Raw genomic sequence first — 55,023 nt, 5'->3', positions numbered from 1 at the left:
CTTGCCTACCCTACAAGGTTCCATCCAAAAAAGGTGCCGGAACTCCGTTCTGAGTGTTCTATGACAAAAAAAGCCCTACGCCTAAGTAACAAGTATTTCAAACAAATAATTTAACAGCCACATTCTATATAAGCAGGGCTTTTTTTTGTCATAGAATGCCCAGAACAGAGTTCCGGCACCTTTTTGGGATGGAACCTTGTAGGGTAAGCAAGGCGGGTTGTATGATGTGAGTTCCGGCACCTTTTTTTTTTTTTTTTTTTTTACAAAAAAAGCACTGCATATAAGGATATTGAGAACTAAATCCCAGTGAATTAATGTGGGCTCATTCCCAAATCCGTGGCATAGGACTGTACCCTACATCTCCAATCCTACACCACCTACCTGAAAAGCAGCCTCACCAAAGTCAGGCAGAGAGTCTTGATTCTGACGAGACCCATATGAGATTATTCTGTATAACTTTAATTCCATTATCCTGACGTATAAAGGAAGCAAGAACTTTCTGGCTTTTTTCAGATGTTACACCGCAGCCGAAAACCTGATGCATTTTGCTTTGCATTGGTATTTTGTCTTGTTGCAATTATGTGGGCTGCTAAAGGTCACTATTTCCTTCTCTAGTATCAGTTGATCCTGTTCTAATCCTTTTGGTTCTGCTCCTGAACTGGTATGAATCTTCTGGAATGCATCCTTTTGATGTGATGGTGCAACCATACTGAATGCAGGCAGTGATAATCCTATGGCGGTTCCTGGTTTAATGTGAGGCACTGCCAAATTAAAAAAGGATTGGGAACCCTTGATAGGATAATTTTTTTATGTCAGATCTACAGGTTGTTTTACCTTTGCTCTGAATGTTGACATTTGTTCTTGATTTAAAGAACAAATGTCAAGGTAAAACCTTTGAAGTATTTTTATGCTGCCCTCTGCTCTCATTTTCGGAAGCAATATACAAAATGACTTCACTTCATTTGGCCTTCTTGACATATGGCTGCATCATAGCAAACATTGCCACCTGCTGGCCTTTGGGGTACCTTACATGAAGCTCCAGAAAAAGATTACAAGAGATCCTTCCCCTTTCTCTCTGCACAGATGTTACATCCCATTAAGTAGTAACTGCTTCCCTCACAAAATATGTACAAAAGCTTGTGTGAGACACTGCTAGGGGAAAATGCAAGCAAAGATTGGGCATTTTCCATAGGCTGGGCGAAATAACTAGGGAGGGAAGTACACGTACAGATTAGGTGAAACCTCAATAGCTGTGAGAGGGTAAGTATCTGTGAGAGAAATCTTGGAGTCCTAGTGCAAATCAATTAACTATGAGCCAGCACTGTGCGGCAACAGCCAAAAAAGCCAATGCAATCCTAAACTGTGATAGAAGTAAAGTCTTCATCCTGGTTCATCCAAGCCTGGAATAAATAAGCAAACATGGCGACTGCTTTGGGAAGGTTACAGTTTATTGAAGCAGAAAGATGGTCCTTGCAAGAAGGAGCAGAGGAGAAGAAAGAAAAGAAAAAAAAGAGCACATGAGTAGAAGGTTTTTATACCCCCTCTAGCCCTGTTTGGAATAGTTTCCTGTTCCTGTGGCATGAACTTTGAGGATATTTCTGAGTGTTTTTCTAGGCCTTGATATCTGTGGTTTAATCCTATTATCATATCCTGCTTCCCAGGTGATGGGGCTAATGACTCCTAGAGTTTGGGTGGGGCATGCAGATTTTCTCTTTATCTTCTTGATTGCTCTGGCTTCAACTTTCTGATGGTTTTACATCTGCATCTGTATGGGGCTAGCTCCTGTTTGGGATAGTTGGTTGGGGGCAAAGTTGGTTTCTGCTTTTTTAAAATACTTTTGAGGAAATATATATTTCTGCCCTTTTAATATTTCCTTCTCTGGGGCTCTGACTTCCCACAACTGCATTAACAAAGGGATTGAATCAAGATCACTGAAGTACTAGTACCGCTCTATAAAGCCTTAGTTAAGACCACATCTAGAATTCTGCCTCCAATTTTGATCATCACACTATAAAAAAGATATTGAAACTCTAGAAAGAGTACAGAGAAGAGCAAAAAAGGATGATTCGGGCCTGGAGGCTAAAACATATGAAGAACAGCTGCAAGAACTGGGCATGGCTAGTCTAGTGAAGAGAAGGACCAGGGATGACATGATAGCAGTGTTCCAATATTTGAAGGGCTATCACAGAGAGGAGGGGGGACAACATATTGTCCAAAGCACCCGAAGGCCAGACAAGGAACAATGGATGGAAACTGATCAAGGAGAGATTCAACCTAGAAATAAGGAGAAATTTTCTCACAGTGAGAACAATCAATCAGTAGAACAGTTTGCCTTCAGATGTTGTGGGAGTTTCATCACTGGAACTTTCAAGAAGAGACTGGACAGCCATTTGTCAGAAATGATATAGGGTCTCCTGCTTGAGCAGGGAGTTGAATTAGATCAGAGCTCCCCAACCTTTCCTGAGCTCCTGAGCAAATTCAACTGCCATGAGATTAGAGGGCAAGTAATTTCATAGACTGAAAACTTATTCATTCTCCACACACGAAAGCCTTTCCGATTGTGCTGCCAGAACAGAAGCAAGACTGGGAGATGTGGCGTACATCCCTAAGTTGTCTCCAAAGCATCCGCGTGCAACGCACGTATGTCTCCATCTCACTCGCCGCCGTACAAAAGAAAGAATTGCATGCCTTCTCAGATGCGTCAACGAAGGTGATAGCAGCCGTAGGATACACCAGAGTCTATGGCGGGGAGAGCCACATTTACGTCAGTTTCGTCACTGGAAAGGTGAAACTAGCAATACAACAAGGCCACACCGTACTAAGGTTGGAACTCTGCAGTGCCGTATTGGCCATAAAACTCACCAACCTATGTTCGGCTGCATCTACAACCAAAGCAGACACTTCTACATCTATGTAAGCAATAGAGTAGAAAGGATTAAAAAATCTTCAAGCCCTGAGGAATGGCAGTATATGCAAATAGATCAGGCCACCCTGCGAACCAGGCCACACAGGTCCATTCTTGCATCACAGTTGACAGAATCGATCTGGCTAAAGGGTCCTGAGTTATTGGCTCATCCAGACAGCCTGATGTCATAGAGACCAGAACACTATGAGCTTCTAGATCCAGATCAAGATGCCAACATTCTACCTCAGGCACCCAGCAAATTGCTCAGATAGGACAAGAAAACGACCATCCAGACCATCTGCTTGTCGGCAATGGTCAAGAAGACAGAGAAACCGCCCTCTAACCATTTCCTAGAACCAACCTGCTCCAAACGCTCCTCCAAACGGAGATCCTGCGTATTGGGCGTAGCAGTAATCATCTTGTTCACATGTCTTAGCATCCAAGGAACTAACTTTGTAGGAGCCTTCAAGGACTTACAGATTGACGAAGGCATTCGCCCTGACTGTTTCTGTTTATTTTGTTATAATTTGTTATATTCTTTTTATGATCAACAATAAGAATGAAAAAGAACAGCCATGAATTTATATTGTTTATCTTTTATCTAACCAAGATGAAGGGCTCACCCAGTTTCTTTTCACTGTTATCACATTTGACAGATACTGGTTGGAAGGCTATTATCACTTAAAGTTTACTAATATGTTATACTGTTGTTCGCTTTTGAGCATATATTGACTTTAGAATTTTATATGCAATCAGTCACTGAAATAAACTTTTGACTTTGACAAGTCCACTCTTCAGAAGGAAATCTATTCTCATAGTATTCAGAAATGCATTTTCATGCTTGTATGCTTTCCTGTTATGAACTATCAAAACCTGCTAAATAAAGATAGTCAAGCTAGTTCCTAATCCAAATATTGTCCTAACAACAAAAAGCTTCTTAAAGGTCGATACAAGTTGAATCTCAAAGTACTCGTGTTCATAGCTTCTATAACGAAATTGTTGTTTGTTTGCAATGGGTCAAACTTAAGTGGGTTTTCTTTACCATCAGTGTTGACACATCAATCTGATTTAGTTGCCAGGCTGTTGTCCTTGGTTTCCCATACTTGATTCATGTAATCATTGCTGTGCGGTGTAGGTTTATAATAGTGTGTGCGCGTTTTATTAGGTATCGTGAGGAAAATAGGAGGCAGAAATATTAGGTATGTTTCCCACATTGAGCTATGGGAGGCAGGATAAAAATATAATGCTAACCCCAAATATCTATGAAGTGCCATCTTACAAGTAGGTAGAAAGGGTATGGGGAGTAGTGCAGAAGGCTGAATCAGACATCTTCAAACTCTTTTCAACCTTTATGTCTACTGGAGATTCTCAGTCATCCAGGTCATGGTTGTCCCAAAGGTGCTTTTTCAGGAAACAACTGGACTTTCTTGGGGTTTTTTTGGGGGGGGGGGTTGAAGACGTTTTGCTTCTCATCCAAGATACATTCCCACCATCCAATCAGAGCTGAAGAAACTTCTCCGATGAGAAGCGAAACGTCTTCAAAGAAAAACAAGGAAGCCCAATAGCCTCCCGAAAAAGCACCTTTGGGTTTTCGACCTTTACTTTCTGCAAAAATGTTCAAAGACAGGCTCTCTTATTGCAGCTCGGGATACACTCCACAAGGGTAAGGATGACTCCTCTCAGAATGCCACACCAGCCCAACTGAGAATTGTGGGAACTGGACTCCTAGCTTATCTGCATGGCGCCAAGCTTTAAAGCCGCGGTAGCAGTTTCATTGCTCCGCAAATCCCTCCCTTCCACGTCTTCTTTTTCCCCTTTTCCTAGCTCTATGGCCACTCAACCAAAGAGTACCAATAAGAGAGGCCGGAAGCGGGTGGTCGAGCGGCGCCGGCTGCAACCCCTTGACCCTCACTCCCTTTCCCTTTCCTTTCGCCGAGGTTTCATTAGCCCCGCCCATCCGAACTTTTCCACGCCTCGTTCCGGGCCTGACCCGTCCGTTTCCCATTGGCTATGCAAAAGAGGGATCGCGGCGAGAACCAATGCGCGGCAGCCACGGCGGGGATTGCTGAAACATTTGCTGCTCTCCTGGGAGAGGAGCGGCAGAATCGCGGCGGCGTGAGCTGTGTCGGAGGTCTTCGGAGAGCAACATGGGCGCGTTGAGTGGAAAGCGATTTTTGCTTGGTAATTGGAAGGAGGGAGGGAGGGAAGGAGGCGCAGCCTTGGAGAAGAGGCTCCGGATCTGGAGCGTAGTGGAAGCGAGGACGGGTCTGGAGGGTTAATGGTGGGTCGGCTTAAGAAATTCCCCCTCCGATTGTCAGCCTTCAATGGACTGCGTGAGGTTCTCCAGCCTTGGGGCTCTTATTAGATTTAATTTGCTGCATATCGTTCTAGAATAGCCGGTCCTTTAAAGGCGGAGAGCGATCGGGCTGTCTAATTTACAGTCTGAAGAAGCGTTTTGGAGATGCGAGGGATAACTTGGGAAAGAAGTCAAATCGGGGTGTTTTTTTTCTTAAGGCGGCTTATGTGGTTTCTACATTTGTGTGGTTGCTCCTTGCGAGGTGGGTTCTGCCCCCTCCTTCCCCCCCCAGGCATGGCTTTTATCACGCAACTGCTTTGTTTTTTATTCACCCAATTTTAGGAAAGCCATTGTATTATGTGATCCTTCTATATATGTGCTCCTTCTATATTATGTGCTCCTTCTATATGTGCTATATATGTGCTCCTATATGTAGCACATATGTGCTATATATGTGCTCCTTCTATGTTATGTGCTCCTTCTATATGTGCTCCTTCTATGATGTGCTCCTTCTATATAATTTGTGTAGCGTATAGCATAGATCAGAGCTCCTTATGCTCTGATCTATGCTATACGCTACACAAATAGGAAAGGCCAGGGGTCCTTCCCGTATCTCCCCGTGCTTTCCCGTTTTTGCAGTATTTATATTTTTTGCGCTTTATTCAAGAGGAAAAGACAGTCCAGCCCCACGAGGCATGTTTGAAGGGCGGGCTTGCCACCCTTTTCTTCGGCGGCTCTCGGGGTGACCCAGGCGCCTGTTTGGGACGTGCAAAATGCTTCCAATCCGAAAGATTGGGAACGAGCTGGGCTGACCCTGCCAGGAATGCTTTTAAGGGCAGTTTCGACTCGGATCGGCTGTTTCGAGTTCACATAGAGCTCTTCCCATTTACAGTGTTTTGCACCCTGCTATTTAGATGCAGGCCGAATGGAAATTGAAGTCTGGGTTTAGCTTGGTGCCTGCTGCAGTGGGTCTCAGGTAGTGCTGTTGTGCTCCTCGCATTAGAATAGAAGGAGATCCTGTTGATCTCCTTCGATCCCCTTGGAATCGTTTGTCTGAGGGCACCAGACCTGGTTAGAGTTGTGGACCTTTTTAGCACTGATAATCAAATAAGAACAGAAGTATGTGAAGTAGCCACTCTGAAACAAATCATTTCTCTAGCATAGAGAAGGCAGGATTAGGTAATACAGGTAGTCCTCGATTTACGACCACAATTGAGTCCAAAACATCTGTTGCTGAAACATTTGTTCAGTGATTCTTTGAAGATGTTTCGCTTCTTATCCAAGAAGCTTCTTCAGCTCTGAAGATTCTTGGATGAGAAGCGAAAGGTCTTCAAAGAAAAAAGAAGAAAGTCCAGTTGCCTCTTGAAAAAGCACCTTGGGACAACCATGACCCAGATGACTGAGAATCTCCATAGACATTTGTTAAGTGAGTTTTGCCACATTTTACTACTTTTTTTGCCTCTGTTAAGTGAATCTGGCTTCCCCATTGTAAGAAGGTTGAAAAAGGGAATCACATGATCCCACAACACTGCAACCATCATAAATAGGAGTCAGTTGCCAAGCATCCGAATTTTGATCATGTGACCATGGGGATGCTGCAATGATTGTAAGTGTGAAAAACTGTCATAAGTCGCTTTTTTCAGTGCCGTTGTAACTTTGAACGGTTACTAAATGAACTGTTGCAAGTCGAGGACCACCTGTGTTTTAGGGTCAGTGGACACATGGAAACTTTGCAAAATGATTGCCATTAGAAAAGTTTGCTTTAGAACAGAGGTGTCAAACTGCCGGCCTGCGGGCCGGATGCATCATCTGGAAGCCGCGCCCACCCCATTGCCGGCAATGGCAAAACAGGCCCGATACGTTGCGCGATGTGACGTCGCGAGTTTGACACGTCTGCTTTAGAATGACTATCTTTTTAGATACCTTTTTAACCCACCTGAAGATTGGAGGTATCTGCAGGAGCCAGTGCTTTCATCAAAATGGCAATGCAGCGCTCACATCAGAAGCCCTGCCTCTTTTGTGTGGGCATGTAATGTCATGATACATGTGTAAAAGGGGCCGAACTTAAGCACAAACCTGGTTTTATCATGTGCCCCCTCACCTCCCAAGGACGCCTCTGCTCAGGGTGCTCCTTGTAAGCTCTTTGTAGACAGCCAAGGCAGGAGAAACAGAACTCAGGGCTGCAGGCACCCACACTTGATTTTCATGTTTTTACAGTCTATATGGGGTCCAGAAATAGTTTTGTAAATTAGATTGATGCAAGAGATTTGTGCTTCACTTCCAGTATGTCAGCACTTTATTCATTTCAATTAAAAAGCATATTAAAAGAAAACCCTGCTGTGGGTGGGAATGGGATTGATCTCAGGCACCCTGTTGCTTTCCTGCTCCTGCTGTTAAGCATTTTCAGTTGAACAAAGATACTTTCTGTGATGAGAGGCTTTTTTTCCCCATCATAAGGGGGGGAAAAATACTGTAGTGCAGTCCCAAACACATATAAATTATTTTTAGGGATGTATAGAATTGTTCCAGTTCCTGAATACAAATGTTGGGCATTTCTAATATATACATATGTATATACATTTCCAGGCATTAGATCAGACTTGTAGTTATCTTCATATAAATCAAGTGATTGAGGTATGGATGGTAATTGCATGTTAAAACAAGTGTTGTGTGTAAATTTCCAAGAGCTTCTGGTTTAGGAAGGTGTCTTGCAGAAATAAAAGTGCTTCCAATTATATTGAATGGTATCTGTATTGGAATGCTTCAGCTATGCAGCCTGCTGATGATCAGTCTTCCTAATCGCATGCAGATTTCTATTCCAGGGACTATCTTCTGTTTATTTGTTAAATTTATTTGCTACCCATCTCACTAGAATGTGAAAGGCTCCTCGGTGCTTTCACGTACATTATGTTACTTTAGAACAGACATGTCAAACTCGCGATGTCGCGTGACGTATCGGAGCTTTTTTGCCATTACCGGCAATGGGGTGGGCGCGGCTCCAGTATGATGAAACCGGCCCGCGGGCCGGCAGTTTGACACCCCTGCTTTAGAAGATGGATACATTTTGGGGCTGACTAACTATTGCAAAATAACCTTCAAATAAATGGTTCAGCCAACTGATCTTTAATACCCAAATATTAATTTCTAAATTAATATTTGGGTATTAAAGATTATGTTTCCAAAAAGAACCTAATGAGGACAAGAGATTAAACTTGCTTTCTTGATTTTATTACAGAGCCTTTAAAGAACAGCAACATATGGCATATTATCCTAATAAAGTTCAGTTTTCATTCAAATCCCAAAGCAGGGTAATTTAAACATACCACCTTAACATAGCAGTAAAAAATATAATAAAACATGCAATTCAACAGTGTTACAAAATGTGGTGTAATCTGTTGAAAGCAGAAGAACCACTCCCACATACAATATAGTATGTGAGTCAACACATGCAGGCCTGTTTCCTTGGGAATGGTTTCATTCAGTCTAATGGAGCTTATTTTCCTATAAATGGATTTAGGAATGAAGCCAAATTCCAAAGGGATCCAGCGTGTGCAGGAAGCCCTGATTTAAGTTGTATAAAGGATGAAGTCGGAAAGATTTGAACGGTTGATTATGAGAGTTCAAAGCAAATTTAGAAACTGACAAGATTGGCAGGCCCCATGCACCCAAGCCGGATTGACAGTGCCCACTCGCCCATGGTAGGAGAAGCTGCCAATTTGCTTATCCACAAAATCAAGAGTATTCCTGGATTAAGCAGGAAGAGCTTACTTTGTGTATATTTGATATATGTTGCCTGTTGATGAGTAGGCATGTTTTCATGAGAAAAATAGCCTTTTACTTTTTTTAATTCAGGCGGCCACACTTGCCTAGAAGCGCCAGATTAGCAGGAAAAGTTCCAATCCTAAAATCTATTCTGATTTTACTTTTTTTTTATCTGTTCTAACTTCACTATATTCCATTAGTATTCTGATCTTACTGGAAGAAGGACTTTCTGATTATAAGTACAGGTCAAAAATGTCTGTGGGGAGGTTAGAAAAATTCTTGTAATGCCAGAGCTGCTTCCTACTCAAAAGGAGATTTCACTGTTAAAATGTTTTGCACACAAATTATTTCTTGTTCTTTTTGGTTTAGCGGACCTGGGTGGTCCGACATTGTTTTACCACTAATTTAGCTGTTGTTTTTGACCCAAAAGATACAATACTTGTCTGTAATTATCTGAATCTTGTTCTGTTTGCATCCTAGGTACTGTAAGTTGCACCCTCTTCTTGGCTGTTAACAGCTTGTATTCTTCCAGTGATGATGTTATAGAACTTACACCAACAAATTTCAACAGAGAGGTTATTCAGAGTGATAGTTTATGGCTAGTAGAATTCTATGCACCATGGTACGTATTAACTCTGCTGCCTTGAAAAAAAATAGTTGTTGTTTTTCTGTTTGTCACTTGTTCGCGTGTACACTTTAGCTATGTTATTTCCGTAACTGGTGTCTTGCATCTCAAAGCAACATTTTTAGCTGGACTGTTCTGGTTGTATTACTCTTATGGTTAAGTGAGATGGTGTGCAGGAATACAAGGGTCAGCCTTTCTCATTGCTGTCCTTCGGAGATGTTGGTATCGCAATTCCTGAAATTCACAGTCAACATACAGGCCCAGCATCCCTGGAGAGTTGATGGAGATAAGCCTTAACCATCCTTATTAAATGCAGATCTGCATGTGTTAGTGGTGATACCAGTATAAATGCTGCTCCCACATCTTTCAGTAGATAAAATAAGAGTGTAAATCTTTGTTGAAGGCTGGACAAGTCATAACCGTGCTCTACAACTCCAGTTTATTCTCATGTTTCAGAAGATTTATGTTATTACAAAAGTATATATGGTTGCCAACTTTGGTGGTTGTTGTTGTTTTCTGGGAGAAAGGATCTGTACCTTTTGCAGCAAAATGTCACCTGCCTGCTGTGAAAATCTGTGATTGAATTGTATGTGTTGAACTTCAATTAGTTGTATAGACATGTTAGGTTTTGTTAATTTTTTTAAAGGACAAGAGATATGTCTAGCCATCAATATCTCTTTCAATTTTGTGCAAAGTTACACATGAATGGGAAGTTGTAGCAAGAAACATTGGTTCCAAACAGCATGGAATGCTAGAAAAATAAAAATTAGTCGGGGACATCACTTGGAATATAACCACTGTATGCTGTCTTATACAGTTTTCAGTGTGAGGATTCATATAAAAAATCTTTTTGGTTTGGAATAAATCAAATGTTGGAAGATTATATTTTTATTTTTATCTTCTGAAAGGTGTGGCCATTGCCAAAGATTGACAGCAGAATGGAAGAAAGCTGCAACTGCCTTAAAAGTGAGTAGCATATCCATAAATAATCTTTATTAGATTTACATCCTACTTGTTCTTTCCCTCCTCCAATTTTTCCCATGCAATAAACCTGTAGGATAAGTTGGGCTAAGAAAGCCTAGAGTCACTTTCTAAATTTCCATAAAGGAGGAAGAGATAGTTCAGCCTGAGTTTCTCCTATCCTTAATTGCACCCTACTGTTAAGTTAGAATATTTTTACCTCACGTGCTGTAAAGGAGATTTTTTTTTCCTCACCCACAGATTTCCTCAAGAGTTTCTTTATAACAGAGACCAATCTGCCCTTCTGTTGAAACTCAGATTGTTTACTTTTAGTACCAGAGACAGCAAAAGCAGACCTGATAATGGTGGAGATACAATGGCTCTATCTTATACTGGTCTTGCTTCCCAGAGCCTTTTGCTTTATTCCCAGCATCTTCTCCCAGTTTTATCAACATTTCTTGGTTTCTCAAGTATTTTATGGCTGAGCTGATAGGGTTTATTGTTTTCTGAGAGCATAAGAAGGGAAGGAAATGTGTGTGGTGTGTGCACACGCATGATTGATTCAGTCTTGAGTCTCATTGATCACAAGTCCCTGAAATTTTCTTGTCCAGATTTTTGGAAGTGGTTTGCAGTTGCCTTCTTCTTAAGACTGAGAAAGAGAGAGAGACTAGCCTAAGCTTCATGCCTTCATACTGTTTTCAGGTTTTTAGCCTGCAACTGCATAAAATGGAATCCCTTTGTTCATAGATAATGCTGAGCCATTTCGGTTTGTACATTAAGATATGATAAAGCCCAGTGAAACTACTGTCTAGCTAAATCAGTGGTTCTCAACCTTTTTAATGCCACGACCCCAACCGGTCGTAAGTCGACTTTCCCTGCCCGGGAGCGCCGCGCATGCGTGGTTCCGCCCCCTGCGCCAGCCGAGGCGTAGCTGGCAAGCGGCAGAGACGGAGCAGGCCGACCACCAGCTGGCCCAGCCCAAGGGAGGTAAGGCACCCGCCGGAAAAGGGGAAAAAATGGCAGACAAAAAAAATGGCGGACAGCCTTGCTTGGCAACCCCCGTGAAATGGTCGATCGACCCCAAATGGGGTCCCGACCCACAGGTTGAGAACCACTGAGCTAAATGATTCTCGGCCACCGATAGATAGCACTGTTTCATCTAACTGAACAGCTTCAAAGGGAACGGCAGTTCTGGGTCTTTCTCAGGCTACATGAGATAGTAGAAATAAAACTTGGGTTGTGTGCAATAAAAGCAGGTATTCTACCCATCAACTGGTACTTTTGTTAGCAGAAGATGGCTGTCATCGAATAAGCATCTTAACAGTCTTAAAAATTAATGACATTGAAAATACAATCTCTAGGATGTCCCGTTTCTTTGATTAAAAAATAAATATGTGGCCTGTTCATCTCTTGAATGTATTTTCTGCCATTCCTTAAAATGGGTACATTGATGAGGATTGATAAAAATTGGAATTCAAATAACCTCTGAAGGTCGCACACTACCCACTACTGCCGTGGGGAGAACCATGAGGCCTGGTGGGTGCTAGCTTCATTTTTTGAGTTGTTTAAAAAAAATTCTCCAGGGCTATCTCATTTTATTACATTTTTATGGATGATGATGTTTATTTATTATGCCTAATGAAGTCTGTGTGTCAAAAGAGGGCCTATCTATCCTCCTGTATATAAAGTTAAATATAAGATGTTTGACTTTGGCATTACTGTAAACTTTCCACAGAATAATTTCAGAGCCAGTTCTATCCAGGTTGGTTGGAGCAGTGACAGGATTTACTTTACCACTTCCCATGTTTTCCCTGCTGCAGTGGCAAATGGCTTGCTACTGGGAAGCTGATAGGAAGCTCCCTGCCATAGAAGGGCCTTCGGACCACAGTTCTTCTGTTACACCTTCTGTCCAGGATTCTTATAATTAGCTTGTGCCCTATTGGGTTTTTTTATTCTGATTTTGTCTTGTAAAATATATTATTTCAGAGGTGTATTGCTTGTTTGCAAATTGGACTAAATCTTATGGTTGACAGATCAGTATTTTGAAACTGCTGGCAACCCTATTTACGTTATATATTTTTTATCAGAGATTACATACAGCAGATATTTACGTTCTTAAAAGATTTACTGGAAGGGAGCCTGGTAATGCTGGGAAATCAGTGAGCAACACCTTGACTTCCTAATGAGCCGGCATTTGCTGTTGGAGAACTGCCTGAGTAATATTGTCTTGATCAATCGCAGTCATGGCAAACCACATAGGATGCTCCCAAAGACAGAGAACATATTTAGTGTAGGTGCGTGTCTTCATGACTTTCTTGCATTTAAAGGATGAATCGGAAGATTAACACATCATCCTTTATTTTCAAGCTGAATAATTCTTCTAAGTTCAGGAAACGGCTTAGTCAAAGGCAATATTTAAGTCAAAAGCAACATTTCTCAATGAATGTGTATATGAACTGACATATCCATGGTTTGGGGCTAAAGTCAGCAGATGTGTGTGAACTCAGCAAAACAGACTTTTACCTTGTCTTTGTGGAGGAGTTGTTGTTTTTTTTTGTCTTGTTTCTCTAACCTGAAAGCTTTCCTTTTTTCCAGGGTGTTGTGAAAGTTGGGGCAGTTGATGCAGATAAACATCAATCTCTTGGTGGTCAATATGGTGTTAAAGGGTTTCCCACTATCAAGATTTTTGGTGCTAACAAGCACAAAGCAGAAGACTACCAAGGTATTTTTAAGAAAACACATTCTTTTTTGCTGATATGCATCTTGAACAAAACTGATTTTTTTTCTCTTGTTCACAACAAGCCTAGTTTAAGTAGAAAAGACTGCTATAATATATTGGGTCCTTTTTTCGGTGACTTGGAATTCCTAAGAATTTCCTGCTTTTATGGCTGCATTACATTTGGTTGAAGAGCTGAGTATTTGCTGTAGAGCAGAAGTGAGGAACCTGTGGTCTTCCAAATGCTGCTGAACTTCAGTTCCTCACTTCTGGCTGAACTGGGTGGGAGTTGCAGTTCAGAACATCCAGAAACATACGTTCACCACCCCTGTTGCAGGGAACATACTGATTAGTTAAAACCTGGATTTCCAATTCAAGGCTGAAGCCTCCAGTGATTTGTCCTGGTGCAACACCAAGAAGCCACACATTTTTTGCCTCCTTCTATTAAAGGAGCTGAAATGGTGGCTAGCGCTGCTGGAAAGAAAATGTGAATGTTGATATATGTGGAGTTTTCATGATTACTTAGCATTCTACCTTTCATTTGTGTCTCAGGAGGCAGGACCAGTGATGCTATTGTTGATTCTGCTTTAAGCGCCGTCCGGTCACTCGTAAATGATCGTCTTAGTGGCAGAGGTGGAGGATACAGTTCTGGAAAACAGGTACCCTTTTTAGGCTTTGCCTCCTGCTCATTACAAAGATGTCGCAGGACGACTAGTAACATTGGCATTTGAGTGATGGCTTTAAGAAGGGCTTATTTTGTGGCAGGGGTGAAAAATTTAGTAGGTCAACTGGCTTGCTCATTTAAATGGGTCACATTTTGAAAAAAAAAAAAAAGTGGAGCTCTTAGTAGAGGATAGTGACAATTATCAGAATAAAAGGGGTAGACAATGACAGTTGATGGATACAGGATAATAAAGAATTGGAGAGTTAATGAATGGCAAAGAATTTCTTCAGACTTCCGGTGTCTCCATTGTACGGATGCTTTAGAAATCAGGGCTATAAGCATTAGAGAAAGAACAACACCTTCACGTATGAACTTGTGATTTAAGGGTTTGATGATTAAAAAAAGGATAGAATGTGGGAAGAAGGAAAATACAATGTAAGGAGATTAGAAGCCACTTCATAATATTTTTCTTTGCCTTTTTGTTTCTTCTTTCATATTTCATTGTTTTTATCTTGTTAAAAATTCTTTATTAAATTTTCGTATAAAGGAATCATGGCTATAAATAAATTAAAAGAGACTCATAGAAGAAGGCAAGATTTCTAGGCTGCATAGATCTCAGACAGGCAGCCATATAAGTCTTTTATTGGAGGTTTTTAAGAAGAGACTGGACACTTGTCTGAAATGCTATAGGGCAGTGGTGGCGAACCTATGGCACGGGTGCCAGAGGCGGCACTCAGAGCCCTCTCTGTGGGCACACGTGCCGTCGTCCCAGTCCTAGGCCTTCAGCTGGGTTTTATAAAACCTTTTTGCTTTAGGCTCTGCCACCGTGTACAAAAAAAAAAGGTTCAATAAGTCAATTTCAACTTCTCGTGGGAAAAAAAAGATCTTGCAAAGTTAGAATTGATTGATTGAACTTTTTAGTCCCACCCAGTCTGCTGTTACCACCACAGCCATGCCCACCCAATGGGCCACACCCACCCGGCACCCGACGATGCATAAGTGGGTTTTGGGTTGCAGTTTGGGCACTCGGTCTCTAAAAGGTTCGCCGTCACTGCTATAGGGTCTCCTGCTTGAACACAGGGGTTGGACTGGAAGACCTCCAAGGTCCAAGTCTGTTACTCTTATTTAAATTCCCCATTCTCAGGACAACACATACAGCTGCTGAAACAGAGGAAGTGAAGCTCTACTGATTAGTTCCACTACTAGAGCATCAAGATGTTCCTTGTTGAAAAACTCAATTTGAATAATTGATGGTTGACTTCGCTTTTACATTTTCCATCCTGTACAGACTTATGATTTCAAGCAGAGATGGATTATTTTCTTTATAAGTTAAAACATTATATATAAGTTTCTATCCTAATCTTTTTTCTTTCTTTCTTTTGCTAGAAAGCATATATCCCATCGGTTGTAATCAATAATTAGAATTGAAGTAAAATCTGTAGTACTAAATACCGTTTTATGTTTCCTTAATAGAGCAGTGATGAAAGTGGAAGCTCCGGCAAAAAGGATGTGATTGAACTGACCGATGATAACTTTGATAAGAATGTGTTCGACAGTGACAGCATCTGGCTGGTAGAATTTTATGCTCCATGGTGTGGACATTGCAAAAAGTAAGTGTTCTGGCTGTACAGCATATTTACATAAGTACATACTAGGGGAAACCAGTTGTTTGAGTAGTAGTTGGGTGCAAGAATATTGATAATGCAATCTACCGATAGGTTAGCCCCATTTGATTCAGTGGAGCTCTCAAATACAGAGATGCAGCTTATGCTTGAAATCTCTGGAGGTACGTGAGCCATGTTTAAGCAACCTTGGGTTTTCTTTCTTTTCCTTTGCTTTTAATATGATACTCCTCTGAACTCATTACTCTGTTGTCATCTAAGACAAAACTGGTGAAAATCTAGTCTTTTGTAAAGCAGGAGTAGGCCTTTCAGGCATCCCGGTTCCTGGAATCTGATCATTGATAATGGTTATTGGGGCTAATGTAGTCCCAGGTTGTCAAGTCATAAGACCCTTTTGAGGTCTATTCAGCCGTCATTGTGATCCTTTAGCAAAAGTTGTTATCAATCATGTTTTTTAATTAGGTAAGTAGCAACCAACCTGTGGTAATTTTGAGCCCAACTATCACCTGGGAATTATCATAATTTAACCATTCTTTTTTTAAAAAAAGGTGTTTTTAATTGTAAATTGCTGTTGTAATTTATTGCTGTTCTTTTTAAAAGGAAAGCGGCCACATGTAACCATGCATTTCCTTCTACAGTTTGGAGCCAGAGTGGGCATCAGCTGCAACTGAAGTGAAGGAGCAAACAAAGGGAAAAGTTAAACTAGCTGCTGTAGATGCTACCGTGCACCAGATAATAGCCGGTCGGTATGGGGTGAGTATATAGTGCGAGTGGTAAAAGCATTCATTTTATTAGTTGCTGTCTCCCAAATAACACAGAAGGGAGAGTATGTCCCTTTTAAGATGGCAGCATTATAATGCATGGAATGTTTTAAGGATTTACATACTGGAGCATTGTTGAATAAATAAATGCAGGTATGAAAGCATCTTTTGTATAAACCATAATAGGAACTTTTTTATTAAAACATTGGGATAGATACAGTGCATTCAGAAAGTATTCATATCCCCCATCATTTTTATCAATTTTGTTATGCTGCAGCCTGATTCTACAGTTGTTGAAATTAATTTTTTCTCATTAATCTACACTCAATACCCCATAATGACACAGTGAAAACAGAAGTTTAGAAATGTCTAAATTTATTAAAAAGAAAAAACTGAAATACCACATTGGCATAAGTATTCAGACCCTTTGCAACAACAACAACACTTGAAATTTAGCTTAGGTGCCTCCCATTTCTCTTGAATCATTGCTGACATGTTTCTACATCTTGATTGGAGTCGACCTGTGGTAAATTAAATTGATTGGACATGATTTGGAAAGGCACACACCTCTCTGTAGAAGGCCTCACAGCTGACAATGCATACTGTAGTAGAGCAAAAGCCATGAGGTCAAAGACTGCCTGCAGAGCTCAGACACAGGATTACTGCAAGGCACAGATCTGGGAAAGACTACAATAAAATTGCTGCTGCTGCACTAAAGATAATCTTGTTCCTCACAGTCTCAGAGTCCTCCAGGTGTTTTTTTTTGCAAACTCCAAATGGGCTTTCATGTGTTTTGCACTGAAGAGGGATTTCTGTCTAGCCACTCTGCCATAAAGCCCAGAGCAGTGAAGGACTGCAGTGATGATTGTCCTTCTGGAACTCTGTCCCATCTCCACACAGAGATGGAGCTTAGTCAGAATGACCATCGGGTTCTTGGCCATCTCTCTTACTAAGGTCCTTCTCACAGCACAGGGGCTTCCATAATTCTCAAATGGAAGAAGTTTGGCACAACCGGGTCTCTTCCAAGAGCTGATTGCCCAGTCAAACTGAGCAATCGGGGGAGAAGAGCCTTAGTAAGAGAGGTGACCAAGAACCCGATGGTCACTCTGACTGAGCTCCAGAGATCCTGTGTGGAGACAGGACAGAGTTCCAGAAGGACAATCATCACTGCAGCCCTCCACCAATTTTATGGCAGAGTGGCTAGATGGAGGCCTCTTCTCAGTGCAAAACACATGAAAGCCCACTTGGAGTTTGTAAAAATGCCCCTGAAGGACTCTCAGATTGTGAGGAACAAGATTCTCTGGTCTAATGAAACTAAGATTCAACTCTTTGGCCTCAATTCTAAACGTTATGTCTGGAGGAAACCAGGTACTGCTCATCACCTGCCCAATATCATCCCAACAGTGAAGCACGGTGGTGGCAACATCATGCTATGGGGATGTTTTTCAGCAGTAGGGACTGGGAGACTGGTCAGGGTTGAGGGAAAGCTGAATGGAGCAAAGTATCCTTGATGAAAACCTGTTCCATAACGCTCAGGACCTCAGACTGGGCCAAAGGTTCACTTTCCAACATGACAGTGATTCTGGGTACACAACCAAGAGAACACAGGAGTTGTTTAGGGACAACACTGTGAATGTCCTAGAATGGCCTAGCCAGAGCCCTGACTTGATCCCTATTGAACATTTCTGGAGGGACATGAAAATGGCTGTCCACCAACAGTCGCCACCAACCTGACTGAGCTTGAGAGGATTTGCAAGGAAGAATGGGAGAAAATCCCCTAATCGAGGTGTGCAAAGCTTGTCGTGCCATGCCCCAAAAGACTCGAGGCTGTAATTGCTGCCAAAGGTGCTTCAACAAAGTACTGGTGAAGGGTCTGAATACTTATGCCAATGTAATATTTCAGTTTTTTCTTTTTAATAAATTTACAGACATTTTCTAAAATTCTGTTTTCACTTTGTCATTATGGGGTGCCATGTGTAGATTAATGAGAAAAGAATGAATTTCAACAACTGTAGAATCGGGCTGCAGCATAACAAAATTGACAAAACTGGAGGTCTGAATACTTTATGAATGCATGAGAGAGAGAGAGAGAGAGAGATGTAATGTTTTCTGCGATAGTTTTGCATACCAGCTATTTTAGAGAATTTGGATTTTGCAGACATTCAGTGACGCTAAGCACTATTTTATTTTAATGTTTAGTTCACCGAATACCAAGGTGAATTACCTTTTGTGCTCACTCTGATATGAATTCTTTGATTCTGTGTTTCAGATCCGTGGATTTCCAACAATAAAAATTTTCCAAAAGGGAGAAGAACCTGTTGACTATGATGGTGGAAGGACAAAAACAGATATCATTGCTCGGGCTCTGGACCTGTTTTCAGAGAATGCACCAGCGCCTGAACTCCTAGAGGTATCCTCATTTTGATCAAGCAGTTACTTCCTACGGAAATCGCAACACAATGTTGCAGTATGGAGTGCCTCTGTCCAGTGAGACAGTCATGCAGTCTTTCAAAATACTCCATATTCCATTTCAGACCCTTTCTTAGTTATTTTGTACTCACAGAACTCTTAATATTTTCTCCTCTGCAAAACCTGTGCAGGGTGGTTACTCCCCACCACTCCATTAGTCCTATTTTAGCTACATAGCCATCATAATTCAATAACAAAAGTTGCTGTTATGATGCTTTTTATTGATAAAATTAACTATATATATATAGTTCAAATCAAAGTTTTATTTGAAAATGAGCAATAAAACTAAACTTGATTTCTTCCTGAATTTATCCCAAACTATCTTAAAATTTTCTTATTGCCTTAATTAAATTCGTGTGGTTGGAAATTTCAAGCCCCTTTTTGAAATGTCTGCCCTTATTTCAATTTGAGCTGCGTTGATACAGTGATGTTTGCTTGCAAAGAGCTTTGGGAGGGAGAGTCCCTTTGAAAGGTCATGAGCAAGAATGGCATGATCAGTAGGCCCTAATTTTAGTAATGTTTGTTGTGAACTTTGTGAATTAAGAAAACTTCTGGCATCCTTCTGGCCTTAGCTCTGTAGATCAAAATTATTTTAAAGTCTTAATGATGTCAGAATACAGGTAGCCCTTGACTTACAACAGTTAATTTAGTGACCATTCAAAGTTATAGTGGCACTGAAAAAATGTCGTGACCGTTTTCCAAATTATGATTTCTGCAGCATCCCCGGGGTCACATGACCAACATTCAGATGCTTGGCAATTGGCTCATACTTATGACGGTCGCCATGTCCCGGGGTCATTTGATCCCCTTATGCAACGTTCTGACAAGCAAAGTCAATGGGGAAGCCAGATTCGCTTAACCGGGTTACTAACTTATTAACTGCAGTGATTCACTTGCAGTGGGGCAAGAAAGGTTGTAAAAATGGGGCAAATGTCACACTTAACAACAGAAATTTTGGGCACAGTTGTTGTCATAAGTCGAGGACTACCTGCATAGAGATCTGGAGAAATTCCTATCAGGGCAAATAAATTAACCATGTTAAAAAAAAAATATATTGAGCAAGAGACGACCTGGTAGGAGAATTAGCTTTGTAGTTGCATCAGCCAAGTTAGTAATTACTCTTTAATTGCCAGGAGTTTGAATCTGTAAATCTGTCTCTCCTAGATTATTAATGAAGATGTCTTAAAGCAAACGTGTGATGCTCACCAACTTTGTATCATTTCTGTTTTGCCCCATATACTTGACACAGGTAAGAAGGACAAAACAGTATTTTCCCTTACCTGTGGCTTTTATACTGGCCTCAAACGTGATCTTTTTTTTTATGATTTCTGTTAAACAGGAGCTGCAGGTAGAAATGCCTACCTGGACGTCATGTTGAAAATGGCAGACAAATACAAAAGGAAGATGTGGGGGTAAGTTACAGATTATAGCGGAAGGTGCTTCGGTTTGGGGGCAGGGGGGAAGACCAAACTGTGTTCCTATTGAAATGAAAATAGTGACTCCATGACAAAGATGCTACTGGCCAACATAGACTAGCCTACAATGCTTACAAACTGGAGTAAGGGAGACTTAAGGAAATCAGCCGGTTTTGATCGACTGTCTCTACCCCTTTTGCTCTGCAGCTTGCAACAGAAATTGGGTGATGCCAGGGGATCTGGAACTGTAGGGAAATGTGATCTTCTGTGGTTTGCTTTGAGATAAACGCCTAATTCTTTTTTTTTTTTTTATCCAAGGTGGCTGTGGACAGAAGCCGGAGCGCAGTCTAACCTCGAAAGCTCTTTGGGTATTGGTGGCTTTGGCTATCCAGCCATGGCAGCCGTTAATGCCCGAAAGATGAAATTCGCTCTCCTGAAAGGGTCTTTCAGTGATCAGGGGATTAATGAATTCCTGAGGTAAGGCTTTGTCGTTGGTACCTCAAATCCTACGAATGTTGTGCTTGACGAGTTTCAATGAAAAATAGTGCAGTTGTCAGTCAGAGGGAAAAATAATTGCTTTGTAAGCATGTTTGTTGACTTCCTTTCTGAACACAAAAAGACTGTTTTGCTCAGGAGCGTTCCTGAATCCCATCTTTTTCTACTTTAACTCCTCTCCCATTTTTTTTAAAGAAATGACTGAAATCTCATGAAATTTTAACTGGGGGAAGGTGGGCCAGTTACCAGTCTCAGTCAGTGCTATTCACTATATAATTCATCACGTCAGGCTTATTTATTTTATATCCCGTCTTTTATTATTTTTATAAACAACTTAAGATGGTGATCATGGCTGCTACTTCTTCCTCCTCTTATTTTTCACAACAACCCTGTGAGGTGGGTTGGCTAAGAATGAGTGACTGGGCCATGGTCACCCACCCAGCCTTCTTTCATGTCTAAGACAGGACTAGAACTCATAATCACCAAGTTTCTAACCTGCTGCCTTAATCATTAGGCCAAACTGGTTCTCAAATGTGAACCACCAGAGAACGTTCTAAATGTTCATTCAATTTTTAGGGAACTTTCTGTTGGACGAGGGTCCACAGCACCAGTTGGTGGAGGCGCTTTTGCCAAAATTAACACAGTGGAGCCCTGGGATGGCAAAGATGGTGAGGTAAGAGACTCCGTTTTCATCTCTCTGTTCATACAGAACCTGTTTGGACATTTTAGGGTTCAAGTGTTAAAAGTTGGTTCACTATCAAGTCAATCTCTCAGTATGTAGCTAGCCTGATAAACCTTCAGTATATACCCTAAAGCTTGTACTCAAAACATCTGTTTAATTAAAACTTTGCTGCTTCTTTTTATTTCTCCTCTTTTCTATCACCCACCTTATCTGTGAGAAGCCATCTTAGTTCTATACTTGGCTCTGTATCTTAGTTCTCTTTTGGATTTTGCTGAAAGTGTTGACGTTTGTTTACCTATCTATTTTTGGCATAATTTTATTTTCTGTATCCTGTTTGAGCTATTCTGGTATGCTTCCTGTGCAGACTATTTTCTTTTTTTCTTTCCTGTCCTGATGCAGGTTGCTCACCAAATGTTCAAGTACTCTTAGCATTGTTGCATTAAGGGTTATAAAGAGGAACTTGATAACGTCACTCCTACTTTGCTTGTTTATCCAGCTGTTCAGATTACATTAAAGCTTACGTAGATTTTCAACTTTGTTTGCTTAGAACAGTGTTTCTCAACCTTGACATTTTAAGGCATGTGGACTTCAACTCCCAGAATTCCACAGCCAGCATTGCTGGCTGTGGAATTCTGGGAGTTGAAGTCCACATGCCTTAAAATTGTCAAGGTTGAGAAACACTGGCTTAGAATCTGCTGTTGGCTTCTACTTTTTTATATGCAATTTCTGCTCCATAGTTCACTGAAGCCACACAAAATGTCATACCTGGGCTTGTTTCAATCCTAGTTTGCTTAATGAAAAAGAAACAGTCTATCTTGTAGAAAGATAAAATAATAATGCCTTGGCCATTTTTGAGTTAACATTGGTTTACTGTTTGGATGATTTTGCTGTACATCTCTGTAGGCATTTAGCAGCTTGAGTGTAGGACACAGAACAAGAATCAAGAAGCCAAAGAGCTGTAAATAAACATGTAGCCCAGTTCCCTTATCATGTTAAGCCAACATTTGACTTAGCATGCAGTGTAAACCCAGTTATTTTGATCTTAACCATCAGACACTAATCATAGCTTTAATTTTTCCGCTGATTTTAAAGAGTTAAAATAACAGCAACGAGATTGAATGGTGTTGTGGGTGATGGAACTCCACTTTAACTGCATCACTTATCTGAATGGTAAAAATCTTACCTTCAAAATAAGATGGTGGTTGTGTAATTTATACTTTTAAGGGAAGGTCAGAAAAGTGACTTGCCGGTTGTATACAAACTAAAAAAGCACAAGAGAGGATTTAGGTCTCTTTAGAAGTTATCTAATAGTAGCGTTGTTTGCTTTTGAGCAGAATTTTCTCAGCATCTTAGGGGGGGGGTTGAAACTTGTTCTAAGAAGTGTATGGCGATACATGATAAACACCTCATCAATTCACACTCCCATTGTCTACAGCTCCCAGCTGAAGAGGATATTGATCTCAGCGATATAGATCTCGATGACTGGGATACTCAGAAGGATGAATTGTGAGAGCCTGAAGATAACTTTGTTTCTTGAGAGACAATGGGCTGCGGTTGGATTGGATAGAAGAACGTTTTGCATCACACGGATCTATCCACCAGTGGCCTTTTTTGCCGAAAGAGCAGCGGTTGGAGACATGGTCATCAGTGAACTGAGCATCTCTTAAGAAAAAATATCTCACAAATTCTATGAATTTTTTTTATTGAGTGAAATTGTATCCGGTGCAACAGATATTTTGAGAACAACATTGATCTTTCATTGAAATGCTCTTGGTTTTTTTTTTTTTTTGTTTCTTTATCTAGCTGGCATGTGGTGGTCAATTGTAACTTGAGACTTTTGTTGTGCTTAGTTTTAAAATGTGGATTCTTTTTTCTCCTCCCCCGCAATATAGCTTTCATTTCAATGAAAGAATAAAACAATATTTTTGACTCTGTGTCAGTGTTGTACAGTGTGCAGAGATCTCCTTTTGACTAGATGAGTGCAGTATTTCAAGCCATATTATGATACATGTCTGTGTGTTCGTATTAAGGCAGTCACTTTTAAAATTCTGCTGTTTTGAACAAACTATAGTGAAATGTTTCACACAAAACTAACTAAGCTTTATGAACCGGGTGCTCGGATTCTCTCTAAATACTTTCAATTGTTATTTTTCTGTAGAATTGAAAGAAATGCCATGTTTACTGGTAATGTGTGATAGGTTTATCTTGACGCAGTGGGAATCTTTAAGGACTAATGTTCCTTCGTGGTAACTCAAGAAAAATAGTAAGCGATCAGCTAATTCTCATTGTCTCTGACAAATAATGTTCCCAGATAGACCAGAATTATGATTTGAGACTAATTTTAGTATAATATTAAATTGTAAAGTATAATACTCCTATAGCAGAAGATGTGATTTCTTTGGAAGGATATAAGAAAAATCCCAAGTATCAGTGTTATATTCTCCTGCCCCCAAAAGCAATATTTCTCTTTTTTAAAAAAGGCTCACTTTACTCTAGGGCAGGAGTATCAAACTGCTGGCCCGTGGGCCAGATGCATCATAGCAAAACCAGCCCCCCCCCCATTGCCGGCAATGGCAAAAAAGTTGAAATACATCACGTCACGTGATGTTGCGAGTTTGACACCCCTTCTTTAGGGCCTGCAACATCATTGGAGCCATTTGCTGGGCTTTACTCTTTTTTTTTTTTTTTTTTTGTAAACTACCCTTTGAGCAGCATTGAAGGAGGTTTATCTATACTGTAACATTGTCAACCAATGGTGGTGAGAGGAAGTGCTGCCATTTATTCTAATCCAAGTTGGAAACTTAAAAGACCATAATACTTTCAACAAACTGGAAAAAAAAAAACGAGATTTCAAATTCTGTATTATGTCTACAGTGAGTCAGTCTTCAGTGGAAGGAAAAGCTGTTTCACTGAAACAAGAGAGAAAAATTGTCTATCTGGATTTCTTACATGCTAAACTGAAGCAACTAGTTAAATCAAAATTAATTTCCCAAACATATTTCCTCCTATTTTAATGTATAACTGCTGTATTGACTGAATCAATACATTAAACAAATTACAGATGTATGACTCCAGGATATTTCTACCTTAAACTACCTTTAAATTTTTTTAAAACCCTAGACGATCAGGGTTATTTACAATAAATACAATTATAACACAATACCTTGCAAAGAATGTTTTCTAATATAATCAGAAAAAAGCTTCCAGTATCTTTTAACTGTTAAAATGGTAAAAAGCAATTAGTCTGCTTATCGTTAAGCCAAATCTAGGAACTACAGTTAACACGTGCTTAAAATTACTTGCTTTTTCTGCATGGAGAGGGCCACATTCCTATTATATGTGTATTAAAAACAAAACAGCTTGAGTGGATGACATTTCGGTCACAATCAAATCCAACAATACTGAAAAACAAGTCACACTTGGCCCAGCAAACTTTAGCTGGAATCGAGAAGACTGAGGTCAATCTTGAAATAGACATAGGGGTAATAGTCTTGATTGCTTAGCTGCAAGCCAGGAATGTCAACCGAAGTCTGGGAAAAGATTAAAGTAGGGTAAGGTCCTTCAAACTTATAGATAGGTGCTACAATTTTTACTGAATGTGTGGGAATGCTTAAGAAACATCAATAACCATAACAGGAGCAAGTATTGTGAAATGAAAGACTTCCAACAAGCAGTAAATACAGATGTTAAATTGGAAATCTCCAGACTTAGTGTAATGAAGCTGATCCCTCATTAGAAGTCTCTAGATCAGGGGTGTCAAACTGTCGGCCTGCAGGCTGGATGCATCAGGCCAAAACCGCACCCACCCCATTGCCGGCAATGGAAAAAAAGTTGCAATACATCGCAACACATCACGTGACATTGTGAGTTTGACACCCCTGCTCTAGATCTTCTGAAAACTTCACAGCAGATGATACAGGAATAAGGTAAGCCAATTTAAGGGTGGAGTAACTGCAGCCCTGGGGTTCCACACATACTCTGTTAGGGAAGTATGGCACTTTTATAACTTTATGGACTTCAACTCTCAAAATTCCCATGCTGGCTTAAGAATTCTGGGAGTTGAAGTCCACAAATCATACAAGGGCCATAGTTCCTCACCTCAGCTATAAATGATTGTTACCTTTTATTCAACAGCCTCCTGACTGGGAGGCAGAAGGCGGTGTCAAAAATGAGACAAGGGGAAGGGTCAGAATAGGAGACACTACCCATTTTGACCTATGCTTCCCACAGCCCTTGTTTGCCATCTACCTCTTTTGGCGGGCCACCTGCAATGGCATACTTACATCCAATAGGCTGGCTGCTGCTACTTCATCCAGATGCTTGAAAATTGCATTTAGTACTTCTCTCAACCTCTTCATGGATTTCTTATTAGGATGAAGTAGCATTGTCTGGAAGTTCACTGGTAATCCATACCTTGAATAAATTCAATGGGTGTTAAACTGGCAGCAGCAAAATGCAATGCAAGAAGTTTTCACATTACCTATCAACTATCCTCATTTTGCTTTTCTTTGTGACTAGGAGTTTTTAGTCTTAAACTGCACCAAAGATTGTTTATTTTCCTTATTAACTCTATCACAACATTTGCCTAATTACAGTTTGTTTATTCCTGGAATGTTTAAGAACCACAGGTTACCACAAAAGTATGTTTAAAATCAATGAGAAAGTTAAAGTGATCAACCGAGATCTGTAATGATTGTACCGAGTTTGTGATTTGTTTTAGGAAAAATGTATCCTATGAAATTTCATGTTTACCTGAGGACAGATTCTGAAAAAACTCTTAGTGCCTTTATATGGATCCAAGCCACAAATGCTTCACTGAAGTTCACCTTTAACCATCTCAACAGAGGACCCTTTAATGAGTAAAATACAATATCAGTTAATAGAAGAGCTGTAAGTGTAATTCTCAAAGGTTCCAAACTGATGGCCCATTTTTTTTGAAAATTTCACAAAATAATATGAAATATGTGAGGAGCAATGTAATCCACTTTCTTAAATTAAACCGAGTCTTAAATTACATTTAGGTATTGTCATGCTCCCATAATACTTAACCAAAATGGCTAATTGTGATCCTTGGCCCCTCCCAGGAAGGATGCAGGTAATATGATTCAGCATCCAGTGATTAAAAAACAACTCCTTGGTAGCCAAAATAGAGTTGACATAGCGGGAATTTGTCATCCAGGTAGAACTTGTCACATGCATATACGTCCAATCCTATTTTATGGCCTCCAGAACTCACAATTATGCCCCAAAAGTTCACCTCTATTTCACTGATATTCATCGATGGCATGTTTTCATGGGTTTCATACAAAGTAAGGTCTGTGGAGGCTTCAGTTACCCATTCACTCCTTCAAAAATCAAGCCCTCCAAAAATGGGTGAAACATATTAGCCAATGACTCAAGTAGTCAAGCCTACAGATCGTGGTGCTACCTCTGGCTGGGAAAAACTTGCAGAAGAGCTAGCCAACCCATCTGAATGGTGTCTGTTGGGTTGCATTCCGCTCAGCCTTCAGAGGATAACAATTTCCCCAGGCATTTGGGTCAGGTTTATGCGATGTCCATTGCTGTTGTTATGGGGGGGGGTAGTACTAGTTGAGAGTGGGGGGTCACTGTTTTATCTGTGGGCATTGAGGCTTGTATTTTGTGGGTTGTGTGCTTTTAATCTTTATATACTGCCCAAAGGTATTTATGTAAGATGGATGGCCATATTAATCAAACAAAATTAGGTAACATCCATTCACAGGGAAGACATTTGAAAGTCCCGTTTTTAGAAAATCAAGAGTACTATTCTGGACTACATCTACTATTATATTGAAACACTGTGTTGATGAGAGAAAACTGCACTGGTTTGTGCCTAATAAGGTTGTGTGTGTTTGCGTGCATGCATGCATCTGGATGCATGCATGCACCTTTGAATCAGTATTGGCTTTGGCCTGGACAAGTCCCTGCAGTTTTCTTGGCAAAGTTTTTCAAAAGTGGTTGGCCCTTGCCTCCTTCCTAGAGCTGAGAGAGAGTGACAGGCCCAAGGTTATCCAAGTGGCTTTGAGCCCCAACCTAGAAGTCCCATTCTCCCGGTTTCTTACGTGGTGCATTAACCACTACAGCACACTAGTTCTCAACCACACACGTGCACACTCCAAAGGTTTACAGGTGTAACCAGACCTGTAAACATAAACTGCAAACATAATAGCTGTATTCACAATGTGTTAAATTTGGTTCCTTTTTCCCCCGGTTTGGCCTGCGGTGCAAACGTAGGTCATTGATTAATTCATGGGTCAATGAGTCATGCGGATTGTGGCAATGGATTAATTCAGCAATCGGGTTAAATGTGTTGTGTGAACAACACTTTTGGATAATGAATTGTCTTGGCTGTCATCCCAAGAATATGTATAGCATTTCTGGGCAAACCATTAACAGTGGGATCGTGTGGTAACTTGGCAAACAGTCAGCAAGTGGGGCACAGAAGTCAATTCCGCACAACTTGAAGTTTACTCACATACTGTTGCTTCTTATCAGAAGCTAACTTCCTCATTTCGTCCTTTTCACACTTCAGTTCTTTTTCATCAAAATAAAATTCCCGCACCATGAACCTGAAAAGAAATCAGTATAGACATTCAGCACCTGGGCTTTTAGAAAGCTGTTCCCTGCCTGGGCTTTTGAACACAAATGCTCTTTTAAACCACAAGGTACACTTTGAAAGCTTAGCTGGGAAAGAAGGTAAGTTTTGGCAGTGTGGGAGTAAGTCACGTTAGACTAATTTTCAAAGCTTTCAGGAGCTCTTGTCATCTTTAATAAGCTCGTTTTATTTTCAGCTCCATGAGTCCCTCCCGATGCATCAGACTGGAAAAAGTGACTCATTAGCTGAAGTTATGAAGGGTTTCTTATTTTTCCTTATATCCTACCCTTCCTCTCTGAATTTAACAGCCACCCTGGGTGTTTTGGATGGAGAGCCAGTGGTCAAAATAAGTGATGATTTAGGCCAGTGGTGGCGAACCTATGGCATGCGTGCCAAAGGCGGCACTCAGAGCCCTCTCTGTTGGCACGCGTGCCACCACCGCCAGCAGCAGGTCCATCAGGCCACCACTGCCACCTGGAGCAGGAGCCCCGCCCAGCACAAAGGAGGCGAAGCGGCCGACTAGCAAGCTCAAGTAGAGGTGGTAGAGCAGAGGTCACCAACCATTGTCGATTGGTGGACTGGAAGAAAAGGGAGGGGGAAGAAGCATTTTACATGCATGCATGCGCACACGGGGCCGTGAGCATCGACACACTGCAAATGGGGCGGAGCTAGTGCCTGCATGATACTCACTAGGCCTGCCCCATTCTTATGTGGTGCAGCACCTAGTATCTGCACCCCGGGGTGCGGCGGTGGCCATTTTTGGGCTTTGCAGCATGGTGGCCCATTTTTGTGCTCCCAGTTTTTGCGTGCCAGAGGTAGCACTCAGAGGAGCCTCCCTGCCCCCCCCCCGAGGGCACCACAATGCTGATGCGGCCCTGGCACTTTGCAATAAATAAGTGGGTTTTGGGTTGCGGTTTGGGCACTTGGTCTCTAAAAGGTTCGCCATCACTGATTTAGACTGTAGATAGTCATATATGAAAATATCCTTAAACAAGTTTAAAATCTGGTTAAAACGTAGCTGAATGGTGTGTATATAATAGACTTTCCCCACTATATCCTGGAGATTCATGGAAGGCAGAGAAGAAATGGCTGCCCGGTCTTCCTATTCTGCTGATGCAAACAGACCCACCCCTGGATCCAGCCATGTGCAAATTATTCAAGAGCTCTGATGAGTAACTGCATGGACGTGTCTAGTTTCACTTCAGCACAGGAGAAAGAGCCTGAATTATTTTGCTTTTCTGGCATAGAAGTAGAAAGAAAACCATACTTGTTCTCTCTGGCTTTGGTCTTAAAGTCATCAATCACTTTTCGGAACAGGGTGACTGTGAAGAGCCCTCCCTCGGTGTCTTCAGCGATCATCCTGGAAGAATCAAATACATTGCTCCAGTTATTCTAAAACTTATCCTGCCTTTCCGTGATAGGGTGCCAAAGCAATTAACGACGAGTGTGTAATTGTGATTGTTAATAATGATAACCTGTCGTAATTGGTAATTGTCAGATTCAATTACTTCCTTAGCAGTTTCTTAATCCACACAATAGTACTGTACACTCTATTGTTACATAGAGATTTTTTTTTAGCTTCCATTTCGCCACCACCACCAAGTTCATGTGATTAACAGAAGACACTGGGTTCTTCAGAAAACAATTGAACACACTTTCCAAACATTGCTACCTACATTCCTCTTACGGTACCCCTTTCCTTTCCTTTCCTTCCCTTTCTTTTCCTTTCCTTTCCTTGACAATAAAAAGCAATCTTGTTATATAAGAAGAAATATCAAAAAGAAAAACTCAGCAGCTTTAAATCAACCTCCCCCAGCATCCTTTAAAACTTTATGCAATAAGACAGTATTAATATTTAATACTTTTTAAAAAAATAAAAATGAGATATTTCTTGTCACAATTTGCCACAATCCAAATTCTTTCTTTTTCAAAATTCCTAGTAGAAGAGGAGACTCAGCCGTGTCTAATCCTATTTAAGTTCCTTCAAGGACCCCCTGCAATGTTCATATTCCAGAATATCCAAATCAGAAGCATGCCAATTTGGAAAAAAAAAATTCAAGCAAAGCATTTCCAAACCAGAATATGACAATACCAGGAGGATAGGGAAGTAGTACATGAGGGAAAACCGAGAGATCGTTCAGAAAAATAATAATTTATTACACTTGCATGCCACCTGACTCCCAACGATTCTTAGCATAAGGTTGAAATCTGTTAGAGAAACAAGGCAGTCCAAAAGTTGTACTTACTTCGTAGAGCGAGGAACCACCATATCCGAGAGTGATTCATATGTTTTTTGCCATTGCACATAGCTTGATCTGCAACAAGACAAATTTTGTACAGTATCTCTGTAGAAAGGGCTACTTTAAGCATAATGATTGTCACTTCTCTTTACAGAAATTCAGAAAATCTTAATGCTAAGTTGATAAGTGGGGGGAGGGGGGAAAGCACCACAGTGAGATCGACCCTGTGTGACAAGGATGTTCAATTTCCATCAGCTTGAGCCTCTAGGCAGCATCTTCTGTGCCAAATTCCAAAAGTGGCTAAAACCGTGCTATTCTCTTCAAGACACTCATTTTACCCTTTAACCCAGCGGTTCTCAACCTATGGGTCGCGACCCCATTTGGGTTGATCGACCATTTCACGGGGGTCGCCAAGCAAGGCTGTCCGCCATTTTTTTGTCCGCCATTTTTTTTGTCTGCCATTTTTTTCCCTTTTCCGGCGGGTGCCTTACCTCCCTTGGGCTGGGCCAGCTGGTGGTCGGCCTGCTCCATCTCTGCCGCTTGCCAGCTACGCCTTGGCCGGCGCAGGGGGCAGAGCCATGCATGCGCGGCGCTCCCGGGCAGGGAAAGTCCTCGACTTATGACCGGTTGGGTAGTCCTCGACTTATGACCGGTTTAGTCCTCGACTTATGACCGGTTTAGTCCTCGACATACGACCGGTTGGGGGTCGCGGCATTAAAAAGGTTGAGAACCACTGCTTTAACCAAAACTGAAATTTTAAGTTCCACTCAATCTCCAATGGGAGAGCATTGGGCTTCCTGAGCTGCACATTTTATAGGCCAGAAATCCTGGAGGACACAGGTTGCCCAATCCCCATTCCATTTTTTTCTAAGGGTTAGCCAGCTTCCAGTGTAAACAGCTAGCGTTAAGACCCTTGAATTGTCTTCCCGAGTGAGCTGACAAAAGTGGATTCAAGCATGGTGCTGGGCCTAAGACTTGAGAGGTGAACATTCAGAGTTTATACTGAAGTTTCCATATTCGGGGAACTTCCTAGGGGGCTCATTGCAATTAGAATACGTTCTAACATACAGGCAATCCTCTACATATGAGTGTAATGGAGCCCGCCATTTACGGTCGTATATACTGTGATATATTGTAAAATTATGCCTTTTTTTCCCAGTGGTCGTTAAGCAAAGGCGGCAGTCGTAAAGCAAACACTGCGGTCATTAAGCGAACCAAAGTTTGGTTTTGCACAACTTTGCCAGAAACTGGAAGTTGTCAGGTTTTGATAAAATGTGGCCATGTGACTGCGGGACATCGCAAATAGCTATAAATAATAATAATAATAATAATGATAAAGTTGGAAGGGACCTTGGAAGTCATCTAGTCCAACCCCCTGCTCAGGCAGGAAACCCTATACCATTTCGGACAAATGGCTGTCCAGTTTCTTCTTAAAAACTTCCAGTGTTGGAGCATTCACCACTTCTGGAGGCAGGTTGTTCCACTGGTTAATTGTTCTAACTGTCAGGAAGTTTCTCCTTAGTTCTAAGTTGCTTCTCTCCTTGATCAGTTTCCACCCGTTGCTTCTCGTCCTGCCTTCAGGTGCTTTGGAGAATAGCTTGACTCCCTCTTCTTTGTGGCAGCCCCTGAGATATTGGAACACTGCTATCATGTCCCCCCTCGTCCTTCTCTTCGTTAAACTAGAATGAAACTGTGTCTCTGAGTGCCCAAAGTTCAATCACATAACCATGGAGGGAGGCTGACCATCAGAACTTTGAATTCCCTTTTTGGGGGTAAATCATAACTGGAGGGGCTACTTGGATATCGAATCTTGTCTACAAGGATTCCACGATGCTCTTCTTTCCCTTGTTCACCTCCCCTTCTCTATATCTACCTGAAGCAACTACTAAAAAGGTGACGGAGAGGAGCTGAGGAATTGTCGATAAATACCAAGCTCTATTTCAATGGGTTTTACATCTGAGTAAGCCTAAACAAAAGATGTTCTATGTGTGCCAGCATCCTTGGATTTATTTTACAAAGAAAAAAACAGCATCTACAGTTTCGAAAAATAAAGAAATCCTCACTGCACCGTGGTACAGGTAGGCCTCGACGTATGTCCACAATGGAGCCCAATATTTCTGTTGCTAAGTGAGACATTCATTAAGTGAATTTTGCCTCCTGTTAACAACTTTTCTTGGCACAGTTGCTCAGTGGATCACTGCAGTTGTTAAATTAGTAACACGGTTATTAAGTGAATCTGGTTTTCCCCGTTGACTTTGCTTGTCGCAAAAGTTGATCACCTGACCCTGGGACACAGCAACCGTCATAAATATAAGTCGGTTGCCAAGCGTCTGAATTTTGATCCCGTGACCATGAGGATGCCACAGTGGTCATAAGTGTGAAAAACAATCCTAAGTCACTTTTTTCAGTGCCATTGTAACTTCAATCACTAAACAAACTGTTGTAAGTCAAGGACTACCTGCATTCCGAATCTGTCATGTGGAATGCTCCTATTTACAATGCAGATAAACTTCACTTCACAATCACAACTGGGACCAGCAACTACATTACTAAGCGATGCAAGTCATTAAGCGAGACACGTGACTGCAACAGACTTACAACCTCACGTCTGTCTGCCATGGTTGTTATGATTGTTAAGTGAGACACCAAGTGACCACAACTTGCGATTTTACCGCCGGTTTCTTCTTAATCAGCTTTGCTTCTCGGAAGCCAGTTAGGAAGCATGCAAATGGTGATTGTCTGACTATGGGATGCTGCAATGGCCATATATTTCTGCCATTGCAAAGTGCCCAAATCTTGATCATGTAGCTCAGGGATCCCCAACCTTTGCAACTTTAAGACCTGTGGACTTCAGCTCCCAGAATTCCCCAGCCAGCATGGCTGGCTGGGGAATTCTAGGAGTTGAAGTCCACAAGTCTTAAAGTTGCAAAGGTTGGGGACCCCTGATGTAGCTGCAGAAACGGCTGCAATGGTTGCCAGTGCAAGGAGCCGAGTCATAAAATTACACTTTCAGTGTCAAAATGACTTCAAATGGTCACTAACAAGGCAGTCATTATGCGAAGAATACCCGTAGATACATTCACAGTGTGAATTTGAGCAGAACTGGAGCTGAGGATCTTATGGAAGGCAATAAAGCCTCTGGCTCCAACCTTGTCCTTTTCCATTAACTCTTTGGTTAGTAGAGGACTTTCTATCAATTCATTTCACCAAAATTTTCCTGGCCAAACTGGCATCATGTATACAGAGAATTGTCTCTAAAACACTATGTAAACCTTGAGCGTTACAATTAAACCCATCCATAGGAAAGCCAACTTTTTCTTACTTAGGAACTACAACAAGGAGAGTGATGAGATATTCGGAATTCAACACAAAGTCTTCCTTGTTCACTATATCTGTTAATGTTCGGGTCAAAAGATTTCCTCTGGGGGGGGAAAAAAAGGCAGAAAAGATCAGTACAGGATTACCGCACCATTTATACTTTCTAAATGTTAAGTAGATGCTTAATTGGATGACTAGAAAGAAAATGTTTTCAGGGAATTTTTGGACAAACTTAAAGCAAATCCAGCCGTTATACTGTATAGTAAGCTTAGAGGAACTAGGCACTTTTTAAATTTTATTTAAACAGATTAATTAATTAATGCAGATCCACTAAAGAGCTGACTAGAGAGCCAATTTGATGCAATGATTAAGGCCCTAGGCTAGAAATTGGGAGATTGTGAATTTTAGTTCCATCTTAGGCATGAAACCATATTAGGCCAATCACCCTCTCTTAGCCCTAGGAAGCAAGCAATGGCAACTTGCTGACTTGTCCAGACAGTGACTAGAAATCATCAATACTGACCCAAAAGCACCAAAACCCCACTCCCTGATTAAGCCCATATTACTTGTCTGTATTACTATATTCCAGTGCGGCTAACATGTTAAGACATCGTCATAGGAAGTCAGTATCTGTCATGGCCTCCTCGGAGCCAGGGTCTGAGGAGGAGGAGATGGAGATGGGACCGATGGAGGGAGATGGCACTGCCTCTCTGGCCCAGAAGGAACGACCAGAGGAGGTGGACGAAGCAGTCCCGGGTCCCTCGGAAGGGTCACCAGGGAAGAAGAGAGGACGCAGGATGACCGAGCGAGGGGGGAGGAAAGGGCAGGCAGTAGAGCAAAGGAGCGACGGAGCTCCAGAGACGAGCAACTGCCTCCCCCATCCAATCCCTGAGCATGACTACTCAACCCGACTACTCGGAAGGAGGGCGCCCCATCCCTCTTGACAAGGCTTTCCTGAGGAATAGGATTTAAAGAGACGCCGTGGGGAGCAGCTTTTGTCGGGAACAAGCGCTGTATTTTTCTAGCCACACTTGCTGTTACCAACATCTTGCTGCCTTGCCTTGCCTTGCCTTGCCTTGGCCCTGGCCCTGGCCCTGGCCCTGGCCCTGGCCCTGGCCCTTGCTGGACCACAGTGACACAGCTCTGCGACACTCAGTGACCAAGCTTCCTGAACTGTGCTGCTCCCCTGGACTTCTAGCAGCCAGGAACTATTGGAGGGGTTTGTGTGTGTGTGTGTGTGTGTGTGTGTGTTTAGATCTTGCTCTTGGACTTGAAGTGAATGGTGGGAATTTTGAGGGAAAGTTGGAGCAATAAAAGGGAGTTAACCCTTCACTTTGGCTGTGTCGCTTCCGTGCCCAGCCCCGGGTCATAACAGTATCCCAGTGTATACAGAAAACGCAATCCATTAAAACTTATCTAAACACATACATCGTTTTTCTTTCCAGATTCTGAAGATTTCCTTTGATGTTGTTGTAGACAGCTGCTCGGCTTTTCATGTCTGCTTCAATTTGTGTAATTTGCTAAACATAAAAAGGAAATCCAGCTGAGCAATATGAACTCTGCATCCATTTTAAAGTCGAGCGTTTTAATAATTCCATACATGCAAAAGTCTACAAAGAGTATAGATTCTATTGTTAGACTTACCAAAGGGCCAAAACTAAACTTAGTTTCCATTTTAGTTGCAATTTAAATACCTACATCTGTCTTTCTCTCTTAACAACAAGGAGGAAATTGATTTATCCTTGCTCTGTTATGACCTTGAAGAAAATCCTTCCTTGTACCAGGGTGAAACTCCTCATTAAAAGCACACTTGTAATTCAGATTTACAGATACAGAAATAAATGCCTTCCCTCAGCTGAAAACTGCTGTGTGACAGACTTGTGACTGCTTCTAAGACAGACTTAAAATACAGGAGATACTTCTTAGGACGACATAGATATTACATGTTTATTTTTTCTTTTCTTCTCAGACAAGAATGTCTTTGTGGGGAGAAAGATGAGGAAGAAGATATTTTCCATAATGCTAGAATTTGACAGTGTGGGGAAAGGCCCTAGTTTGCCTTCTGATAAATTTCAAAGCAAATCAGTACCCATCATTTCCAGAACTGGGTTCCTAAGGAAGCTGTCCTAAGTAATTAGATGCTTAATTAACTGCATTTTATTATCATTTCCGAGAAACAGCTTTTATAAGGTGCTTCTCAGTATCCGAGAAAGGAGGGAAAATGATGATTACCTTTGCTAATCCTTCTGAAATGTTCTTCAGTGGCTGTTTTATTGGATACTTGGCCATGTCCCATTCAAACTTTGTCAGGTAACTAATCAGGTCAACTGAAACGATTAAAAATAAATCCAGTGAACTGCATGCGTATAAGAATTATTCTGAGAATAAAGTATTCTTTTTGCACGAAAACCTGCATTCAGATTAGCTTGCATTTAGGATATGGCTTGGATAAGGATTGCCATTTTATATTTATTCCCTTTTCTAGATACTAATCCAGATCTGAAGGTCTGCCATGCCAATTGTTTACAATTTAAAAATATTCACCCAGTTAATTTCATGAAGAGGAATATATTCATCTTAGTTCTCATCTTGTCAATACAGTTAGCAAATAAGAGAATAAAGATTGTGATTAAAAGTAATAGTTAGGTTTAATTTTAGGGCAGGGTTAGAGAATCCATGGCCCACACAATGTGTCACGGAACTAAAATGCTTCACAGCTAACAAGCAGCAAGAACTGGAGTCCCGAAAGATATAGTTCATATTGGCTGGGGAACCATAAAAACCCCTAACTTTTTTTATATATTTAAAAAAAACTGCTTTTGCAGTTTTAGTTCTCTCCTTTTTGTGGCTGGCCTTTTAAGTCACTTTGGTCTAGTGCAGGGATAGGCAACCTTGGCTCTTTTATGACTCGTGGACTTCAATTCTCAGAATTCTGGGAATTGAAGTCCATGAGTCATAAAAGAGCCAAGGTTGCCTACCCCTGGTCTAGTGGTTAAGGCACCATGCTAGAAACCAGGAGATTGGGAGTTCTAGTCCCGCCTTAGGCCTGAAAAATCAGCTGGGTGACTTGAAGTCAATTGCTCTCCCTCAGCCGAACCCATGTCACAGGATTGTTGTTGTGGAGGAAATAAGAGGAAGAAGATATGTTGGATATGCTCACTGCCTTGAGTTATTTGTAAAAATAATAAAGGCAGGATACAAACAAACATATAAAATCTTTATATTGGAAGGGGACTGCTTTCTTTTGTAAACTTATTATCAGATTTGGGGGTTATTTCCAGAGGGATAAAAAAAATAACACGTGCAGAGACTATCTAACATACTCAGAGTGTGCAAAATCTCACGTAAATTTCACTTGTGTCAAAAAATCTACCAACCTACATTACTCTGCGTGAACATAAAAGCTGCTTGAAATGAGATATCCGCATATTTTCCTGTTCGTTAAAGGAGAAAAGTGCTTGACTTTGCTATAGCTCTTCAGTGGAGATGGAGCTTTTTAAATGTTAATTGGATTAGTATTTCAATAAGGACCAAATTTATGACTATTAACGGGTGCATAAAGGGCATTTTGCTAGGCAGTGGGAGAAACCAGAACTAAAGGAATGCATGAAGGGTTGGATCCTGAATTGTATGCTTTAATGCTGAGATCCCCACTGCAGTCCTTCTTGTACCATCCAAAAGCTTTCAAGTGACCTTTGCTATGATATCAAAAGTAGCGTGGAGATAAAGCAGGGGAGCAGAAATGATCAAGGGGGGGGACCTAATGCGGGGCAAGGTACTTTTTTAAAGCCATGTTTTAAATAATACATGTGTGCAGGAACAAACAAACACACACAAACATCTGGAGCTGAAAAAAACAGAAGAACATTCAAGGATGCTTCTAGACACCCCAGCAACTTTGTGTAGTTTTTAATGAGGTCTTAATAACACACATAAAAAGGAATTCTTAAATGAAATCTTCTTCACTTGAGGCCCCTTTGTTGGGAGAGAATATGTGTGCAAGAAACATATGGGACTCAACACTCACAATGCAAATCCAGATGCTCTAAAGAAATAAATGATTGACTGGCATGTAAGCAGGTGTGGTGACCTCTGCCTTAGTGGACAGTGTGTCTCTTTCAAATGCCTACAGCAATCCCCTTCCTTTGGGGTATCAGACTGGCTCCCTCTTGGTATCTCAAGAGTGTTGCTCTCTAGAGTGTTGCTTCTCCTAGAAAGAGTCACCTTACCTTCTCATATTTCCTGGGTGTGGAAAATCTAATGCGCACAGCAAGAATTTAGGACTTGGAGACCTGAAATCAACAGGCTTCATCTTCTATAAAATATGTATGAGACAGCTCAATAGGGACATTCAAGAAGCAAATGGACTCCTTCCAAAATTTTTTGTAAAATTCCTAAGTGCACCCTAAGTGCGCATGGTGCTAACTAACTGGCCCTTTCCTTTCCCTTCAACTGGGGGTGTCCATCCTTGGCAATTTTAAGACTTGTAGACTTCAATTCCCAGAATTCCCCAGCCAGAATTCCTGGCTGAGGAATTCTGGGAGTTGAAGTCCACAGGTCTTAAAGTTGCCAAGATTTGATACTCCTGCCTTAAGCCTTTCTGTCTCCTTCCTGAAAAGAAAGGAAATGGATTTTAAACAGAAATATTCCACCGTGCCGCACTTTATTGTAGTTCTCACATATTCTTCTGTACTCATTTCTTTTGAATAAACCCTGAATGCAAATAATCCATTACAGAACTATAACTTGTTGTGCACAGAGAGTGCTTTGCTCACAAGGCCTGCCCCATTCATTTCAACAGAACTCTCTGAGGTGAGTTAGGCTGAGAGAGAGTGACTGGACCAAGGTCACTCAGCTGGCTTTCGTGACTAAGGCAGGATTGGAACTCATGGTCTCCCTTATATTATGGATTAAAATATATAAGTTGGTTTAGTGTTGTTGTTGTTGTTTGAAAAAGCACTAGTCCTATATTGCAGAGAAGGAGTCAGGTTCTGCCAACAATGTGCTCTTATGGTCTGTCACCAGTAGGTGCATTAAAAGCTTTCCAATGCTGCTGCTGACAAGAATTATTATCCCCACTGGGCAATGCTCCCAGATCACTTTGTGTAGCTTCACTTCTTGTGACCCTTTGCACACCACATCACAGATACATATATCCCCCTTGGTAGGAGAGGAAAGGATAGTTTGTCCCCTCTATTTTGGCTTTGACAGCAGTAGGTGCCATAATGATATCTGTTGTGATTATGTGTAGACCATCCAGAATTGTGTGATTCAGGAGGTCAGTTTGCTACACACATGTTCTGCATGGTTTTCTTTAGGTTATTGCCAGATGCTTAAAATGGAAAGTCACTTACTGACAGCATCAGAGCTCCTTTCTGTTTCACCTGTTGCTTGTCTTCCACACTTGTGGATCCAAGATACCTTGGAACACGGGTTTAGCACTTTTTCAGGACACCCTACACATGTTCAGAAATGATCTGACTGACAAATTCAAGTGATCCAAGGAGCTTTGGCAGTGGTCCCTTCCACTTCTTCCCATGTCCCGATCCCCATGTCCATATTCCCCAGCTTATGACCATTTGTTTAATAAGAGTCCAGAAGTACAATGGCCTTGGAAATAGTGCTTTACGGTCCATAAAGCACTTCCAACCATCACAAAATGTTGCACCATCATCCCCACAGTGACATGATCATGATCTGGGTGCTTGGCAATCTGTCTGCACTTACAACAGTTGCCAAGCGCCTGCAACCATGTGATCACCATTTGAAGTCTGCTCTATTGGCTTCCCCAGAAAGTCACTGAGGAAGCTGGCAGGGAAGGTTGCAAGCTGTTGCTGCCGCCTGCCGAGAGAACACCTTTTCACCTCTGGGGGTGGCTGAAAGAACTGCCTGCCAAGGGGAGCTGAACTCCTTCAGCAGAGTGCAGAAATGGCGCTGAAATCCTTAAGATTTCATCTTTTCCTGCGTCCCACTGAAGGAGTTTCCTTCTGTGCATGGAGGGAAGCTAAAATCCTCCAGCAGGCAGCTCTTTCAGCGAGCTTCCAGAGACAAGGGGAGCTGAAATCCAAGCAGAGCAGAGAGAGGCTGTATGGTAGAGTAATGAGCATGGACTTCCTCAGGCAGGTGCAGAGAGGTGGGTTGGGAGGCCTGGCCCAGGTTGTGTGTGGAGTGTCTCTTTGTTCAAGGGCTGAAAAAACCTATTTGGAGTTTAGCAAAGAGGATTTTCAGCTCCTGAGTGGAGAGGCAGAGCAATAACGAAATGAGCCTATGATGTCTCAGGGGATGAGGGAGGCCCTGGGAGACACACAAATTTGTTTAATGACTGCAACTGCAAATGCCAGGATTGCATCCATTAAGCAAAGCAATCATGTGGGCATCTTGCTTAATGAGCACTTCACTCAACAACTGAGATTTTGGTCCCAGTTGTGGTCATAAGTTGAGGACTAAGTGTAAGTCAGGCAACTTCATAGTGGGCTAATCTGCCATTCTAACCAATCATCTAATTCACCCATCCCCACTCCCCACCCATGAGGGAAATAGATTGGTGACTGTTTCCTAATCAGCAACCATAACTTGGTGGACAGAAAATGAAACAAGGGGAATCACCACTTCCTTTCCTTAAAATGGCTACGATAGCTACATAAGGAAAGTACGATGAGCCAGCGAGAATGTAGACTGGCAAAGGGACAGCATTGCTAATGCCAACATCGGGTGTGTTGGGAATTTGTTTTTTGTTTTCCCCTTTAAGGACTAATGAACAGCCCCCACCTGTGAGGAAGAGCCCTGGGTATACTAGACACGGGCTGCAAAATCTAAATAACCACTAGGTGGTAGCAGCAAGCTATATTTGCTGCCACTAAACCCTCATCTGAATTTTTACAGCTTAGATCCAGTGGCCCCAACTGATCTACTGGGTAAAAACTACAGTAATTTGTTTTGCACGCTTAAGAACACTGATGATACAATTGATCATAAGAAAACAGATGCATGCAAAAAAGTTTCACACACTCCAGTAGTCACTACAGTTCCTTTCACTATACATGCAGAGTAAGTTAAAAAGAAAGAAAAAGACTGAGGGAAAGGAAAAATCAACAGTAATCTAGGATGCAAACCTGCAGTAATCTGAGTCATAGGGAGATGGTGATCAAGCTACGGGGTTGTTACTAGAGAAATCCATCGTAACCTGATCACTGTACCCCTACAACCAGATGTGGGCTCGACTCTTATTATTAAACACACTAGTGCATGCTGGCCAAGACACATTGCCACCCAAACACAACATACCCTTTAGACATTTCATTTTGTCCTTTGTGCCTGAAATATAGTAAGTGCAATTATTGATCTTCAAAAATACCCGACTTAAAAAGTAAAGTTATCACTTGGCATCCTTATTCTGCAAGATGTTTGCCAAAGAACAGAATTCCATTCTGGTCTTATGGTATCAGCAGTCATTTCAACACTTCATTAAAGGTAATTTTCAGTAGACTGCACAAAAACATCTGTATGTAGGTATGAACTAAAGCTGAATTTGGAGCAATTCATGTCCCACTTTAGCCTGTGAAAGGCTGTCAGTTGCAATGTTCCTGAGATATTGCAGTTTAAAATGTCATTTTAGCCTGAGTTGATTTTCTTCTTCTTATCTGTTATAGTTACTTTTCCTTGTGCTAAGTCAGTGGTTCTCAACCTGTGGGTCGGGACCCCATTTGGGGTCGATCGACCATTTCACGGGGGTCGCCAAGCAAGGCTGTCCACCATTTTTTTTGTCCGCCATTTTTTTGTCCGCCATTTTTTTCCCCTTTTCTGGCGGGTGCCTTACCTCCCTTGGGCTGGGCCAGCTGGTGGTCGGCCTGCTCCGTCTCTGCCGCTTGCCAGCTACGCCTCGGCCGGCGCAGGGGGCGGAACCATGCATGCACGGCGCTCACTGGCAGGGAAAGTCCTCGACTTACGACTGGTTGGGTAGTCCTCGACTTACGACCGGTTTAGTCCTCTACTTACGACCGGTTTAGTCCTCGACATACGACCGGTTTAGTCCTCGACTTACGACTGGTTGGGGTCGCGGCATTAAAAAGGTTGAGAACCACTGTGCTAAGTGTTTCACTGCTGACTGCCATTAGAAACAATTAAATACTTTGTGATCTGTAGAATAAATCTGTATGGAATTGTAAAAGTAATAGTCATCTCTCTGGGAATCTGGACTCCTTGTAAGACAATCATATTTTTAATCGTATATACATTGAAGAAAAAGCATTGTTCTCTAAAACTAGAAGCACCATCTAATTTTCTAATAAATGAGCATATTAATTCCAGCAATTCTTTCTGGAAACTGAGTGAAAACAACAAACAACATCCAAACTCAACAATATATCCATGATTTTAAGGCCTACCTCCATTGGCCAGTAGATTTTCCTGTACTTTGTCTTTGGAATCTTCTAAAACTTCTCCAATATACTGGGCAATTTTCTTTATTACACTTCATACAAGAACAAAACAGTGACATTTTAGTTCAATTTAATTTGAGAACCATGAAATAACTTACAGCTAGATAGTAAAAAAAAAAAATCATTTTCATAGTCCCTAAAGTGAGAACCAATGTGTAGGCAGAAATGAGCAAACGACAAATCAAAATCAGTGATGGATTAACAGGGAGTTTCAATAACAACAAAGGAAATTGCCTTTTTTTTAAAAAAAAGTGTGTGTTGGGTATTGTACAAAATACCTGTTGAGTTTTGGTACTAAAAATAAGAAGATACTCTTTTTTTTCATTCTTAGTGCATGACTTCTTGTTGTTTTGTCCCCAACTCTGATGGATGGGACTAATAATTCAGTCCTAGTAAGTTCTGTATGTTACAAAGTCTGTTTCCCAACTGCTATCGTTGTCAAGAAAATAAGGTGTGGCTTGTTCGTAAGGTGACCAACCATCCTCCTTTAGGAAGGACAGTCCTCCTTTTGTAAGTTCTGTCCTCCCTCGAAAAGTGTCCTCCTACATGTCCTCCTTTTCGATATTTGAAGACTAATCTGCAGGGCTTTTTTTTTTTTCTCATAGAACGCTCAGAACGGCATTCCAGCACCTTTTTTTGATGTTTTTTTTTTCAACTTTTGCATGAGCTGTGCTACTCCCCCTATTGGTTTTCGAAAGCCAATAGGAATTGCTGCTGAGCGTGCCAAATTGCTGCTGAGCGTGGCCGGCAAACTTTGCACATGCAAGTTGTCTGCAGCGAAGGCAAATTGGTAGGAACTTTGCACCCCTCCCTGCTACCCAACTACACCATCTCCTAGTTAGTCCCGAAGATACCTGGAGGAGACTGAAGTGGCGACACCACGGTAAGTTTCTCTTGATCTTCGGCCCTGCTAGGGCAATAATAGCTGCGGGCGCAAGAGGCAGGGGTGGCGGGGCTGCTGCGGGCAGGGGTGTGAGGGGCGGTGGTGGCCGGCTGCCCCCCATGCTGTGGGAGCCACGGGGCCTGCTCTACACGGGGCTGTGCAGGGTGGGTGGTGGTGCTGGCGGGGCGGCTGCAGGCAGGGTGTGTTGACGGCGGGCTGCCCCCCGGGGCCGGAGCCGGCGTAGCTGGTGCTTTGGGAGCTGCGGGGCCCACTCTGCATTTATCATATTATAGTGTATTCTGTATTATTATTGCAATGAATGTTTCTTTTATGTACGATATTTTTTTTCTTCAATTTATTTGTGTCCTCCTTTTCATTGTAAAAAAGTTGGTCACTTTATTGTTCGGGAAGAGGAAAAAGCACACCTGGAATCAGAGTGTGTATATATGTAATTTGCTTTAAACTGTAGCCTACAAGCAACCCTGAATGGAGGAAGCTTTTTTGAAGCCCATGGGATCCACAGATGCTCCTTTCTTTCGGGTGTGCATTTGTGCATGTAATGGAACACTGATGTAGCAGAATTGGAAAAGTCCAAAAGCGCTTCCTCCAGAATAAACATATTTAGAAATGGACATTAACTTGCTTTTTAAGTATTAAGTCTCCACCCAAATTTCCCAGGATTCTCATCTTTATTCTATACCATTTTAACTTTGGTGAGCATTTATAAATAGGTTTGCAAGGAGAGCGGGCCATCCGAGATGGAAACAGCTCAAGAACGGATGGGCAGAGAGATCAGAATGCCACGGGCTGCTTCAAAGTGACATGGAAAAATACTCGGCCTCCTTGTGTAAATAAGTAATAAAACTGCAGGGAAACAAGAGACCCTGAAAACTCTTGCCCCTTCCCTGCCACGCTGGTCAGAAGCAGCACCGGCTGGTTTCTGCTGCCTAGCTAGATGTACCAGCATTTCCTCCATATGTTGATCTAATAACAGTTCCACTAACAACCTGCTTCTCTGCAAACTATAATATAAATGCTGAGTTCATTGGCATAGCTTCAGAGCAATTCCTCTTTGTCCATGGACTTCAGCATCTGTTGCCTTCATTTTTATAACACCCTAGTCTCACACACAAGTCAGTTCTTTCATCAGATGAGCTTTCCTGTCAGACTTTCGGCTTCTTCTATAAAATGATGCAGTTAATACAAATGTGGGTTGAATTCTCATGGCAAAAATCTTGCCATTATGAGGCATCTCTGCAGCTGCCCCTGCCCTTTGGAAAATCTTGCCCCCCCCATTCTTCTGGTTTTCCAGAAATGAGTTAAGAAGTGGGTCTTCCAATTAGCATGGGGGTCTAAGAGTATGACACAACCCTGGGGATGGCTGGTGGCTGGAGGGCACTCCTGTTGCCTCGTTAACCTTTGCAGCCTTCTGAATTTTTAACTTTAATTTTTTTTTAATTTAAAAAATATTTATCTTTTCCCTTTTAACTTGTAAGCTTTAACTTGTTGTTAATTCTGTTTTTAGCTCTGCTTTTATTCAGGTGTTTATATTGTTTTATTATGCTATTTTAAACCACCCAGGGTTACTTAGGGGAGATGGGTAATGCAGAAATTTAATTAATAATAAATAAATGAAAATGAAAATCTACATGGGGCAAGAGATTAAATGTGCATCAGTGTGGCAACCCATTTCTTGTCATTTTGGCATCACCATAATTAGGAATGGATGTCTACACACAGAGCAAAGTTGAATTCTTGGTGACCATAAGAGTACCGGTATTAGGAACCTAGTCAGAAAACAGATGAATTCTGAGAAAGAATGTTCCACTGAGGAGAAGCAAATCTATTTCTTAATAACAGGCCCATATGTTCTGCATTTTTTTTTTAAAAAATCCCAACCGCTCAATAAAATACACAACTTCATACTTCTAACCTTTCATACAGATGTAAGGACTAAGAAGAAAAGGGGAAAGACTCAAAGGTGCTTTTTCAAAACGTAACTGGACTATGTTTTTTTTTTCTCTTGAGGAAGAAGATATTTCACTTTTCATCCAAGAAACTTCATCAGTTCAGGCTGGATTGTGTGTGTGTGTGTGTGTGTGTGTGTGTGTGTGTGTGAGAGAGAGAGAGAGAGAGAGAGAGAGAGAGAGAGAGAGAGAGAGAGAGAGAGAGAGAGAGAGAGAGAGAGAGAGAAATGGAAGGATTAGGATTAATCCTTCCATCCCCCCACCACTATCCAGCCAGAACTGATGAAGCTTCTTGGATGAGAAGCAAAACGTCTTTTTCCTCAAGGGGAAAAAAAACAACATAATCCAGTTGACTTGAAAAAGCACCTTTGAGACAACCATGACCTGGATGACTGAGAATCTCCATAGACAAAAGGGGGAAGAAAATTGGAAAGTGGGCATTCAGAAAAAGAAATGAGAGAACGTAGGGTTTCTTATCTGCCTTGCCCATTTGACTCTGCTTTTCATTTTAAAAAGGGAAAAGGACCCTTCCCCCCCACCCAAAAAAAACCAACTTTTGTTCTAGGCTGCCAAATCTCACTATAGTGTTTCAAATATATATTTCATTTTCATCCCTATATTTTCTTTCCCAGATTCTGTGCTAATGCATCTTAGTAGTCCTATGTCTCTTAGTGGTGGTTATTACCAGTGTTATTACTGAACACTGAAGACTTGGGAGGGGGGCAGATTTAGCTATAGATGGACATTTTTGCCAAATAAAACTGAATAGAGCTATTTCGATATTCTTAAAAGCATCCATAGTGCTTCTGCAAAAAAAATGCTATTTCCCCCACATTTCCCATTACCATGAGCTCCTGGTTCATATCTGTAATGGCTCCTCAGAATAATTGTATAGAATAGAATGATGAAGAGGGCAGGGACCATTTTTCACAGGGACTTTGCTGATTACTTGGGGCGAAGGCTGTGTCCCTAGATCCAAACATATTGGATTCAAAATAAAAGACAGGAGTTTAGACCCAATTCTTCTTTAAACAGAATAAAACCAAACCTGCCTGATCTGGCTGACTTCTAAGGCCAAGCTTAAACAAGTCAGAGTTGGGTTCAGGCAGGAACCCTGTGACCTGGAGAAACAACATGCATTTGTCTTTGTGTGCAGTAAATAAGTTCTATTTTACCTTTCAGCAAAACTATCGAGTTTTCCCAACTCATCTGAGAGGCCAACCAGCGTGTCCAGAGTTCCTACCTGTGGAAGGGAACACAAATACTTTAACATAAACAGAAGAGCTGCACGACTGTTTTGCCAGAATGATCTTTTTTATTATTTTTGGCATGGATGTCCTTTTGTGTAATCAAAGTATTAAGGACACTTGGAGGAAGCCAAAGTCAATCAGAATATTTTCTCTCAATAGAAAATGACTGAAATGCCTCTTCTTCTATTCTACAGAAGGAAAAACTGCATATCATCATGTGATTATAAACCCACTTCTACAAGACTTCTTCCCTATTTTTATTATTGGTGTTCCTCAACAGCTTTATTACTCACAGTATATTGTATATGCAATCATAAGGCACTGAACAGAACATATATTTTCCTCACAAACTTCAGTAGGAAGAAACATTTCTTCTTTAAAATGAGAGAGCCTTACCTTATTTATATATAATGTGAGCAGAAAGCAGTTGCAGTAAATAAATTCATTGCATCTCTTCTTGAAATTATTACACTTTAAGATACCAACAGTATCTTACCAATAGTGAAGATGATTTTTCAGATACCAGCCAGCACTTCTATCATAGTCATATTATTAATCCCTGTATTATTTTTTTTACCTCTAGTACTCTAACCAAAATAAGCTAACTTGTTAGTGCAGGATGTTATTGAAGAAGTAATTTAATAAGTTGAAGTTCTGTCAATTAAATTATGATAAAGTCTACACAGCATGAATATTGAAATAACTAAGACCTATTTTGAATAGACATGCTAACAGCATTGGTACAAATTATGATTTTTTAATCAGTTATGGTAAAATATGACACAATGACATTGTGTGCATTTTATAATTCCCACTCACCCCCTTTTCTTTATAGACACCCGTTAAAATGTGATGAATCTCCATTCAAATGAAATGTATGGTTCCTTAGGACTAAGTCTCATTGAATTCATTCGGATTTAGTTTATTAATGCTACAATTGCATATACATTTATTTGTGAGTAAATCTGACTTAATTTGTCTCTGTATAAGACTTCTATGGCAGAGTTGCCCTTTGATTAATTGGAATCGTGACCATTAAGGATGCTCATAGATTGTCTAAAGTTCTTTGAGATTTTCTGCAAACGACAGGCTTGAGTAAAACCAAATTAAACCTCCAGATTTTTCTGCTAGTAATTAACCCACTGATTGATAATAATGGCGCATAGAATTCAAGCACTTCAGAAAGCTACAGAATGAAAGATAATATTCAGACTAATCCCACTCTACTAAAAAAGAAGAAGAAATATGCTTGATCCCAGCCCTGTTCTTGTCTTGCTGTTCCTTCTTCCCCCTCCCTTTCTAACTTTTCATCCACCTTTTACCTTGAGGTCAGGGATGGCGAACTTGCTGTTGCTGGATAGGTTGGCTTTCGAAGTCACGGTGTTCATTCTGTCCCAGGCAAGCAAATTTGTCTTATCCCCTGGAGCTGAGATTAGCCAAAACTCTGACATGGTAGAAAAGGATCCCCGAGTAAAAATCACTACAACTAAAGAAGGGGGGGGGACAAAAACACAAAAATAGATCAGCTAAACCTTTACATCCATTTAAAAAAATAAATAAAAAGGTATTGGTATTTCAGTCCATACAGGGAAACTTCTATCACCTTTCAATTCAAATCTAAAATTAAATGTGACCTTCTCTTCAAAGTCACCAACAGGCAAGTAGTTCCTTTTTTTTTCTTCCCCTCCCTGCCTGGATTGTTTCATCTGGTTAGTAGGGAGGAGTTTTTAATTGCAAGGGTGCTGGAACATGGAACAATTCACAATTATTTGCAGAAGTAATAGGCTGATCTGTTCATAATTCCAATGCAAGAAACATTATCTGAGAAGAAATGTTAAGGCATTTTTTTTTCAAACTTGGCAACTTTAAGATGTCTGGACCTCATCTCCCAGAATTCCCCAGCTAGCATGTTAGAATATATATTCTAGAAGTTTTTGTCCTTCATCTTTATACTAGAAATATCAAAACAAATAACAAAAATTAACTTCATTGTAAAAATCTAAATGACAGGCAGTTAATATATATTTGTTGCCGTATTGGCTTGGCCATGATGTAGATTTTTTTTTTTTTAAATCTACTTCTGTTCAGAAATATCAGAACAATGAAATGTATATATAAAATTACTAAGGCATTATGAGAAATAGTGCAGAGGAAGTAGTTTTCTTCTTCTGCATTTCATATATGAGCATCTATGATAATTTTATCAGTTTTAAAAAAGATAAAAGATTATCTACATTGAGCTTGACTCGTTATTAGATGGATACATCCCGGGCTTTTTTTTCTCATAGAACGCCCAGAACGGAGTTCCGGCACCTTTTTTGGATGGAACCTTGTAGGGTAGGCAAGGCGGGTTGTATGACGTGTGTGAGTTCCCGCACCTTTTTTTTTTTTTTTTTTTTTACAAAAAAAGCACTGGATACATCTATGTTCATAGTAAAGTGTTTGCCACAGCTGTCTTTTGGGAAACTTTCAGTTTTCCAACCTAGCCTTCAGCCCTGGGATTTCCTAGTGGTCTCCTATCTTTTCCTTCATCAGTTCCCTCCCTGCTTAGCTTTTTCAGAGAAAGCCAGGTTAGTTAGAGGCTGCCATCTGCAGAAACTGCCCACTATCATTAGGAACAAATGAGTGTGGTTGATCCTATGTAGCCATCTTTTAAGCCAGAAAGATCATTCAAAAATGGAAAGCATAATGAAACGGAAGGGGAAACGGTTGGCTATAGCTTTAATAGTTGTAAAAAGGGATCATAATCAACGTTCTTCAATTCTCCCTTCATCATTTAATCTTTAATTTATCTAGTAGTGGGTCTTCGAATATTGATTCCACAGGCAAAACTGACCCCTTTCTCAAATGGCCTGGGATGGATCCATGCCTTTTGCCTCTCAAACACAAAACAACCAAAAGCATCCTAAAAATATCACAAAGTAGGCTTGCTTTCAGTTTTATTGGGATAACTTACGTCTACTTGGATGTTGAAAGGAGCTCACAACGGCTGGGCGAAAATGCCTTTCCCATCCCTCCTAACTGCTTTTAGAAACAGAAGGGACGTAAACGGCCAAGCTCAACGACTAACAAATAGCGCATTCTATTCCCAAGACGCAGCGCCGAGATCCGAGTGGAATAAAATGGACCGAGTAGTAGAAAACTCCCCCGAGGCCGATCCGATCCCATCCCATCCCATCATTTCGCTTTAAGTGTTTCGGGTCTCTTTTCGAAGCCAGCGACGTAGCGCGCCCCCCCCCCCCAGCCGAAGCTTCGCAGCAGCGCAGCAACCGGCCTCTCCAAGGAGACGGCGAGAAAACTTTCCCACCGCTTTACTTACCCCACGTCCTCGGGAGACACGACAGGTGCTCCTCACCGTGTAGCGGCGGCCCCTTCCATTGCCGGCAGCAGGCGCAGCTCCGAGAGACGCCGGAGGGGGAGGAATGGACTTTGCAGGGCGCGGAGCCACCCGCACCTGAACCGCCACCGGCTGCGGCTTCGCCTTTTGCAGGAGGGAGGAGAGGCCCATCCCGCCGCTTTCCTCCGGCCAGTGGCGCTTGCCGAAGCTCCTCCTTGGCCTCCCCCGTCCAGCCTTTGCGTGGTTCAGATCTCGAGGTGCCTGCCAGGGATGGACGGTTCCTCAGGGGAGGTCCCGTCCTCCGTCAGACGATGGAGGCGCGCACACACCCAGACGGGGAAGCTTTAGAACTTTTTCCAGGGCTGGCCCTTCCTTCCTTCCTTCCTTCTTTCCTTCCTTCTTTCTTTCCTTCCTTCCTTCCATCACTGCCAGTCTCAGAGGTGCCACCAAGTCGTTTTGGTATATGGCTGAGATTGGTTGCTTCTTGTGAATTTTCGAAAGATCTGAGGCGTATATGAAGTAATAACCTGGATTTTTCTAAATTGCACCTAAAAAATAAGCATTGGACTAAGTCCTATCTATCTTTCTGTAACCATGGTTCTCTGTCTTTGAAAACAGATAGAGATAATAATAATAATAATAATAATAATAATAATAATAATAATAATAATAATAATAATAATAATAATAATANAATGGTTTCCCTTCTGAAGCAAATTTGCTTTGCTTACTCTGTCTAGCTGATAATTGAAACTGTATCATATGATCTGAATTACAGTCCATTTTAAAATGAGGCCTGGATACATTTATTACTTTTTAAAGCAGCACAAGATTTTAATAGGGAGAAAGGATATCATTTATCTCTAGACAGCAGCCAGCAATTTGTTTAATTGAATTCCTGTTTTGATTTCGGTTTGTAAGCCACTCCATTTCCAAAGATTCTCAGCAGTTTACCACACTGGCACAAGGTGGATTGAAATTAATATCAGGGTTAATGCTTATAATAAGAGTGCACCCAACTCAGAGGGCCACCATTTGAGGGGACCAAGGTCTTCTTATCTCTGAATGCCTTCCTGACTTTGGAAATTTAAAATAGAGAGAATGGCCTAATTGTCTGGGAAGGGGTATCACTGCATTCCATTGAATATGGGATTATACAATTATAAAATCCATATTATGATATAGATGATGGAGTTCAGTCGTATCCACTTCCACTCTGAAGAAGTGAGCAGCATGGCTAGTGAAACAGCAATGCGTATTCATTGTTTTACAAGGCATTTCCTAGAAATTATCTCCTCAATGCTGAAATATTAGGGCTCTCTCCTGGTTCCTTGGAAAGAGAGAGTTATTGAATCTTGATTTCTGGTTGCAGTGGGTCAACATTTCCAGCACAGGTAGAAAAGGAAAATAATTGGCCTATGTCCCAGCCTCCAAGACTTTTGTTGTTACACAGAGAAACAGGACTTTAACATTACAAATATGTGTGTGTGTGTGTGTGTGTGCATGTGTGTGTGTGCGCGCGCACATATGTATATGCCTCTGCTATCTAGAAATCCTGTTGAATTCAAAAGGTCCTGCAATATACTAAGGAAGGGTGAAGGGAGGAGTCTGCTGTAGGAAAAATGAGAATTACTTCATCACATTCAGCACATGATCCAATGGTGTTTTGAAAGAAACAACTTTAAAAGGCAACCTGTACATGTCAAAATACATATATGATGATAAAGTTGTTTTGGCATTAACATTTTAATTCTATAACAATGGTGTCAAATGAACTATTACTCAGTCAAAGAGAGAGAATTTAACCTATATTTAGATATAGTGCCATCAATTTCAGTAGATTTTTAAAAGTAAGGAAGCCTCAAATTAAGTTAATCTCTCTCTCTCCCTCCCTCCCTCCCTCCCTCTGTGTGTGTGTGTGTGTGGGAAAGGTTTTTCAGAAGTGGCTTGCCATTACCTGCTTCCTAGAACTGAGAGAAAAGAACTGGCCTAAGGTCCCTCAACTGGCTTTGTGCCTAAGGTGGGACTAGATGAACAAATTCATATAGGTATATTTAGCAATGTTATAGAAGTGTTTTGTCATTACTTTCTTCAGATCATTATTTGTGTGCCAATATAGTCTCCATAGTGCTGTTATTATCATAAATTATTGCACAGAATCAATTGATTTTGGTTTTAAAAAATCCATAAGATGCAATCTATCAGCATATAATAAGAGTTAGCTGTCACTGTTGTACCTGAAATGCCTAATTTATTATTTTATTTGTGTAATTTGGATCACATTAAAAATAAGAGGTCATCTTCACATCATATGATTGTCCCCTCACAAAATAAGATTCTGTGAGGGGAAAAACATATAATTCCAGTTGTAAAACTCCAAGAAAAAAGAGCAGAATATCATATATTGATCTAAGTAATAAAAAAGAGGAAATCCACATTTAAGTAAAATTTATTTCAGAAATTTTTGATCAAAGGATTTTGCACACCCAGTGATTTGCACAACACTGATTTCAATTTTTGTGAATGTATATTCATCCCAAATAATAATCTATGACCAAAGGGTTGGTGACCATTTACAAAAGCAGATAGTGATTTTTTAAAAAAATAAAGACTGTATATACTATTCTGATCTAATGACTCTGCATGGATAATCTACTTGGAAATAATGTCTGTATGCTGTTTGCCAGTTTTGATATCAATATTTTTGTGTTGATGTGCTGACTTCATGCCCAGACTAGCAATAAATCTACAGACACTTCACCTCATATTTCTGCAATTTGATTATAAACAGGAACTTCAGATGATATGACTAGATGTTTTCTTGCAGAAAAATCAGAAATCATAGATGATTTGACTATTGCTGTATACAAAATCATCTGTCTATATGTTTCATCCAATATTTAAATTTTAGGTCATTTCTTCAACCTTTCAATTCAAGTGAAATTTGGATGTTCTTTTTGTGACTTTGATGCTGGGAGACATTTGTTTAATAAAGATTCAGTCTAGCCTGAAAACCAGTGGTTCCCAGTTTACCAATTTCAGTTCTTACACAAAATATTTAGTAATCAATTTCACTATTTATTTCAACCAGGGATTAGGCTTGTTTTGATACTTAGACGTACAGTAGTTGTTGTCCTGCAGAATGACTTTTGCCTAGAATACAGCCTTGTTGATTTGTCTGGATATTTCAGTTTATTGCAATGTAATTTTTGTGTGGTTGCCTTTAAGATGCTCTAGAATATTCATTTATTGTATTTATATTAGAAAAGAACACAAACATACATTATGATGACCCACTTCTAAAATAAAGAATAGACAAAAATAATCTATTTAAATGGAGACAAAGATCCTCTCTAGGGCTAGCTCCCAATATTATGAACTTAGATATAGTAACAACAGTTAAAACATTAGTTAAAATCAGTTTTTAGCTGATATTAGTATATCTAAATTCATAATGTGAACAGTTATTTCTTCAAGTAAACATACAAATGAGACACACTTGCACATCATGTATGTGTATGTGCCCATATGCCACTCACAAACTCTACATTAAAAGAAAGAAGAAAAAAAATAATTGAATAAGTACTGATCAACATTAACTGCTTAAAATCAATCCCCCAGATATATATCCTAACTATTCTTTCATATATGAAATATATTCACGGAGAAATATACATACTCATTGCAGCAAGGGAACTGATTGTAATAGGATGTTACCAACATAATTGGCCAGTTTAATATGATTTTTCACTGGTTCTATTTGATTTCTGGTCACAATTCTAGTGCTGATTTTAACTCATCAAGCTCTTTGTAGCTTGGGATCACAGTACCTGGGGGGGGAGGAGACACCTCTTTGTACTTCTGTGTGCACCCTAATTTCATTTCAGTTTTGCTCTGGGAACTCTCTGGTGTTGAAGATGGCAGCGGAAGGGCTGTTTCAATGGTAGCCCCTCTTATTCCAGAATGGCTTTCCAGAAAGATATGCCTAGCAGCTAGCAAAGATGGTTACAGTATATTCTTCCAAGGCTTTTAATATATTTCTGCTAATTTCAAAGGTACGTTCTTGACTTACAACCATTTGTTTATTGATCGTTTGAAGTTACAACAGCAGAGAAAAGAGATTTATGAATGGTTTTCACACAAACCAACATTGCAGCCTCCTCATGTTCACATGATCAAAATTCAAGCACTTGGCAACCGGTATGTATTTATGACAGATGCATTGTCCTGGGGTCATGTGATCCCATTTGTAACCTTCCCAGCCGGCTTCTAACAAGCAAAGTCAATAGAGGAAGTCAGATTTGCTTAATGACCACAAAATTCATTTAACAACTGCAGTGATTCACTTAACAACTGTGGTGATTAGCAACAGACATTTTGGGCTCAATTATGGTCAAAAGCTGAGAACTGACTTTGTATGCTACCTACAAATTTTACAAAACTACTTACAAAATTACCCTGGTTGCTGCTATTATTGTCTATTGTAGAAGTTTGTTTGATTACCATTGTAAAAGCAGACTTCAAATCTGTCATTTGCAGTTGGCTAGTCCAAAGGACAGATGAAGACTCAAGAGTTAAACATCCACCTTTTTTCTCAGACACAGAGTTTCACATCTTTAAAAAAGGTAGTTTTACCCCAGTACCTCTGGGGAAATTTGAGAAACAAATGGTGTGATGCAATGGAGAGTAGAAAGCTACCACTATGCTCCTGCAGAATGAAATGAGATTTCCTGGAAAAGACCATTTCCAAGGAACGGCATGGAAACCAAGACTAAGCACCTCCGGCTTTCTTTCTTGCTCTTTTTGGGGATGGGGGTTACCGGGCCCTCATTCAGCCCAAGGAAAAACTTGGGCATAAAGACCAACTGGCACAGAAGAACACATCTGAGGCCACATTCATCAGGGAAGAAGGAAGAGTGGGAACTTGGCCCTGCTTTGCCAGAAAGCCGCCACAAAGAGGAGGGCTTCAATTTATTTTCCAAAACACCAGAAGGCAGGACAAGAAAAAATGGATGGAAACTAATCAAGAAGCAACCTGGAATTAAGGAGAAACTTCCTAACAGTGAAGACAATCAACCAGTGGAACAGCTTGCCTTCAGAAGTTGTGGGTGCTTCAGCACTGGAGGTTTTTAAGAAGAGACTGGACAGCCATTTACCTGGAATGGTATAGGGCAGTGATGGCGAACCTTTTAGAGACCGAGTGCCCAAACTGCAACCCAAAACCCACCTATGCATCGTCGGGTGCCAGGGGGGTGTGGCCCATTGGCTGGGTGTGGCCCATTGGGTGGGCGTGACTGTGGTGGTAACAGCAGACTGGGTGGGACTAAAAAGTTCAATCAATCAATTCCAACTTTGCAAGATCTTTTTTTCCATGTGAGAAGTTGAAATTGACTGATTGATTGAACCTTTTTTTTTTGTACACAGCGGCAGAGGCCTAAAGCGAAAAGGTTTTATAAAACCCAGCTGAAGGCCTAGGACTGGGGCGACGGCACGCGTGCCCACAGAGAGGGCTCTGAGTGCCGCCTCTGGCACCCGTGCCGTAGGTTCGCCACCACTGGTATAGGGCAGGGGTAGGCAACCTCTGCTCTTTTATGACTCATGGACT

General features: G+C 41.0%; 2 protein-coding genes across 3 annotated transcripts; one reads left to right on the top strand and one right to left on the bottom strand.

Moving 5' to 3' along the window:
• The first annotated feature begins 4,978 nt into the window (after positions 1 to 4,978).
• PDIA6 (protein disulfide isomerase family A member 6) lies at positions 4,979 to 23,744 on the top strand. The gene is made up of 13 exons (XM_015824040.1): positions 4,979 to 5,086; positions 9,444 to 9,585; positions 10,497 to 10,554; positions 13,144 to 13,270; positions 13,817 to 13,923; positions 15,402 to 15,538; positions 16,189 to 16,303; positions 18,581 to 18,721; positions 19,945 to 20,029; positions 20,120 to 20,192; positions 20,514 to 20,672; positions 21,267 to 21,363; positions 22,808 to 23,744. Exons 1-13 carry the CDS (start codon positions 5,053 to 5,055, stop codon positions 22,880 to 22,882), a joined length of 1,350 nt encoding a protein of 449 aa, XP_015679526.1. The 5' UTR covers positions 4,979 to 5,052; the 3' UTR covers positions 22,883 to 23,744.
• Positions 23,745 to 24,215: 471 nt separating this feature from the next.
• Positions 24,216 to 49,630, bottom strand: ATP6V1C2 (ATPase H+ transporting V1 subunit C2). Of its 2 annotated transcripts, none has more exons than XM_015824038.1 (13): positions 49,401 to 49,630; positions 47,404 to 47,567; positions 46,007 to 46,074; positions 41,928 to 42,013; positions 35,776 to 35,870; positions 34,972 to 35,063; positions 33,548 to 33,646; positions 30,232 to 30,300; positions 29,253 to 29,345; positions 27,866 to 27,959; positions 26,125 to 26,222; positions 25,656 to 25,785; positions 24,216 to 24,902 (listed from the first exon to the last, which is right to left on the bottom strand). In XM_015824038.1, the coding sequence occupies exons 2-13, from the start codon at positions 47,530 to 47,532 to the stop codon at positions 24,807 to 24,809; spliced, it is 1,149 nt and encodes a 382-aa protein (XP_015679524.1). In that variant the 5' UTR covers positions 47,533 to 47,567; positions 49,401 to 49,630; the 3' UTR covers positions 24,216 to 24,806. The 2 variants fall into 2 exon arrangements, with proteins under 2 accessions (XP_015679524.1, XP_015679525.1); XM_015824039.1 differs by lacking the exon at positions 49,401 to 49,630 and adding an exon at positions 49,038 to 49,247.
• Positions 49,631 to 55,023: the final 5,393 nt, after the last annotated feature.

Source organism: Protobothrops mucrosquamatus, unplaced genomic scaffold (genome assembly GCF_001527695.2).
Source record: "Protobothrops mucrosquamatus isolate PMUCROS unplaced genomic scaffold, P.Mucros_1.0 scaffold2091, whole genome shotgun sequence".
NCBI lineage: Eukaryota > Metazoa > Chordata > Lepidosauria > Squamata > Viperidae > Protobothrops > Protobothrops mucrosquamatus.
This window is presented reverse-complemented; position numbering and strand designations above follow the sequence as displayed.

Bases quoted from the DNA above. Each gene is read 5' to 3' on its own strand.
- ATP6V1C2 (XM_015824038.1), bottom strand. From the start codon at position 47,532: ATGTCAGAGTTTTGGCTAATCTCAGCTCCAGGGGATAAGACAAATTTG. The intron at 26,223-27,865 runs GTGAGTAAACTT...TACTCATTAAAG, and splicing joins CTGATAAGAAGCAACAGTAT to GGTCCTCTGTTGAGATGGTT. The intron at 25,786-26,124 runs GTAAACATGAAA...AATTTATTCAAG, and splicing joins TTTTCAGAATCTGTCCTCAG to GTATGGATTACCAGTGAACT.
- PDIA6 (XM_015824040.1), top strand. From the start codon at position 5,053: ATGGGCGCGTTGAGTGGAAAGCGATTTTTGCTTG. The intron at 13,271-13,816 runs GTATTTTTAAGA...TTTGTGTCTCAG, and splicing joins CAAAGCAGAAGACTACCAAG to GAGGCAGGACCAGTGATGCT. The intron at 18,722-19,944 runs GTATCCTCATTT...TGTCTCTCCTAG, and splicing joins CAGCGCCTGAACTCCTAGAG to ATTATTAATGAAGATGTCTT.